Genomic DNA, 72,089 nt, shown 5'->3' with positions numbered 1-72,089 from the left:
ATTTGTGACTAAAATGCTATAAGATGTTAAAGCTGCTATTTCCTCTTTTGGCTTTAAAACTAATATTTAGTTGCACTATTGGACTTGTGATGTACTTGGGTGCTCTTGGAGCCTATTGAACGGCTATTGAAATGAGATTATTTTGCGTGTGATTTTGGGACTGATTGAGGATAAGAATGAAGCTATAAATGGCTGAAAAATAGGTAAATACAAAGGGCGTGCTGCCCAAATTTACGCTCGAGGGCTAGGTAGATATACTTGCGACTTGAATAAGGTTTCAGAGTAAATACCACTTGAATCATCTAGGATATGTGCGTCCTCTTTTATCGAGATATATAAGTTAGAACTTGGCCGAACTTGTACTCTTGAGAAAATGAAAATAACAACTACTTGAAATATGTTTTCTTCGTTCTTTCAACTCCAATGGGAGTTCTAAAGTTTTAACTGCTTCCTTACCGAAACTAAACGAGCGAGCATGAATTTTTCGAGATTTGATAAGTATCTTGAATACTACATAACGAGTTGCATTTATTTAATTTTCTTGAAGCGAAACTCCTATGTTTCAAACTCTAGAAAGGTTTACATTCGTAAATGATATTTTATCGCAGATTTGGACTCCAACCAAGGAGTTGGACTGGAACGTGATTTTTGAGAGGCACTAGACCTTTGGTGAGTGCTTCCAAATACCTGGTTGAACTGGATACTTGTTTACAATACTTGATCAATGTAAATAAATGATATGAGATTTGTTGATCGGGTAAGAGTGTACTTTATCGTACTTGCCCTAACATGATATATACTTGTTTATTGTTGCAATTAACTTGATATACTTGTACTTGATTTGTAAGTGTGGAGCAGCAGTATGTACCACATTCAATCCAAGTGGGAGATGCCTCTCATTCCCGTCTCCATACTTTTATCTTCATTCCGTCGATTGGAGATGTTATCTCATCGACTTTTTGGGGAGCCAAACCCCATTGGTTAGTTAATCGAGTCGAGCCGGCAACGGCCTGGTCGATTAGATAATGAACCATGGGTATCTAGTGTTGTCGAGTGGAGTGTTATCTCCTCGACTAATCGGTATACTCGAGTATTACCACCAGTGTTTATCTTGGAGTTCGGCCTCGGTAAGGGGTTTGGTTGGTGGACGGAGATTGGAGTTAAGTGGTGCTCTACTGGATTTGTTACTTTATTTGAAAGTTGACAGAGTGTTAACTAATATTTGATCAAGCTCTGGTGAAGCAATGGGAACTTGGCTCCTGGGAGCCATCCGTATCCATATACTTGGAAATGATTACGCTTATTGGATTATTATTTCTTTTGAAAATCAAAAGCACTTTACACTTGTTCATTTGGAAATTTGCTACTTGAAGTGTTAGTGTTCACTTTTATGAACTTGTTATGCTCGCTATCTTTTGCTACGTTGATACGTGTACCTTAAAATAATGGTCAACTTGCTATTTGGAACTTCACTGGATTTTTAGCTCATTCCACTCTATTTGTTTTCCTTACAGGGGGTACGAGCGAGGCGTGAGACGTGTACAGATTAGCGTAGTCTAGTTGTTTTAAATTTTGGAATTATACTTGCGCTAGCACCCAACAAGGATTCTTTGTACTTGAATTGTAACCACTTGAATTATCTGGATTTGAGCATCAATGTATGTGCGTATTAAGTTGAAGTTGATGTGTTATTTATTTTCTATGGATGTACGTTATTTTTCTTGAGTTATGAGTGAGTGAGTCATGACGAGAGTTGGGCAGGCGACCAACCAAACTCTAGGGTACGCCCTAGAAGGAGGTGGGGCCGTCACAGATGGTATCAGATCTCTTATTGAACTCATGCCGGGAGAGGGTTCTCGCACTGTGGGGATTGGCTTATTAAGTGTGAAACAAAGATCTATTGTTGGGGATCTTAGATATGTATGTTGGGTAGGAATCTCTAATACGGGTGATTTACTCTTGGGACAAGCCGGCTCGAGTTGTGAATTACTTTATTGTGGATTCTTGTACCTGAATACCCAGGAGTGTTATCATAGACGAATCGAGTAATAGTCTGGTTAGGGTTCCTATAGAGGATGATTAGGTTGTAGTATATATCGAAAAAGTCTCACCGAAGACCGATTTCTTTCATTTACCCTTGGTTATGCTCCCTTGATGTCTAGTATTTTAAGATATTGCCCTAATTATATTCTACTTTTTCGTTCCTTTCATTTGATCTACCGTGGTTGGATTGGGAGTTAAGGAACTTAACAGTTATATGGTTAGATTGCCATTTGTGCTCAGTTACTTACTGCGATCCATTAATCTGCCTGGCAGACTATCATTTGAGTCCCAGTGAATCCGTGAGATGGTACATTTGGATGATATATATAAGGAACTTGAGATTCTTCGAAATGAAATGGAGGTCCAAAAGAGACTAGCCGAGTATTGGGAAGGGCGATGAAAACACGAATATTCGGAGAAAATTGAGCTATTGCATGAGAACATAGAACTGAAAAGGCAATATGAAGGGATTCCTGAAGAGGTTTTAGCAATGGCACAAAGTAAAACTTTTATGAAGTATCCAAAAAAAGCCCAAAGGATAGAAATTGCAAGGGTATAAGTGAAGAGCTTCCATGCAAAGAAAAGGGGTACACCTAGTGAAAATCAAAGTCAAGAACGAGGTGAACGATGTAGGCCATCCTTTAAGATAGGTCGAGGAGCTAGTGGTGTGAAAATTTTGGAGACATCTGAACAAGATACTCCGAAAGGAGCCCCAGGTGGAGGACAGCAATTGAAAGCTATCTCACAAAGAGATCAAACTTCAATCCTCCACTTATCTTGTGGCTATTGTGGAAAAATCAACCATACTAAGGAGAGTTGTTGGAAAAGAGGGGGAGAATGCCTGCGATGTGGGAGCACCAAGTATTGGATTGCTAATTGTTCGGTCCTATTACGGGACGAGAAAGGGACCCGGCAATCAACCAAGACCAACCCTAGACAATCGAAGGGGGAAGAGAACGTAGAAGGTACGATCTGCCATTTAACTTAGGCTTTTATAGTCCTGATGGTAAGAAAATTTCGAGAACGAAATTTCTTTAAGGGGGAGAGAGTGTGAGGACTTGCAAATTCCTTATATTTTTCTTAAAAATTCCCTTTTATTTGGAAATTATTTGGAAATTATTACTTTATAATAGCCCAACTATCCAATCACCCCACAATAAGTGCAAATGAATATAGAAGTAAGGGTTTTCTCTTTTCGATTTTAAGTTAGCGCGAATTAGGGTTTTTACGTCTATCCGTAGTGTGACTATCCGGTGTGGAGTATGGATCAAATTTGGTGATTAAGAGTGAGTTTTAGGTGTTGTTAAGTGTGTGAGTAGAAGTGATAATAATAAATAAGTGAATTATAAGTTAAAACCCTAGTATACGCGATTTAAGGAAAATCGGTTCGAACCGACGGGTATCTTTCACTACCGATTGGACACACCACTTGACCAACACTTTTCTACCCTAAAATATCCTTGATATTATTGCAAAACATCTCCTTCAATCTCAGCATGGAGTGGCCGAATTATTTGACCAAAAAAAAAGAAGGAAAAAGGAAAAAATTTAAGAATGAATCTTGAAGCAACAAGTGGCGGTTTTCCATGGGATTGTTGACTAACTAATTTACACCATATTTATCACCAAAAATCAACCAATTTCCTCCATAATTTCAGCATACCAACCGAGAGCAAGAGAGGAAGAAGAGTGAAGAGAGTTTTCCAATTTCCAACCTTGAATCCAACATTTTGAGTGAAAACAAAAAAAACTAAACCGATTAATCACTAGTTTGGGAGTTTAGAAAGCTTGGAAGCTAAACTTTGCAAGGAGTGGTGGAGGATATCCTTTGTAAGTTTGTTATTGAGGTATATTAGCTGTCCCTTATCTTTGGTTCTTTATTTTTTGCTTAAGTTGTTATACAACTCATGTTTTGACGAAATTGGTAGCTATACAAGTAGTTGTGATGACTTTGGGTGCATTAGTAAGGGAGGGTTTTGTATTGTTCAGCCCTATTTCTTATTGTGTGGATGGTATATGATGTGTATAAGCTTGTATATGAGGTAGTAGTGATGGTTTTAAGTTAGAAATGTGAATTATACCTTGAATGTAGCAAAATTCCAAAAGTGAAAATTCTTAATGCACTGTTCTGCCTGGTTTTAGTTCATCTTGATAGAGGCCGAATCAGGCTTAGCACAAAATATGAAAATTATAGAAAATGATATTTTATAGTTTTCTGCAAAATTTCAGCCCAATCCGAGTACTGTAGCTTGTGAAAAGATAAAAATACCCCTGAGACTGCCCTAAGTAGAGTCCAGCAGACATTTTTGACATTTCCTCATGTTGGCTGCATTTTTCACCTTGATCCGTACCAAACCAGTCTTTAGCCAAAACATGAAACTTTTAACCCTATGTTTTAGCTTTCCAACGCCACTGAAAACGCCTCAATCGGACTTCAGTAGCCTAAGTGATATTTTTTTGTTTAATTTACTTGCCTTAATTTTTTAAATACTTTAACGATTGAATCAAGATTTTTATCTTTTCTTTTTTAATTAGGTGCATGCTAAGTCTTGTAGTGTATTATGGTAGTGTGATCAATTATTAAGGTATGTAATAAATTTTGGGGATAAGAACAGTATGGTGTTAGAGGGATTATATGATTAGAAGTGTTAAGAGTGTATTAGAGGAACATAAACTAGCAATTAGGGGTTAAGAGAGACAAAGAGATAGGAATGGAATCATAAGACGACAAGTATCAAAGCTTGAACCTTCCTTTGACCAAGACTTCTTCTAGTCTTTATCTTGCAATTTCACCAAAAATTCTCTAGTTTTCTCCTTCCTTTGGCCGAACCTATAGAGGAAAAAAAAAAGAGAGAAATTACTCCCAAGTTCATCTTGATTTTGGCTTGATTTAGTAAGGAAATCAACAAGACGCCTAAATCCAATCCATGAAACGTAGTATCAAGGGAGCAAGGAAGCTTGTGGTGGAGGGATTTTGGAAAAAAAGCTTTAGTTATCATGCTAAGAAACTTCCCTTCTCTCTCTTATCTTGCATTTTAATGGATATATGACTTGAATATGGAAGTTTTGTGGAAGATTTCCTGGCTTTGTGAAGTTGGTGGAATTTTTCAACTTTGATTTATATTTTTCCAGCCTTGAGATGAGAATTTCTAGTCTTGATATGGACTTGTGAGTTTTGACACGAAAATTTCTAGCTTGGATATGCACTTCTAGCTTCGTTATACGATTTTTCTAGTTCTAGTGGTCAATTTCTAACTTTGCTATGTTAATTTTCAGCTTTGGGATGCCATTTTAGCTTTGTATGCCCTTTTTAGTCTTGACATGGGAATTTCCAACTTTAATATGAACTTTTAGCTTCGATATAGAATTTTTCAGCTTTACTTTGCAATTTCCAGCTTAGGGTTCAAAATTTCCAGCCTTGGTATAGTTGTTTATACACCATGTATATGTTAAAATTTGGTTAGCTTTGATTCTTCAATTTCCAACTTCAATTTCTTGAGGAAATAGGGGTAAAAAGAGATGTAAATCCTTCCTTCTTCCATGCCTTTTTAAGTCTTAAAGATGTAAGTTGAGTTTGGGCAGAAAAGAGTGAGTTTTGGTGAAAAAAAGTTTCAATTTTCTTACTGGAAATTTTGCTTAGCTAATGACAGCTTTTTTGTGGTAGTTGATGATAGATTTTGTGAAGTTTTTGGTGAAATGCTTGGCTGAAATAAGTATGCACTAGAAACAGATTTTGCTAATTGCTTCATTTTATGTTGGATATGTTATATGTTGTGTATTTGGTATTTTCAAACAAATTAAAACTTGGAACTTCGGGTGACAGTCACCTTTGGGCAGTTTTAATAAAATGATCATAATTTAGTGTAGAAAAATCGCATTTGAATGTTGTTAATTGCGTTTGAAACTATACTCATAGTGCTTCCAATGATATAAAATTCAGGGTTTGGTTCAATTTCTATAAAAACCAGAAAATCTATAAAATTTCTTGAAAATCGTGACTATTCTGTTTCTGCACTTATGATAGCAGTGATTCTCTATTATTTAGACTATTACAAGTACTAGGAATTAAATAAAGTAACAAAAATATAATAGAAAACTCTTAAATATATGGAATTCCTTATTACTCTTGCAAATGAAGTTACCGGTAAAATGAATACTATTATTTTGGTTAGTTATGGCGTAATTTTCTAATATATATGAAACATACTCTCATAGTGAATCAACTATACTTATAGTTAAGCCATACCTACTCTCGTGGTTATGAAATTAACTACAAGTTCATTCCTTCTATGAAATTACATAAAACAAGTCACTAAATCCACATAGGTGCATCTCTACTCTTGTGAGTGTACTCTTTAACTTTATCACTTCATTGAACTAGTGTTAAATTCCAATTCTCATTACAAATTTAGTACCTTTAGATAATCACAATTAATGGCCGATTAATCATGATTAAATAAGCAAAAGTGATAAATAACTTATTCAAAATAATATCATCAAATAACCAAATAAACATCACTAATAAGATATAAAAAGTTCATCTATAACTCTAGGTATAAACTTTAACTAAACATAAAAAACAAAATCCAAACTTGTATTGTAGTTAAACATAAACTTAAATACAAAAGAGAAAGCGATAGGACAGAAGTTACCCTTGTCACATGAGCTCTAACTCTCCATTTTTGCTCTTCAAATTTTCATCCAAATCTAGCTACAAATACAAAAATGATAACCTACTCTAATTATACTATACTAATGAACTAAGAAAAACTAGTGAAGGCTACATTTTTGTAGAGTTTCTCTAACCTTCCAAAGTTGTCAAAATGGTCTCCAAAGGCTGCTATTTATAGAGGATTCAAACTCAAGGTAAGTTGTTTCTTGGTTGGCAAAGTTGGCTTTTGAACTCACCAAGAGTTGTTCTACAACTTTCCACACTCTTATTAGTCAGATATAGCTGAAATTTTGAGTTGTAGATAAGGTGGAAAGGTTGTGTGAATGAATAACAAGTTGTAGAGCAAGTTCTAGCTGAAAATGATGAATATGCGACTTGAAAACGCAACCTTAGGTCGCGTATTGTCTACCCATGTATTGATTCTACAGGTTTGCACTTTTTGGGCATAATTCATCCTATTTCTATTTTTTGTCCAACTTCAACTAATAGTTTCTCAATGATGGAGGCTAAACTAGCTCTTGTGTAAAACATAAACATTGTAGCCCTTTGCGCGTTAGTTTTCCAATGCATCAAGAATCATCCAATTTGGAGCTCTATGGATTATATAATTACCAATATACCTCAACTAGTCAGAGCTCTGTTTCAGCTTTTGATAGCAGAGTTGCACTTCTATATTTTGACTTCTTGACTAAGAAAGCGATTGAACTAGACTTCTATGTCTTCATACCAAATGTAGATATATCTCTTAACTTCAAAATTGCATAAGCATCACCTCAATCTGATGTGTGTAATTCAAGATATAGCTAAAATACCACAAGGTGTTAAAGCTGAAAAACTTGCATTTCATCCTTTGATTATTTTACACTTTATGTCATCTTTTTATCACTTCAAACCATCATCAATCATCCAATTATCTTCTCAATTCATGTCATTTGATGATTGAATCATTAAACCTACAAAAACATGAAGTTTTCACCATAAAAATCCATAAAAATGCAATTTTCATACTTTAAACCACAAAATGCATATTTTCACTAAAAACTTAGTTTATTAGCTATAAAAGTAATTAAAAAACACCAAAACTAATTAATAAAATACACTAAAAACATGTAAAATATGCACTTATCAAATTGAGCTAGAAACTATATGATTTGGGATGAGTTTACTTAGTTGACTTGGAAGTAATTTCCATAAAATGTTGTGGCTTGGAATAGTGTGGCATCTTTAAGATTGCACTTGAGTATGGCAAGGTGAGAAGATAGTCATTAATCTAATTACTTGAACTAACTTTGAACCTCGAGATTCTTGTCCCGTTTTCTTCACAAGTCTTGCCTATAAGCGACATGTTCTTACATCGTATCATGCTTGCCACATTGACCAATCATGCATGAGGTTTCTCCCCCGGATTTGAACAAGAAAACTGTGCACTTTTGAATGCTATATAGGGATTAAACCTATAAATTGCTTTATTGGCTAAGTGAAGCTTTGAAATTCATAGTTTGCATCGATATTGGTATGAAATGGCTAGACTCTTGATAGCTTATATGACCACAGGATTCGAGAGTAACCAAGAGAAAGAACCATGGTTTGAAGTAAAAAGATTGTGATCAATTAGTGAGTGTTCCAACTGCATATTCCATGCTAGTTGTTGCTCAAATCTGACTTGTTGCTTGAATTGCAAATGAATAGGCGAATGTGTACTTTATCACACTTGACCTAATTTAACTGAACTTTTGATATCCTGTTTACAAGTGAATTGATATACATGTACATGACTTGAAAGTCGGTTGAAAATATTATCTTATCGACTATACTGACTGCTTGGGATTCCAAACTCTCCTGGCTAGTTAGTCGAATCAAACCAACAAGGGTTTGGTCAAAGAGATTGATGAACCATGGGTATTGTTTACTGTTATTCTACTAAATTTGATATACTCGAGTATTACCACCACTGTTACTGTTTGGTGTTCGGGCCGATAGGAGGTTGAATGGTGGACGGAGATTGGACTAAAGTGGTGATCTATAGATATTATTACTGTATTTCAAACGTTGATGAAGTATCAACAGACTCGAAAAACGCTACTGTTGGACTGGCTGCAAGTGAAAAAATATATGGGTCTAAGGGCTACGCCTGAAATCTGATAGAAGCCACCATATCAGTTGTATCAACGTTTGAATCCTGGGTTCTCTGTCTAGAATCTGGCAGGAGCTACCGAATCAGTTGTATCAACGTTTGAATCTTGGATGCCTTGCTTAGATCCTGGCAAGAGCCACCGTATCGGTATTATATCCTTTTTTTGCTGGTGTTAAATTTTTTATTCGAATATGTGAACTGTTAATGATTTCACTTATTATTTCTTATTTTCTTCACTTTAAGATTTTTAGATATGTGGTTGATGTTGTGCCCATTTGACTGCATGTGTTCTTGGAATCTCGCTAGGCAATAACTCACCTCATTAGTTGATTTCCTTACAGGGGCGAGAGAAAGGGCATGTGATTGGGAGAAGGTTGAGATTTTGTCTAGAACCCCTAGACTTTGTAATAGTGCTAGTGCTCTTCTAAAGTTAGTAACTCAGTTGAACTTGAATCTTTTGTTACATTTTGGTTCTGTATAGATATTCACAGTAAACGAATGTACATATATTAAGTTTGAAAGTTACTACTCCTCTTGCTTTTGAAGTTATGACTCGTGATTCTAATAGTGGTGAATGAGTTCTGATTAGAGTTGAGCAAACAATCCACCAAACCTTTGGGTACGCCCTAGGGGGAGGTGGGGTCGTCACATGAACTCTGTATATACTTGTGATAATGTATGTAAATTTTATGTTAGGTTGCGCTAGTTATTTTAGCTAATTTTTTTCTTTTAGTTGGACCAAACAAGAGTTAGACAGGCATTTTATTGGGGTTCCGACATGGGCACCCCATTGGGATTTGGATATGGAATCTAGTTGCATCATCACAGAAGTTAAACTTTTGATAAACAAAACTTCTAAGGTGGAGGAAAAGTATATTATTATCATCATCATCATCATCATCATTCAATACGACAACATAGTGCACATAGAGCATATTTATTGTCTTAATTGTGAGAAAAAATGCTATCAATGAGGACTACTCAAAGGATTAGGTTTCCATCTTAATAGAGGTTTTAGAAAAATATACGATTTATTATCTATTTCTGATGTCATTAGTGAAAGGGTGGTATCAAGAGCTAAAAAATAGAGAAATAGAGTCAATAGTCACATAGAACTTACACGATATATATATATATATATATAGATATATATGAAGAGGTTAACATCATTTATTATAATCTTGTCAAAAACCTTCATAAAAAAATAGCCTAATAGGAACCTTAACAAGAACTTTTAGAGTGAAATGAAACAAATAATCATTAGAACATAAATAAAATTAATGCCCAAATTAAAATTTGGTTCACATTGGTTAAGTTATGATTATTCTGTTGTTGTCAAGAGCTAGTGATATCAGGCATCTTTATATACCTTTTACTATTTATATTACAAAAATAAGATATGATGAGGTACCATAAATACGATAGTTTATGAATGTGCAATACTTTGGTTTGTCGGTCATTTTTGTTTGTTTTGCTAATTAACCAAAAGTTTTATATTTACATTTAATTGGTGTGTACTCAAAGACAAAACAATGAATATGAAGTAGAATATTGCAATAGAATCCATGATACGGAGTATAATGCTAAATCTATTATAAGTCCAATAGTTTCAAACATTCTTAGATGCATGTTTAACGCACGTCACTTGTAGATGTTCTCTCTTTCAAAAGTAAATAGTTTTCGATACTCATGCATGTGTTTCTTTTACGTTTTCTTTCTAGTAGAAGATATAAATTGTTTTTATAGATAAGATAAAAGACATCAGCCCTAATAAAGAGTTTTATCCTACATGTTTAACGTCTTCAATTTTTAAAAGAAACAATTTTACTAAATTTGAGTAAGATTGCTTTCATAAACTAGTCACAAAAGGACACAAAAGTAGAACCTATTTGAGTGTTTCTTCTTATAATGAAAGGACCAAACTAATTTTCTAAACAATTAAAAGAAAACTAATTTTCTAAACATTCAAGTGTTCCTTCTTGTACCCAATGCAAGTTGAATCTTGATAGCAGTATTTGTACAAAACAAGTTATATTATTTATGAGGATTTATTAAATTTAACATTTGGATAATGATAAACCATAATTTTTATTCTAACTTGGAGTGAATAAACTTTTCATAAAGAATATATTAATCTGTTATGGGATTTGCATATTGTCTCCAAATTACTTTTGAATATACAACTAAATTTTCAACCAATAATCAAAAGTAACATTGAGGAAAACACAATTTTTATAAAAAAGAAATCTAATATGTAGCAAGATTTGCTTTTGTTATTTTTAATTTACATTTAGCAATTATTGAATAAGAAATTGATAAAGATTGATTTTATATTTTCATTTAACTCTGATTTACACTCATAACAAGGTCCAAATTAGCCAAAGTTGGTGAAGGTTTTAGACCTAATGATAAAGCAATGACTCAATTGATGATTCTTATTATTTTTTTCCACATAATAATGTTCAAATCATCTTTTAAGGGGTTTTTTAACCAAGAACCATCAATAAAGTATTTAAAATGGAAAAATGTAAGCCTCTCCGTTGTTCATATATACACTCTTGATTTCGGAGATTAAGACCAAAAAGTACCATGTAAATCAAAATGCTTACCTGAATGCTATTGAACAATTAAATATCAGCTAGTGTCTCAATGTGGTGGAAGGCTTCATTCTAAAAATACTTCTCTTCCTCTACAGTTCAAGCTCCTTAACAAACATATTGTTGATGTTAAAAGAAATGATTTTCTACTGAACTGATAGCACAATTATTACTTTCTTTTCTTTCTCATCCATGTAAAAGTAAGGCATGTGGAATTTATAACACCTCCATCCAAGTAATAATCATTATTAGCAAAATTAACAATTAAAAAATACAAAGGATTCAAAGAAAAAGTATCAACATAATGTTTCATGAACCACCTTAAATACTCTATCTTGAAGGTCAACATATTAAATATTATAACTTGAGATAGACCAATGTATTGGAAAAAGGGTACTGGTATAAGCAAACAATATCAGAGTTAACTCACGACAAATTACTCTTTTCCCAAAATACTAATTAAAATATAAATAAATCAAACCACCAAACAACAATGCCAATAGTAATAATAAAATACAGAAAAATAAAAGGCACAGGATACCAAGATTTTTAATGTGAAAAATCCAAATTGAGAAAAATCATGGGACCTAATCCAATCAAAAACTGCACTATCACAATAATGGGAATACATAGGTCTACCCGAAATATTCAGATGACAACAATATCACCAAAATCAACCAAGAAAAATTGCTATAAAGTCACCTCCAAATATTATAACTATCAAAAAAGTGGGTTTGGAAAGGTATCATCAAATGAAGAGGAAATTCAAAATCTAAACCAGTAAATGGGTAGAATTTGGCAAGAAGATCGCGTGGATAAAATTTCGTTTCAATTAGGTTTTGAATCATCCTTCAATCAAGATCTTAAAGTTTTTTCTCTCTCTTGTTTCTCTTCCCAAATTTCTCTCTCTTTGTTTCTCTCCCAAAAGCGGCTAAAGCTTTTCTTCTTATTTTAAAAATGAAAACCTACAGCCACTTGTACTAGTCAAGTTGACTAGTACATGACATAATCTAAGTCATAAATTGACTTTAAAATCTAATGGGCTTAAGTTGTGGTTTGGCCCACCAAATGGGTTGGACCACAAGCCCAAAAATCTCCCCCTTTAGTTCATTTGGAAGCTCCACCAAATCTGCTTCTTGTTTGCAAAATAAGAATTTCTCCCTAGATAATGTCTTAGTCAACATGTCAACACATTATCATTAGTGCGAACCTTCTGAAGTGTCAACCACTTGAAATTCAACACATTCTAAATCCAATGATATCTCACATCAATATGCTTGGATCGAGAGGGAAATGTAGAATTCTTATACAAATGAATGGCACTCTGACTATCACAATAAATGCTATACTTCTCTAGCTTCATACCTAACTCTTGAAGGAATTTTTGCAATCAAAGAGTCTCCTTGCATGCTTCAGTGGCTGCGATATATTCTGCCTCCGTACTGAAAAGGGCGATACACTTCTATAACTTACTTTGCCATGATACTGTTATTCCTGTAAAAATTATCAAATAACCAGATGTGGACTTCCTATTGTTAAGATCACCGGTTATATCTACATCGATGTACCCATCTAGTATGGTCGTGGCATTGTCGAAATACAAACACAATTTGGAAGTTTTCTTGAGATAACTAAGGATCCATTTGACAGTATTTCAATGCTCCTTACCAGAATTAGAGAGATATTGACGGACTACCCTAACTACATGAGCTATATCTGGTCTAGTGCAAACAATAGCATACATCAAACTACCAACAGCAGATGCATAAGAAATATTTCGCATATCTTCTTTATCTTTCTTACTTGTAGGACACTGCTTAATGCTTATCTTGAAGTGATCTGCAAGTGGAATAGAGACTTCCTTAGATTTATTTATGTTAAACCTGCAAGCACCTTCTCAATGTACTTTTCCTAAAACAACCAAAGTTTTCATTTTGCCTATCCCGAGAGATTTTCATCCCAAGAATTTGTCTAGCCGGATCCAAATCTTTCATGGCAAAGGATTTACTTAGTTCTCTTTGCAACATGTCTATTTTCATAGCATTATGATCAACAATCAACATGTCATCAATATACAGCAAGAAAATAATAAAATCACCATCAAAAAAATTCTTCACATAGACACAATGATCAGATGTAGTCCTATGGTACTCGTGGCCCGTCATGAATGAGTCAAATTTCTTGTTCCACTATCTTGGCGTCTATTTCAATCCATACACACTTTTTCTTAGACAGCATACAAGATTCTCTTTGCCACTTTCTTTGAACCCCTCCGGTTGTTCCATGTAAATTTCTTCTTCTAAATCACCATGTAGAAAGGTTGTTTTCACATCAAGTTCCTCAATCTCCAATTCCAAACTAGCTGCAATTCCAAGAACAACCTGGATTGATGACATATTTACCACATGAGAGAGAATTTTCTCAAAGTCTATACCTTTTTTCTGGTTGAATCTCTTCACAACTAATCTTGCCTTGTACTTTGGCTATGAACTGTGCTCTTAAATCTTCAACCTATAGACCCATTTATTTTTTAGTACTCTCTTGCCTTTAGATAGTTTTACCAAGTTATAAGTGTGATTCTCATGTAAAGACATCATCTTCTCTTGCATAACTTGAACCAATCTTCTTTCCTCTCATACTCTAGAGCCTCACTATAGGACTCTAATTCCCCTTCATCTGTCAGTAACACATACTCATTAGGATTATATTTGTTAGAAGTCTCCTTTTTCTGGTAGATCCTCTAGGCTCATTTTGTGGTGGTGGTAGAGTTGGCAGTATCTCTTACTCAAATTCATTAGTAGCAATATCATTACCATCAATATCCTCTCTCTGCTCTGTCTTAGCTCCCCCATGATCAAAATCAACTGGTACTCGAATTGGATTTGAATCTGAACTAGCAAGAATATAATATGAGAATCTTGACTTATCATCTTTATCAATGCTCTCAATTGTTTGATCTTCAAGGTAGACAACATCTCTACTTCGGATCACTTTCTTTTCAATAGAATCATACAGTCTATAACCAAAATCTTCATGCCTATAATTCAATAAAATACATGTTTTGATTTCACATCAAGTTTGACCTCTCACCTTTGGAAATACGAATAAATGCCTGACAACAAAAAACTCTCAAATATTTAAAGGACATATCTTTTTCTGTCCATACTCTTTTTAGGATGTCACCATCCAAAGGAGCTGACAGAGAAAGATTATTCAAATCAACTGCAGTCCTTATTGCCTCACCCCCAAAATAATTTTGGTAGTTTATCATTGAAGAGCATGCATCTAACCCGCTCAATGATGGATCTGTTCATTCTCTTTGTAATTCCATTTTCTTGAGGAGTTTGTTGTATTGTCTTTTCTAGTCTGATCCCATGAGACTTAGAGTAACTTTCAAATGATTCCCTATATTTACCACCATTGTTAGCACAAACACACTTTAACTGTTTGTCAGTCTCCCTTTCAACTTTATTATGAAAATTTTTTAACACATTTAAAATCTGATCTTTGAATTTTCAAAGCAATATACCAGACTTTTCTAGCAAAGTCATTAATAAAAGTTACAAAATAAATAGCACCACCAAAAGACTTATCTTTTAGATAACAAATATCAATGTGCATCAATTCTAACGGATTCAATTTTTTAGATGGAGAAAATTTTTGAAATGCAATTTTGTGTTTTTTTTCCATAAATACAGTCAACACAAGGTTTATGTGCATTACCTCTGACTTCAGGTAGGAACTGTTTGAGTACAAGTGTCTGAATCACCTTTTCACTCATATGCCCAAGTCGTCTATGACAAAGGTCAATGAAAGAATCATGAACTATATTTAGTTCTCCCTTCTCCAACTTGACTTGCATTAAGTAAAGGGTACACTACTTCTCTTCTCCGACAACGACGAGATTTTCTTTGCTAAGTTTTCATTTGTTTCCACTTTGCGTGTTATGGTAACCCTCATCATCAAGTTTTCCTATAGAAATGAGATAAGCACGAATATCAAGAACATGTCGAGTATTTCTCAAGACTAGTTGGCACCCGATATCTGTATCTAAATACATGTCTCCCATGCCAATAACTTTACACGAGACCCCATTTCCCATCCTAACATAACCAAAGTCTCTTTTGGCATAGGTTGAGAAGAAATGTCATGAGGAGTAACATAGTAGGGTGCATCCGAATCAACTATTCATTCACTGTCATGACAAGTAATATTTACATGACCATCATTGCAGAACACAAACATATCTTCATGAGCAGCCACAACTGATGTAGTTTCTTTATCATTTTTTTTTCGCCTTGCCTTTGCCTTTTTTCTCAACTTATTCCTGTTTTAAGATTCTGCACTCCTTCATATAATGCCCATTATTTTTACAATAAAAGCATGCATCATTTTTTTGTGATTCAGACTTGTCTTTGGATTTGTCATTTCTGTTATGGGGTCCTCTACTTTTACTTTTCCTCCTTCCTTCTTTCTTTTCTATCACCAGGACTTGGAATTCATTCACAATTTCTTGTTCCTTCCTCCTAAGTTCTTCATTCATCACAGCATCTTTTGCTATATCCTTGGTCAACATACCATTTGGAGGTGAATAACTGATAGAAACCATCATTGTCTCCCAGCTATCCGACAGTGAACTAAACAATAGCAAAACCTGCACCTCATCATCCAAGTTCAAGTTCAACATAGCTGCATGGTTTATCAAGCTCTGAAAATTACTCAGATGCTCAGTCATATCTGTACCATCTTTGTGTCTCGTCCAAGTAATTTGCTTCAGACATGAGAATTTATTTAAATCGGTCTTCTTTTCGTACTTACTTTCTAACTTTTTCCACAGTGCATTAATTCTAGTTTCATTACCAAAGTGCTGAAAAATATTCTGACCAATCCACTTTCTAATATTATCAACATTTTTTTTTTTGCATAACAGCCCACTTCTCATCACTCATATCACATGACTTACTCTTATCCCCTAAAACAGATTCAAACAAATCTCTACAATACTAGTCTTTCATTCTAGACTTCTAAATCAAATAATTAGTTACATTCAATTTTATTAGACAACTACTATCCAAATCATCTATTTTAACCAGTATAAATAAGCAGCCTAACCTGACTACTCTAATACCGCTTTGTTGAGAAAGGGGTACCGGTGCAAGCACACAATATCAGAGTTAATCCAAAATAAATTACTCTTTCCCCAAGTACCACTTAAAATGGGAATAAATCAAATCACCAAACAATGATACTAACAGTAATAATAAAATATAGAAAAATAAAAGGCACACGACACCGAAATTTTTAATATAGAAAATCCAAATTGAAAAAAAATCACGAGACCTAGTTTAGTCAAAAACTCCACTATCACAAAAAAAAAAAATACACAAGTCTACCCGAAATATTTGGATGACAAGAATATCATCAAAATCAACCAAACAAAATGTTACAAAATTACCCCCAAAAACTACAACTGTTAAAGAAGTGGATTTGGAAAGATGTTACCAAACAAAGAGAACATCCAAAATATGAACCAGTAGATAGGTAAAGTTTGATGAGAGGATCGCGTGGGTAAAATTTCGTCTCAATTGAGTTTTGAATCACCCTCCAATTAAGATTTTGACGTTGTTTCTCTCTCAAATTTCTCTCTCTTCTTTTCTCTCCCAAAAGCGGCTGAAGCTTTTCTTCTCATTTTAAGAATGAAAACCTACGGCCACTTGTCCTAATCAAGTTGACTAGGACATGACATAATCTGAGTCATAAATTGACTTGGAAATCTAATGTGTTTAAGTTGTGGTTTGACCCATCAAATGAACTGGACCATAAGCCCAAGACAATGTAATACAGATGCCCTTCCAATACCCAAAATAAGAAGATTAAATCTTATATACACAGATGTTGTATGCATTATTATCATTGGACACATGACATATGTACAAAAGTTGAATTTTAAATTCAAGTATATATATTGTTAATGTAGGAAAGATTAATCCAAATAAAAATCTCTATAAAAAAAATAAATTGATCATGGAACTAGGCATTTGAGGCCTTGAGACTACCATAGTCCAAAACAAAACACAAAGCACTACCCAATTGACTAATCCAACGAATATCACCCTTCCATAATAATATATTTTCAAAAAGATACAGCTTAAGATACAACAACGAATTTGCAGTGTCTCTCTACAATCCAATTTAGGATGAATACACTAGGAATCGAAAACGAATTTCTACTGCTCTCATTCACGCGCATATAATCTTCCAATGATCATAGGGTCAAAATGGATATTGATAACTGGCAATATATCATACTCTTCCGCTTATAAACGTTTAAACTATACCAATATAGATATGTGGCTTACATGTTTATTAACTCAAATGACAAAAATACCCTCCGAGAAAAAAAAAACAGACCAACTTATATCCCAACCAGCATTAATCACTATCTTGTCCTTACCTAATTCAGCTTCTCCTCAATCACAAGTTCACAACTCATTATGCATTGAGAAACATGTGGAGTGAAGCAATTTTGTTGTTCCATATTTTTTTTTATCAAGTGAGAAGAGACATTTGAGATCTAGAGCAGTGTAACTTAAACTACCTTCATTTTTTTTAGATGAAATGAACCTTCAAACCGTTCAGCATTTCATTTAAACCCTCGCCTCAGCCCACTCCATTGGTGTTATAGAGAAAGTTTTGACTAATGCAAATTTTTATAGAATTTAATTGAAGCTAAATGGTATTGGGGCTAAGTCAAATAACTGTGAAGGAAAATCGTTTACTTAGTCCTCAAACTTTTGACTAGGATAGGTTATTTCCTAAACTTTTATTTAGCCAATTTGGTCTTTAAAGCTTAAATTTTGGACTTCTATATACTTTTTTGCCAAGTTTAGCCAAATAAAAGTTTTTTGGACACTAGAGGAGGTAATAAAAATACGTGGCCAAGTGTAGTCTTTGCGCAACCTCTTAGATGCAATGCTAGGTCATGTTTAACCTTTACTGGACATCTTTGCTGCCCATCTAGCATAAATACACACTTGACTAAGCATTCAAAGCCAGTAATTAACCTTGTTTCTACTAAAAGCCGCTAAACAAATAAGATGTCCATGTGATTTCCATGACTACCATTATTAACAAGTTATGAACATGAAAGTGTTATTTGTACTTTGGAAAACCATCTTTTCTGCGTATATTTTAAAAGCTTTGCAAGAATTGCATGCGCCATTTTATTTTTAACTTATATGTATAAATAAACTGCATAGCTCGGGGGAGGATTGAGTTGAATCACATAGAAGAAGGAAGTATAAATAAGAGGTACCGAATTTGATAGCTCGCACTTACACTTAAAACAAAAAGGTTAGGTCTTAGAAAAAAGAGAACTGCATAGCTCAACAATGGTGGTAAGTGCTGTGTTTGAGCCACATGTTACTCAACCCATATTTTTTGCGTTTTTTATGTTTTGACTCACAAGTCAGACCCCAGAATACATGTAAGAGTATGACGAGGCAGCCAAGGCCTTAGTCTGGTAGAGCTTGATGGTGGATTTTTCAATTTGAAGTTATCTTAGTTCTATAATTGTTCTAGGGAAAAGAGCAAGGGGTCCGAGTTTAAAATGGCTAGAGGAAATGCCGTGAATGATAATGGCTGCGCAAATGGAATTTGGCAATGGAAATGGCCAAGATGGCAAAGTACCACTAATGGCGATGCCTGCGCAATTTATTCTTGGGGATGTATTATTATGCACGATAAAGACGGTTCAGGTGCCTACTTTAGATGGTTAAGTGAACCTGACAAATCACGGAAATGCCAATGCGAGGTTCAGTAAGACCAATCTGATATTGGTATTCATGCATAGTATTTCACAAGAAAATAAGTGATGGTCTAAAGAGAATATCCTGATATACAAAGCTACTCATCAAGGCAACGGAAATTGGACAGGGTAGATGATCTACAATTCCTCATCTTTCCTCATGGTCTAAGCATGCAGTACAAAGTATCTTTTGTACAACTTAAGCAGATATATTGATTATATGCCGATTTATCTATCCATAACACAATCTTCCGTCCAAGCATGTAATACTAATAAATTTCCGATTCACTTGGCTGTACAAACACTATGCTCAAACTACAGTCTTGAAATGCTTGAAGGTAGCGATAAAAATCTGCTTGTACCACCCTCCTGGTTTAATGCCTACAATCTACAAAAACTTAAAAAATAAAAATTAAAAAATTGCAGGAATTAAATTAAAAGTTTTGTTCAACAAGAGCAGAATATTAAACATCAAACTCCTGATAAGCACAGAACAAGGAATTTCCAGCCCACTTAGTTTAACCAATACCTCAATTCAGCTGCTTCCAAAATTTATCGCCCTGCTGGTTTGACGCCTACAATTCACCAAAGAAAAAAGAAAAGAAAAGAAAAAAAAAACGTAGAATCCCAATTATCTCAATCATGAATAGCAGGAACAAAATAAATTCATTGAAAATAGCATTTCACTGATCGTTTTCTTTGGTTTAGAAAAAACAAAATAGAGTTATTCGCCCAAATCTTATCACAATCTCTTAGACTTTGAGGAGTTCCTGAACAGAGACAAAATATGTCAAAATTTTCAGACACAGAGAAGCCGTTCAGGAATATGCTTTAAAGACCGAACAGTGAGAAACTAATGTCTTTGATGCCCAGCTAAAAAAAAATTACAGACACAGCTTAGCACATTATTAACCTCTACAGGACTGTACCAAAAAGATTGATAATGAAATTCAACACTAATTTCTAAGAGGCACAAGAAGCCATGCATACCTCTGCCGGATGAAAGTCTCCTCAAACAAGGCTTTTTCTAGTCTCTCCTCAAAAGGAGTCTCATGCCAACAAACTTTCCGATCCTGCATAATAATCAAATTTACCAGCTTTCTTCTTCATTTTTTATGAGAAAAGAAAGAGGCAAGAAAGCTTCAAAATAGGAAGAGAAGAAAGGAACGATTAGGACAGAGAGATATACCTCTCTGTACTTGTGTGTTGTATTGGGAATTCCATTCCCATCCCACCATTTGGGTGAAACCTCTTTGCACTTGTGTATTCTTCCCTGAAACTTAATCCAGCACATAGCCCACACCTTAAAATCAGAATATACACCGACTAAAATTATATCCAAGCATTCACAGCAGGGAAAAATAACTCTAAATTGAGATAAATTACAAAGCTCCATGGATCTCAATCCACTGGTAACTATTACAGCAAATCTCAACCATTCCATGCTACCCAGGCAGAGAGTACTAGTAAAACCTAGAAACATGCATATGACAATTACAGAATTCTTAAACTTATGCCCAAAGTTCTCTGCCATAACAAGGCCATAACATTTTAATCTTATCAACAACAATAATACAAAACTTGAAAAGAGAGGACTCTAGACCAGAACAAGTTCAATGCACAAAATAAGCAGACCAAATTTAATGAATTAGTCTGACTTAAAACAAGAAGGGATCTACCATCTTAGCATTGAAGATCATACTAGAGAAACAGACCTCATCCTTGAGCTTCTTTATATTGGACTCCAGTTCAGGCTTTGGCGTTCCCAAGTCTTGATCTTCCTTCAACTTAGTTGGAGTACCATCAGTCTCTTCAATTTTGCGAAGTTTTGTCCAAAACAAAACAAGATTTCACGCATCAGAATCCCACAAACACAATAAGAAAATCAAATAAATAACACAGAATCACATGAGAGAATACCTTCAGACAATAGTGCTGATGATAAAGGAGTCTGATTTCCAGTCACCGCACCCACCTGATCATGGAATTCCAAAAGAATTTGAATGAAGAATTTACACTGTTTCACTTGTGAATCTCAATCCATTGCGAACCACCACAACAAATCTCAATTGTTAAATCCTACACCCGCTGACAACAGTAGCAAAGTCTAAAAACATTCATATGATGGTTGTGGAACTCTACAGTATCAATTCAAAACACCATAAATATTTCATTCTTGTCAAGGATGGTAATAAGAAAGTTGGAAAGAAAGAAGCCTAAGCCAACAGATATTCCACAAATTCTTTCTGCAAAGACATGGATCTGTAACGTCCAAAAAATACAAAACTGAAAGGAGATCAAACTGGGACCATCTTGTAGCCAATGACAACCAGAACAAATTCTATGCACAAAATTAACAAACCTAATTTAATTATCTCATTTAACTTAACTAATCAGTAACAAGACACTATATTCCATTTTAGTACTGAAGATTATATTAGAGGAAACAAACCTCATCCTTGAGCTCATTCAAGTCAGATCCACGTTTAGGCCTTGGTGTTCCCAAGTGTAGATCTTCCTTCAACTTGGTTGGTGTACCATCATTCTCTTTATCTTTTCAGAGTTTTGTCCAAAACAAAACGAGATTAGGACCATCAGAATCCTACAAACGCAATAATAAAACTGAAAACTTAACCAAAGAATCACAAATCAAAGTACCTTCAGACAGCTGTAATGATGTTACAGAACTCAGATTTCCAGTCACTGCACCTATCTGATCATAAGATCCAAGAACACAAACAAATAAAAAAAACCTAAGCCATTTACTCTGTTTCACATTTAAAATTCAAATTAACTAAAGAATTATAACCCAAACAGAAAAACTGAGATGTCAAACACAATAACATTCAGGCTTACTTCAATTAATGGCAACAAAAAATTCCCGTAAGTTCCAATTCCATTTACTCACCCCAATTCCTTTTAATAAACAAGAAGGGAAGTACCAGGCAACATCACATACTTCTAGTCATTTCACCAATTTCAGGACATCGTATTCCAATTTCACTTTCTTTTAATTCTTAATCATCAAACTAGCTCCTGAATCAAAACTAAACCTACTTATATAAAATCCTAAGAAAAACTAACGATTATATATAATATTACTTTACCCAAAATTCCAGAAAACAACTACAACGCTATAAACTAAAATCTACTAATTTCAATTATCACCGAAACAAAATATATCGGGAATTATTACATGTTTCCAGTAATTTCTTTTTCAGTGGCCTTTAACCATCAAAACCAGCTCACAATTTAAAAAAAAAAAAAATCTGAACCAAATTAATTATCATCAATAAAAAAGTATGAGCGAATAAAAATGCACAAAAAAATCGCCATTGTTAAGAGAAGAGAAGGGAGGAGAAAATATCAACATAGGCAGTTAAGAAAGAAAAGATCAGACAGAAGGATAAACCTCTTTGTATTTGTCTGTTGAGTTGGGAACTCCATTCCCATTCCACCATTTGGGTGAAACATGAGATTCATCTTTATCCCAGTCAGAGGCATCCATCCCAAGAATGGACCTATCTACTTGAATTCTACGACAATGGGAGTTTTCACCAGCAGCAAACTCATTATGTTCGGGATCACCATCAGGATCTCGGAAAAGTGCTCTTGGCCAAGAGGACCAAGAGGACCAGCTTGCCTCTACCTTCAACTCTTGTCCCGCTGAAGTTCCACCTGTCCCCACATCTGACATAGGAGTTTCCTTATCAACACGTACACAAGGTTCTTTAATGTGACTGTTCTGATGATCATTAGTATCTTCATTCTTCAACTGTTTCCACTGAGAGAAATTCTCAACAGGATTCAAGACAGAATACAAATACAGAGATGTGATACGAGTATTTTTGTCCTGTCCAAAAGCATCTAGATATACAGGGAAAACTATTCCAGATGTTTGCATCTTATCAGACAGTTTGATTGGGGTTGGATAACAGGAAGAATTTGCGGTACTTAAATTGCTTGCTGATCCAGATTGATTCAAGCTTTGAGTAGATGTTTCAGATGAATAGTTTTCTGATGTAACTGAAGAAGTATCAGAGTAACAATCAAACTCCACAGACTTGTTCTCACCTATTATGAATGGAGAAATATCCCTGGGTGTAGCTAATGAACCTGTAAGGCCATTTCTCGAACTAGCAATAAGTTCGACGGATCCAGCATCCTCAATTTCTTTGCCTTCAGTTGAGCTAGTAGAAACTCTTCCAGCAGTTTGCCTATTAGTCATGCAACTTCAGAATCAAAACATGAAAAAATGTCAAGAACCATTGAAGTTTCAAGTAATGGCAAATAAAACAGAGGAATGTTCTGATGTTTGGAGCAAGATAAACTACCATAAACCACTGTATAGTAAGGAATTCGGAAGGCACAGACAATGATCAGCTTTTATAACAAACTCTCCCATGGAATACCTAGTGCTTTCCTTAGAGCTGTTCAAAAAAAAGACTTACTCCTTTTTTAACTCCAAACAAAAAGATTATACATGAACCAACATCTGCCTACTGAATTATACAAACCATAATAAATAAAAACAGGGATGGAAAACCAATAAAAGTTATAAAGTTTATGTTCAACCAAATTAGTAGAATAAGCTTAAAGTTCTACTTGAGCTATGTCTAGTAAATTATAAAAACCATGTAGGGGAGAAATCTAGAGACAAAAAAGAAAACCAAAGAAGAGGTAAGAAAAGAGAACAGATTAGAATTTATGTAGTACAGAAAAAAAATTGAGAGTTCTGCAATACCTTGTAAGTTACCATGCTACGTCATGCCCAAATATGACACATTCTAAAGACTAATAGGGAGGCCAGGTATTATACCTGCTAGATTTATGCTCCAATGAACCAGAAACCTTTACCCACCGCCCACAACATTTCACTGGTGTCAGGGGCTGCTCAAATTTCACTTCTAAGTCGCGTTCCTCAACAGATGTATTGGTCATCCATGATCTACATCTTGAATTCTCACTGCCTCCCTTCTGAGCTGATAAATTGTTCCATTTCTCTGGAGCTTGGCAAAAATTTGCAGGAGTTTCACGTAATGTTCTACAAGCCTGCAGCATAGTTTGCCGAAAACAGTAAATACCTTTAGTCTCCACATAGTAGATAAGTGAATAATGCTGCCCTGAAATAGTGAAAGATGTATCTAAAGTTAATTTTCACTGAATCTCAATCCAGAAAATGGCACACCCTTAATTACTAGAAGATTTACCAACTAGGATTTTATCCTAGATTTACCAGCAGGGAAAAGTAACTCTAAAATGAGATGATGGCATGAATAATAAAACTCCATGGAGCTCAATGCACTGATAACCAAATAGAAAATCTAAATTGTTCCATACTACTTAATCTGACAGTACTAGCAAAATCTACAAACAATCATATGGCAGTTAAAGAACTTCGGAGTCAAAAACCAAAATTCCATAAACGTTTCATTTTTATCAAGAATGGTAATCTGAAACTTGAAGAGAAAGAATAATAAGCCAGCAGGCATTCCACAAAGTCTTTCTACATGGATTTATATCTGTATAATCCAAAAAAACGCAAATCTCAGAGTAAATCAAACAGGAAGCCCCTTGTAGCCTATTACAACCAGAGCAAGTTCAATGCACAAAATAAACAGACCTAATATAAGTATTCATCTATCTTAACTAATCAGTAACACGGAAGAATATTACATGTTGCTATTGAAGATCATACTAGAGAAACAGACCTCATCCTTGAGCTCCTTCAAGTTGAATCCACGTTGGGGCTTTGGTATTCCCAAGTCTTGATCTCCAATCAACTTAGCTCGTGCATCCTCATTCTCTTCATTTTTTTTTCAGAGGTTTATTCCAAACAAAACAAGATTTTGCCGATCAGAATCCCACAACGGCAATAAGAAAATAAAAAATTTAAATTCAGATGATAGAATTACATTTTTAAAAAATTACCTCCAGACAGTGGTAAGGATGAAAAAGAACTCCAATTTCGACTCAACATGCCCAACTGTTCATGAAATCCAAAAATATCACTGAATTGATAAAAGGTAAGAAATTTACTCTAATTCACATTGAAAATTCCAATTTTAAGAAAATGAACAATAACTCAAACAAACATAACAATGTGCGAATAACAGAATAATCTTTCGGTTTCCTCAATTAAAACCAACAAATAATTTCCAATAATTTCCAATTCCATTTACTCACCCCAATTATTAGGAGACATCAAGTACTTCTATACATTTCATCAATTTCAGCATATTACATGCCAATTTCATTTTGTTTTAATCATCATATTTGCTCACAAAATCAAAACTAACCCCGAAAAAAACCTCAACTATCACTGAAAAGCAAACAAATTAATAAAAATTCCAAGAAACCAACATTATTATCAATTTTTTTACCAAAAAAAATTTAGAACAACACCAAACCGCTACTCCGATCATCTTAGTGAAGAACATCTTCACTTGGGAAAACCCCTGCTGCATTGTTTTAGTCAAAAAAGTCATCTTTTCAACTCATTCTCGCTCGCGGCAACAGAGGAGTATTTGTAGTAAAACGAATTTAACTGGAAAACCAGCGCAAATAGAGACTTTGGAAAAGAGAGGAGCGTTCAATGAGGCATTTCCAGTTTCCAGTTTTCCACTGCTCAGCCAGTCCCAATCAAATTTATACCATCTCGTCCGAACCTTTGCCGCCATAGGGGTTAATTACCAAAACCCCCTAAGGTATGTGTATTTTGCACTTCAAACCCTAAGATAATTATTTTCTCATTTTTCTCCCTTTGTTGGTGAAATTCGTCAATATGACCAAAATATCCTTGTTGTAAACCGGTGAAATTTGAGAAAGGTACCTTTGAGGAAAATAAATTGAAAATGACTTGGAAGTTTTCGAAGCCAAATCTTTGTTTCTCCCCTTTTTAGGTATACCGACTGTAAAAATATATATAAAAAATAATAAGAAAAATCATTCAAAACATCCTTCACATTATATAAAATGACTTTTTTCATCTCTCACTTTTAAAAGTATAATTTTACGTCCCTCACAAATTCATAGTGGTCAAATTTGGTTCCTATCTAAGTTTTTGACTAGTTTTTTACCAAAATCCACCACACGCCTTGCACGTGATCATTTTTTAAGAGCACATTTGTCAAATCAAAATTTAGACAATTCAATTTATAGTCCCTCATAATTCACAAAATGAATTTTTTCGTCCCTCCTATTTTACAAAATGAATTTTTTTTGTTCCTTACATTTCACAAAATAAAATTTTCCATCATCAATTCTACAAAATAAATTTTTCATCTCTCATTGATCATGTATATAAATAGTTTTTTTTTCTTAAACTCATGTATGTATCTATTTGATTTTACCTAAATAATGCGAATGGTAGGTGTACAACCATAATTAGCCTATTTAGACAAAATTAAACAGATATATATTACATGTTATTCATACTGTTTAGCTAAAATAAAATAGATATATATATGAATTTTAAAAAATTGTTAGTTTTTCACTCATGTTCATTTCCTGTTACTCAAAAATTGAAAACAAAGAAGAGATTTATTCCAAAACATTGTCAAGTGTTTATATCGAATTAAATTTGGATAGAAAAAATAAAAAAGTTAAAAGTAAAACAAAAGGAAGTATATAATTGGCACTTTCAAATTTTAAGACAATCACAAAGCAAGTAATTCAACTGTTGGTCTTAAAGGTAATGAGTAGAAATTTTAAATTTAAACTGCAATTTAACTATAGAATTCGAATTAAGACACATTAATTAGATAGCCTTATTATACAACGCAATAAATGAATTATTACCAAAAGAGAAAAGGCCACAAATATTGAACAAATTCATATGACAAAATCAAATAGATATATACATGGGTTTAAAACAAAATTGTTAGTTTTAAACCCATGTATATATCTATTAAATAGCATGTGTATAATTACAATTAATCTATTTATGTGAAATCAAATAAAAAATATTATATGCTATTCGTACTATTCAGGTAAAACTAAATGGATATATACATGAGTTTTAAAAAAACTATTCATACACATGGTTAATGAGGGATCAAAAAATTCATTTTGTGAAATTTGAAGGATGAAAAAATTCATTTTGTAAAATGTGAGTGACGAAAAAATTTATTTTATAAAATGTAAAGGACTATGGATTCAATTATGTAAAATTTGATATGACAATTTTATCCCTAAAAAATAATAACATGGAAGGCATTGTTTGAGATTAGTGTTGCTGGAGTTGACTAACGACTTTGGAGACAAAAAGAGAAAAAAATTTATGATGAATGACAAAATACAAAATATGCTATACGAAACCATATGCATGACACGTAGTTGACCCTAACTAAGGAAGCCATGGTCTATTACCAAAATAAATAAATGACTGTAGAGTAGGAGTAAGAGTAGGTATAGAATAAACTATTATCGACTAATGAAAAAAAAAAATACAGGCATGGCTTTTATTTCACGCCTTTTTGGTTTTAAGCATTCAAAGGCATATTGTATTCTCTGATTTTCATTTTCTGGTCAATTGCTTTCCTTCTACTTAACTTATAAAACTCTGGTGTATTCATTTTCTGGTTGTTTTAGGAAAATTTTCTTGTAGCACCTTTTGTGATAAAATTTTGTTTTGAAGAGATAAAAATTTGTTTTGAAGATATAAAAAAAATGGCTGAAAATAAGTGCTTGGAATCTTTCACATATATGTATCTAAAAAACATGCATATTCAAACAAATTAATTTGATAGCCAACTACTCTAGCTAGAGTAGTTGGCCACCAAAAGAGTTTTAAAACTCTACTTGAGTGTAGGTCAAGAAATCAAATCTCTTAATCTACATTCTAATATTCAGATTTTCTTGAAAATGTTTCGCCAGCGGATACGTAAGCACCTGTCTAAATCAGTGGTGATTCACAGAATTAAATCTGTCGTGTCCATAAAAAAAAATTAATTTGATTAATTAGCTGCACATTCTGGCGATGGGATGTGTAGCGTGAGTAGTTGCGTGTTGGAACCATTTTACATTTGTGGCTAACGTCTCTCGTTTTACGTGGGCCTATGACGTGGGAAAAATTTGTTTTGTCTAATGTCAAATGGGCTTTTATCGATCATGACGAACTCGACACAATTTTGATCACAATAATTGATTGGGTCTCGATTTGGTTGTGTTTTTAGAACTGTTTTTTTTTTCCTTATAGAAAAATTATTGTAATACTTTTACAATGTGATGTGTATAAATTTAAAGTATAGATTAAAATGTTAAACATGGTTCACAATTGTGTTTACAAAATATTCTAAAAGAAAATTTTAAAAGAAGTGAGTAATACCCAAATAATCTCCCCTCTTGAAGCTGCGTGAGTCAAAAATATGAAGGCCCATGCTACATCTGGCATTCAGTTGGGCCGGCTTGAACGCTATTTGTTAAAAAAAGATATTTGATTGCAATTAAACAAACTAAAATTATAGTTACTTAATATAACAATATAACCAACTAGTAGAATGCAAACTTCTCCACTAAACATTGATTACACATTAAAAAATTGACAAGCTTGTCAGGCCTCAATCGGGCTAAGCCAATCTTATGCCCAAGATGTTCCATTTCCATATCAGGCTTGATGTTCAATTCTGAGTCCAAACATGACACTCCATGCAAAGCCCAACCTTAATTTTGTCCTCAAATTCCAAGGAAGCTCAACCATGTTGCAACAGCTACCACCTTTTTCTTTTTCTTTTTTTTTCAATTCAAACTTGTAGGGGATGAGGCGCCTCTACAATTGCCCCAAGCAATTTTTTGTTTGGTTTTTGTTTTAATTTTTTTATAGCATAAGTGAGAGGATTGAATCCGAAATCTCTTACTTATACTTCATCCGAATCATCCAACTCATCTCTTCTCAAGCCCCAAGCCTACAAACCAATTGTTGAACGATACTCATACATACTTGTGTTATGTGAGTCTATTCATGTGGTACATTATTGTCTACTTTTGTGGTTTAATTATCTATATTACAATGTACAAACAGCCACAGATTTAAGGGGGGGCTGGTGGGGGCTTAAGCCCCCCCCCAAGCCGCCGGAAAACCCCCTATATATAGGGGATTCCGGCGGCCAGCCCAGCCCAGCCCAGCCCCCCCACGGTGATCCAGATCTACCGACTACCATCCTCCATGGCTCCATGAATGCTGCAGAGGAAGTGAAGAAGAGCTGGAAAGCCGCTGCCGTGCTGACTGCTGAGGAAGAAGATGACTCATTTCATTTTGAATTTTTTTTTTTGCCCTCTAAATACAAAACGACGTCGTTTCACTTTTAGTGGAACGACGTCGTTTTGTATAATGAGGGGAAAAAAAAAATACATCAGATGAAGCCTTAGGGCTTCATCTGATGCAAAAGCACGCCGCCAGTGCCAAAGGGCAAACAAGACTCCAACTCCAAGAAGAAGACGCCAGGCTCCAAGAACTCCAAGAAGCTTCAGTTGAGATTCTACCATCCTGCTTCAAGCCTTCAATTCAAGGCTCCAAGACTCCAACTCTCCACCATTCGGTCCATTCCATTCACATAAATCTTTTAAGTTAGTTTTTGGTTTAAATTACAATATTCATCTTTATATTTTTGTTAATTATATGTTTAAATTATTTTTGAATTTTGAGTATCTTGATATTAATTTGATTAAGATTAATTTTTATTTAGTTTATGTTAATGTAATTTAAGAATTTGAAAGATTACATTAAAAAATTTAATGATATTAAATTTAAATTAGAAATTAGTTTAGAAATTGTATAGATTTTAGGTTGTATTTAGTTTTTAAAATTTTGTTAGTTTTATATTTGAAATTTTAAGAATTAATTATGTGAATTAGAAATTTTGAATGTAAATATAAATTCAAAATTTTATGAGATTGAATTAGAGATTATATGGGTATTTAGTTGTACCTTATTTTAACTTTTTGATAATTTTATATAATGAATTTTATAAATTGAGAAATATACGTAATATGAATTTATTATTAAATTAAAGAATTATTTATATGAATTTTAAATTAATTGATTATTGAATTGCATAATTTTATTGAATTTAACCACAATTATTTAATTGTGACAGAAAATGGAGAGATTCTTTAAACCTAAACGAGTCCGTAGTGGTGAATCTTCAAATGAGCCTAATATTAGTGAACCAGTTCAAAATCAATCTTGTGTGGAATTGAATTTAAATGATATTGTTAGTGATCCGGGATTAAGAAAATCAGTTGAGAAATTTGATATTTCTCTTCGAGACCATGTCCGAAGAGAGTATTTGACTAGGGGAACTTGCCAACCGATTGGCCATATGTATCCAAAAACATCATTTGGTAAACAACATAGAAGTTTCCAAGATAGTTGGTATCAAAAGTTTGTATGGTTAGAGTATAGCATATCGAAAGATGCGGCGTTTTGCTTTTGGTGCTTTCTTTTCAAAACACAAAATAAGGGAGGTCGATATGCAGAGGATGCCTTTACAAAAACGGGATTCAATAATTGGAAAAAGGCAATGGAAAGATTTAATGAACATATTGGAGCTGTGAATAGTTGCCATAATGATGCTAGAATACAGTTTGAAAGTTTTCAAGATCAAAGGCATAGTGTGTCAAATGTGCTACGATCTTGTGGGCGCGAAATAGATAATGCATATCGCACCCGTTTAACTGCTGCTTTGGATGTGACCCGCTTTCTTTTGAAGCAAGGATTGGCTTTTCGTGGAAATGATGAGTCAACTAGTTCTTCAAATAGAGGCAATTTTCTTGAATTGTTTGAGTGGTATAGCAGCGAAATACTGAGATTTTTGAGGTTGTAAATCAAAATGCTCCTGCAAATAATCAACTAACTTCTCCAATGATTCAAAAAGATCTGGCACATGCTTGTGCCTCAGAGATCACAAGTGTTATAATCAATGATATTGGAGACAATTATTTTTCCCTAATAGTTGATGAGTCTCGAGACAGTTCAGTGAAAGAGCAAATGGGAGTTGTTTTGAGATATGTGAACAAAGAAAGGCGTGTGATTGAACGTTTCCTTGCAATTGTACATGTGTCTGACACCACATCTCTTTGTTTGAAAGATGCAATTGATTCTTTATTCGCGCAATACGGATTATCATTATCCAAATTGAGAGGTCAAGGATATGATGGAGCTTCAAATATGCGAGGTGAGTTCAATGGTTTGAAGGCCCTTATATTACAAGAAAATCCCTATGCGATGTATATTCACTGTTTTGCTCACCAACTCCAGTTAGTTATTGTTGCTGTTGCTAAGGGAAAGATCATTGTCAGTGAATTCTTTGTCTATGTCTCTATGATTGTCAATTTAACTGGAGCATCATGTAAAAGGAGAGATCAATTAAGACAAATAGAACATGATAAGATTGTTACACTTTTAGACAGTGGAGATATTATTAGTGGAAAAGGCAAAAATCAAGAAACTAGTTTAGCAAGACCAGGGGATACTCGTTGGGGATCACACTATCTAACATTACTTCGTCTATCCTCTATGTGGGCTTCGGTGATTGGAATATTGGGAAATATACAAGATGATGCCACCACTTCTGACAATAGAGGTATGGCCAGGGGTTTGATTGATAGAATGAATGATTATGAGTTTGTTTTTGCATTGCACCTGATGGAGTATTTATTGGGAATCACAAATGACTTGTCACTTGTTTTGCAACAAAGGGATCAAAATATTGTCCAAGCCATGAGTTTGATTGATACTATGAAATCTCAATTGCAAGACTTTAGGGAAGAGGGATGGCAAATAATTTTAGATGAAGTCAACAATTTTTGTGAGTTGAATATGATTCCCGTGATTGATATGGAAGACAGTATAGCAATCCGTGGCAATGCCAGGCGCAGTCGCAGAGGTCAAACCATCACTAATTTTCATCATTATCGCGTGGAAATTTTTTGTGAGGTATTATTTTTGAAATTATTATTTCATTACATTTGTTACTTGTTAGCAGATTTTCTTAGTTATTAATTTTATTATTGTTGTGATGTCAGGTTGTTGATTTAATTATACAAGAGATGAATAATCGTTTCTCGGAAGTTAGCACGGAATTGCTTAGTTGCATAGCATGTCTTGATCCAAAAAGTTCTTTCTCTCAATTCAATGTGCAGAAACTACTCCGTCTTGCTGATTTATATCCTGAAGACTTCTCAAGTAACGATTATTTATATCTTGAGTCTCAACTTCGAAATTATATTTATAATGTGCAACGCGATCCTCAATTTTCAGAAGTTGGAGATTTGGGAAGTCTTGCTCAACAAATGGCTAAAACTGGTAAAAATACAGTTTTTCCATTGGTTTATCGTCTGATCCAGTTGGCATTAGTTCTACCAGTTGCGACTGCTTCTGTTGAAAGAGTATTTTCTGCAATGAATATTGTCAAGATTGATTTGCGCAACAAAATGGGAGACGAGTGGATGAATGACTGTCTGGTTGTATACATCGAGAAGGATATTTTTGCAACAATTGAAAATGAGCAAATATTGCAGCGTTTTCAACGGATGAAGACTCGCAGAATGCAATTGCCTCCTCTTCGTTATTCGAGTGCAACAATTACCAATACTTCAAGTGTTAATCAATAACAAATTTTTGGGTATGTATAATTATATGTTTTTATTATTTTTATAATTATTGATTCTAAATTTTACTTATTAAATATATTTATTTCGTCACAAAAAAAAATTTTTAATACACTTCAGCCCCCCCAAAAATAAATTTCTGGCTCCGTCCCTATGTACAAATGCTATCTGGTGCCCTTGATCTAATCTAATTTTAAATGTTTTGGTACATATATATATATATATATATATGCATACATTCTTATAATACAACAATTGTTTCACATATTTCTAGAATTAATATATTTTTTAACTAAGAATATTTTGTATACTACGTATCCGAGTAAAATTATAATTCAAGGAATTAATCATCAGAAATTCATCATTTCATCTTTCTGTGACCACTTTCTTGAACATTGCCTGATTCTATGAGGCATATGCTAATGTATTACCATGCATGCAATATAAGACTGACTCTTCTGCGGAGAGATTTAGTTAGTTCTCAGGTTCTTTTGTTGTTTTTCTTGGAGAAATTTTGTGCCTTGGTTTGGACATGCTATATTAGCGCGAACACTTACCTTCTATGGATTATTGATGCGTTTCTATAGCATATTAAAAAGGATTGGGTTACTCCCCATTACTTTTTAAAAATTTATACATACGTTTACGTTTTGATGACTAAAATTGTTACGAAATCAAATTATTATATTTGTTCAGTAAGTACATCAACATACTTAATAATCAAATCTAACTTTTTGTACATATATTTCGATGGTCAAAATGGGTCAAAACCATGAGATTGGTAACAACAACTAATCGAATGGCACAAATTAGTCAATTCAGTTTCATTTTCTATGTATGATAGAATATTTAATGAAGAATACATGTATTTTGGTATAATATTGAAAATAATTTTGTTGTGGTGTAACGGAGGGAAGTCATATTCAAAATGTAGCTTGTAAAACTACAACGTGTGGCGGTTTAGTCAAAATTGAGACTGTCCTACCTTTAACTTCAACCTCATGCAGGATTTGGTCCTGTTCTGTCTTTAGCCAATGGGACTTGAGTAATAATCTGTCAGCCCAAAATGGTACACAAATTGTTGCAAGCACATTCCTACATTAGTCTAACCACCAGCTTTTGTCGTGCTCCTCTCTAGGACTGCATGCAATTCGAATCACTCGAGAGTAATTTGAATCAAAGTTCGACTTGAGATTAGTCAATATTGAATTTGAGTCGAGTTCAAACTAATTAAATCAAATTCGAGTTCAAAGATACTCTTGAAAAGGCATCAAAGCATTTTTCTCTCTTGTGGTTTTTCACTCTTATACAATTGTTGGTAAATTGCCTGTCACACAGAGGATAAGCATCATTTTTGTAAAAGAATAAAAGATATAACAGGATAATACTCAAGACCCATAATTCTGCGTTTCGAGTTCCCAATATTCATAAATGAAGTTGAGATCGGTGACTGAGTAATATTATTTTCATTTTCAGGTAATATTGTTATATTCATTTGATAAAATTTACTTACTAACTGAAGAAAATGCATATGCACATAGCGAATAAAGAAGAATGGCTGATTCGTCCCAACATAGGTTAACAACTAAAAACACTTTGAAGTTGTAGTTTGCATTATGAACTGCATAGCTTGGCCAAATGTAGAACTGTCAACGGGTTAGGCGAACTCGAGTTCAGCCTTAAAAATTTAGGGCCAAGTCTTTTATATTATTATACTGCATTGAACTTATGTTTAAACATGAGGCTCAATTAAATTGTGAGTCGTGTTTGGATCATATTAGGCTCAACTCAATAAAAACCTGTTTTGAATAAGTAAATAAAAAAATTATATATATATATATATATATATATATATATATATATATATATAATGATGTGTATAATCTAATATCTATACATACTACAACATACCTAATTTATTATTTATTAATTATTAAATGTGTATAAATAACAAATATGATATAATATGTATACCATTTATAAAGTCTGAGGAAGGGGTTTGGAGTTAACATTGGGTTAACATTTATCGTCATTTTATGAATTTTCTTTTATGCCCTTATAAAAATTACTTTTACTTTAACTACCTATAACTACGAATGATTATTTTTATTTTTAACTATTTAAGTTTATGTTTTCAGTATAACTACTCCTAAACATTACAATTACCAATATAAGATTATTTTATGAAAAAAATATTTAAAAGCTTAAATATTGCTTCAGTAGTAAAAATTTTATTTAAAATATATAACTATAAATATTATGTATTTTTTTATTGCACACACATTGGGTGTGAATTCAATTCTAGTACATATTATGTATAATTATGAGTTAACTGTGTATAAATTAGATCCGAAACTTTAATGTATCTGTGAGTTAAGTATGGGTCTCATATTATGAATTCAAAGCCTAAAATCTCTAAGCCAAAAATGTTACTATAATTGTGAGTCAAACTTGGGCTTACTAAGTGCCACTCACAAACCCCGATTGGCAGCCAAATCAACGTTGCACAACTTCTTTTTTTTTTTTATGATAGCGTTGCACAGCTTTTGAAGATTGTGCAAGACACTTTATTGATAGGGTAAAAAACCTGGATGACTCTTAAACTTTTTGTCTTGTTTAACTTTTAGCCCCTCAACAATTAAGTGAGGACTTTTACCCCTTTAACTTATAAAAGTGTACACATGTGACCCTTTTAGTCAGTTTAGCCAGTTTTTCAACCGGTAAACCCACAACAAGAGCTGCAACCACAAATGTGAAGGGTGTTTTTGTTCGCACAAACTTAGAAAAAGTGATCAAAAACTCCAACACATGTAATGGAAGAAACCCTACCTCCATATTATCATCTGCGAGTTGCAGAGACGAAGGAAAGGAAAAGCAGAAGATGTCTTAGTCAAGTGCAACGATGCACAGAGTTCGCAGCCCTCCCCTCTCCATATGCCAATGTGGGAAAGTAACAAAGATGATAACTTTGCGGATGGATCGAAATCCAGGAAGGAGGTATGCTGTTTGCTCTGTAAAAGTCGGTGGGTGTGGGTTTTGGGATTGGATCAATCAAGAGATGTGCCCGTTGGTCTGTGGAGTTGATACTAGGGCTTTTGAGGAGGATCAATGCAATGGAAAAGCAAAAAGATGAACTTGAAGATGCCACAAGAAAATTGCAGGCAAAAGCTGTGAAATTGAAGGCAAAATTGAGAGAATTAGAGCAGCAATTGCGGTGGCAAAAATGGGTCAGCAAGTTTCTTCTGAGGCTGCTTGCGGTTAGTTTGTTGAGTTTGCTATTGGTGGTAATAGTTTGGCAACACCGTAAAGGAGGTTATTTAGGGATGCTGCAAATTGGTCATGAATCCCGTAGAATGATGGAAATTGAAGGTGGCTTATGAAGGCTCTTTATTCATTGACTGGTAGTCAATGAATAAAGATTGAATGTGAAAAATCTATGGTACTTGTAGTAGTAGTAGGTATGGTAGGATAAAATGTGAGAAGTGGTTGTACTTTTGTTACTGAGCACTATAAGATTGGTTTGTTTGAATGAGCATTTAAATCAAAGTTTCATGCCTAAACATTTCATTTCATATATAATTGACTGAGATGAAGGATATTAGCAAAAAGAACATAATCGAATGCTACAGTTTAACAGAAACCAGTTGGGAAACATTGTCATAACATTGTATCCAAAATTTGGACATGATGGGAATCTTTGACATCCCAAAACAAAACAAAAAAACTACACAAAAAGGCTGTTCCAGGCTACATCCAATCAAAACATTTGGCAATTTATCTACATACACATTCAATTTTTGTTCTTGGTTTCAACAAAATAACAATCAGATTTGGAGGCTATCTTCCATTAGCATTAACTAGCTACTCCTTTGCCTTGATAATACCGTAATCAGCTACAGCATACTTAAATTGCGCACGTGACTCAAAGTTCATGCCAACCTCAAACTGAGGGTCCATTAGAAATTTCTCAAGCACAAAATCTTTATATCTCCCTCTAAAATCTTCATCTTCTTCCTCCTCCGATTCGCAATTGTCACTTGATAAATGATCAAGTATGAAGTCTTCCTTAGATGCATCAATTTCATCTTCAACAGGTGTGGATTGGCTCGGCACTTTAGATTTTCTTACCCTCACCTATTTTTTTTCATGGCTTTGATTGTTGTGATTCAAATGGCTGGTCAATCACCTAAGCCTGTGACTGCTGCCCCATCTCGGCATGTTTTGTCCCTTCTCCTTGCTCATTAAAGTCTAACTGCTGCTGCTCGTGAGTCTAATTTCCATTTGCAGTAGTATTTCCCTATTACTATTGAGCCCACTATCATCTAGCATGCTGTCGAGCAGCTGCTCATCACCACAGTATTCATTTGCTCTACTAAATCTGTCCTCTTCACAGTCTGACTCTGATTCTGGATCACTTTAAATGGAACCCTCTCCATTCTCACCAACACTAGCTGTTTCTTTGCTACTAATACCGGTATCAGGCCCTTTTGATCCATCGGCTTCTTCTGTGTCCATGAAGACAGCATTGCAACGCCTTGTTCTAGGGATCAATGCCAAAGAAGGCTCTCTGAACATGCAACCCTGCTAACCAAATCTTGTATGCTAACTCCATATTTCCTCTTTTCTATTGGTGGCCCTATATCTAACAGTCTTTTCAATTCATCAATTTCATTTGCTATCAAATGATGGTAATACACTTCCATCACCCTTAAACTTATATGCACATGACTATCAGTAGACAACTCTTGTAATCCGGTCAACATATCTTTATTCGACTCAAGGTAACAGTATAGTATGGATGCCCTTCTATGCCCTAGTTTTGCAACCATACTGTGAATCTCATTAATGAACATTCATTCAGCATCACAAATATCAATGTAATTTACATTCCCACCATCATAGCTTTCGTAAGTCCCCCCAACTAATTCTTTCCCCATGGTGTATTCTTATGGGAAATAATTCTGAATTTGTATCTGTACATAAATATTTACTTATCAATTTCATACCCAACTCAGAAAATGACAGATACATAATGAATATTTAATTACCTATTTCATCGATAGCAAGCAAATATTTCAGTATAAAAACCCTAATCGAATACTACTGTAGACACCAAAATTTTATCATTTTATTTTTTTAAAAATTTTATTTATTTTAATTTGTTTGTTTCATTTCTATTTCTTGAGAAAAATCGGAAAAAGAAAGAAAAGAAAAGGAAAAAAAAAAGAGAACAAAAATAAAATATAGTTTTGCAAAAAAAGCAGACCCATGCGCGCGTACGCAAGCGCGCTTGCCATTGCCATTTTCGTAGCCAAAAGACAAGAAACGCAAGGCATGAGTACAGCAAACTTGCAAATCCATTTCTCCTCCCATTTCCACTCATTTTTTCTTTCATTTTTTCCTCCATTTGATCACTCTAGTACATGGCCACCTGGCCCTAATCCAAAATATCAAGAATCTTCTGGAATCAGGCCAATCTAATGGCTCAAAGATTGCCAAGAAAGTGCAGCAAAATATGCACCATTGATCCTAGGTTTTGAGAGAGGTTTTGTTCCTATAAAAAGGCTCCAAATGCGGCCATTAAAGGAGGAGAGGTAGCGGACAAAGAAAAACAGAAAGAAAACAGAGTAAAAAGAAGAAGAAAAAAGTGTGGAAATTTTTTCTGGAAAAACTTGAGCCAGGGTTAAGCGGGAGGTCCTGTTCAGAGGCAATTTTTCTCCTTCGTCCTGACTTCTTTTGGATCGATTCTTGATTTCTGAATACTCTATAGATGTAGGAGAAGAACTTTTGTGTTGGAGATTTTCAGAGAAAACGTCTCTAAAGTCATCGAATCTGGGCTCGAAATCGCACCATTGTTACCTCTTGAAGCCAGTTTTTTCAGAAATCTTCAATTTTATCTTTCCGATCTTGGATCCCTTTTTCTTGAGGTTTACAGCTCTCATTCGACTTCTTGAAACATCATAGGTATCTGTTAAACTGTCTTCCTTCGTACAAGTTCGGATCTGTGACAGATTTCTCTCTTTTTTGCTCTCTGCATTTTCATTCCTCTTGTTGTGTTTTTTGTAAAATCTTGGTTGGGATTTTTTTAAGGGCAAAAAACCGCAGTGGTCCTCTAACTTTCAACATTGTGCACTTTTAGTCCTCCAACTAATAATTGTGCAAATGTAGTTCTCGAATTAATAAAATTGTATATTTCTAGTCCATCCGTCCAATTTGGCTATTAAGATGGATGGGAGAGACATCACGGACTACTCTCATAATATTTGTTGGGGGCAAAGTCGTCAGCACAACAGAGGGACTTACTTACCTTAAAAATCTCGTTCTTCTCCATTTTCACTCCAATTGACATCTGAAGCTTGTAGGACTGGTAGCAGTAGATTTTTGGTCTCAATTGAGCTGAAAATGAGAAGATTGAACACTCCAACTCTCCCCGTGTGCCCCTGCGATAAATCGACAAAGATGGTGACTTTGTGGACATCTTGGAATCCTGGCAAGATGTATGTAGTATGCGTAGATGGGGATTGTGACTTTTGGGATTGGATCGACGGGGAAATGTGTCGTCGGTCAATTGAGGTGATGCCCGGTCTTCTAAGAAGGGTGAATGCAACTGAGCAACAAAGGGATGAATTGCAAACTGTGCTGACCAAATTGGAGTCAAAAGCTGCAAAGTTGAAGGTGAAAGTGAAGGACATGGAACACGAATTGGCGAGCCAAAAGCATATTAGGAAGTGGCTTGTAAGACTACTGGTACTCTCTTGGGTTTTAATTTTATTAATGGTGGTTTGGCCTCGAGATGAAAGATGGACTTCTGGAATGTTGCAAATTGAAGAAGCTCTATGAAAATTGCGTAGCTGACCAAATTGTATCTATCAAGATGTTGATAGAGTAATCTGATTTTAAGATAGCTGTAAAAATTGTGTTGTAATCCTGCCATATTATATTGGCCTTTTGTAGGGTTAGCTAGGCTAACAAATATGCAGTTGAATTGTACTGTATGTTTTTGGAAGAATGGAAGTAATAGAACTTCATTTGATCTGAACTAGTGTTTTGTGCTTGGCAGGCTGGCAGCCACACATGAAGACGATATTAGAATGGGAAAAATTGAATGAATGCTAAAAATAATAGTAGAAACCAGAATAAAACAAAACAAAACAAAACAAAATGCCCTGTTATATTCATTCATTCATTTACTTGATACCATCCAACTGTGTGCTTAAAAATAATAGTAGAAACCAAAATAAAACAAAACAAAATGCCCTGTTATATTCATTCATTCATTTACTCGATACCATCCAACTGTGTGCTAAAAATAATAGTAAAAACTAGAATAAAACAAAACAAAACAAAATACCATGTTATATTCATTCATTAATTCACTTGATACCATCCAACATAGCAGTCAAAAGAGATACAATAGTCAAGCTTGACCATTTAACAATTAGTAGAAAAAAACAACTAATCCACTTATACACAAAAAGCTAAGCAGTTGGACAAAACCATTACTTGGTTAAAAGCTATCTATTACAAAAGACAAAAGATATTTCCCAGTCAAAAGAGATCCAACAATAAAGTACTATTGGTTTGCAAAACAGTGGGTGTTGTTGGATTAAGCTGCTGCATGTCTATCCTCTTGTACCTCCAGTTCCCCTTCCTCTTCCTCTACCAGCTTTTCCTCTGCTCCTGCCACTCCATTTTCCCTTCCAATTTCCAACAGTGAAGGGAGGTTGCTTGCCCAAATATGCGTAGTTCAGATTGATAAATCCTTTATCAACATCTGTTAAAGGCTGGTTTGTTGAATTTTTCTGCTTCTGCCTCTTAGGAGGTAGTTTGTGTTAAGGGAGTGCTACAAGAGGCCTGCTGTTCTTGAAGATTAGTACCATGGTGGAATGATGATTGGTGGTCTTGCTGATCCACTTGGTGTTGATGTGTCTCATTCTGATGCTCATGTTGGTGTTCAAATTCAAATGCCTCATGTTGGTGTTCAGATTCAAATGCCTCATGTTGGTGTTCATTCTGATGCTCATATGCCTCGTGAACTTGAGGAGATTGTCGCTACACATTTCTTTTTTTCTTCCTTTGTTGGTCTTTTCTAACCTGTTAATGACAACAAATAACAAAAAGTAAGATTTTAATCTGCCTTTTCATGTATACCACAATTTCTATACACTTACAGTCTGCCTTTTAGATGGCCTCGCAGAGGACTTTGGACTTTTAGGATTTTCTGCACCCTGTGGAGTATATACACCAATATCAGTACCCTCTTTGACTAGATTGGGCAAACCCTTCTTTGCAGCATGTAGCCGCATTGTGACCTGCCTTCCCACACTTTCTACAATGTATAACAATTCTCCTTCTCAGTTTTCTACCATGATTTTTTCCTTATGTGATGTCTCTCTTTCGAGCCTCTCTTGGCCTCCCAGGCTGAGTAACAATGAGTGGGGGTCCAATATAGGCATGGTGGATGGGGGCCATAGAATTTCACCACTAATTGGTTGGAGGACATTACAATATATCTTCAAAAATAGATTTGTACTATAGCAACTTTCAACTTCGTTATAAGGATTTTCATTATTCCTATGAATTGCTGCTATTGCATGACAGTAAGGAATTCCACTTACGGCCACAATTTGCACGTGCAATGCCCTATTTTAGGTCTACAGCATATTGGTCTCCTTTAGGGCCCTTCACTTGATAACCAACAGCAGCATTCCAAATAGGATTCTAGTGAGTTGAACGCTTCACCCTTTCATCAATAATTTCGGTGGGCAGTGGTCCAATAGGACCTTTACATTTCTCCATGGCTGCCTTTCTTTGTTGAATCCTATCCATAATATACTCTTTGATAGTCTCCAGTAGTGAAATTATAGGCTGATCTCTGGCTTCAAGATATGAGCATTGAAAGATTCACAAAGGTTATTGACCAGAGTATCACATTTGGTATGAGTTGGGAAAAATGCCTTGCACCAATGCCGAGGATGAGGTGCCTTTTTCACCCAGCTGTGTGCTTCCTTGTCATACGTCTCCAAGTTTGACATTGCCTCATTGAAGTGCTCAGGTGTAGTATAGCATGCAATATTCCAAAATCTCTCCTTCAACGCTTCTCTTGGATGCTTTTTTTTAAAATTTCTATATAAATGCTGCACACAATATCGGTGCTCATAGTTTGGAAGCACCTCAGCTAATGCTCTGTCCAGTCCCTGCAATATAAATAGAAAAGTAAACACCTAACTTGACGATAGAAACCAGATTACAATGATATAGTGCATAACCTTTTGTTGGTCAGAGATAAAAGTGTAGTGGTATTGGTTTTGTATATCCAAATCCACACTCAACAACTTCAGAAACCATGTCCATTGTTTCGTGGCTTCTTTCTCCACAACTGCCCATGCAATTGGCCGATAACCATTGTTAGGGTCCATTCCAAGAGCAGTAAGTAATTGTCCTGGATAAGTGCCTTTCAGATGGCATCCATCTAAGCCTATTATAGGCCTACAACCGTCCCTAAAGCCTTGCTTAAGTAGCCCAAGGCAGCAATATAGTCGCATGAATCTTGGATTACCTGTAGGCAGTCTAAATGGAGTAAACATGACCTCCATAGTACTTCCCTCATGTGTCTTCTTTATCTCATTGCAATATTCTCAAATCTTCTTGTATTGTGCCTCTGCAGACCTCTTAATAAGCTGTATAGCCTTGGCTCTTTCTTTTCTAGCCACCCATTTAGAATTCTCAACCTCATAATCTTCATGAATAGTTTGCCTAAGCTCCCTAACGGGCATCTTTGTGTTAGACCTGATTCTCTCCATATACCTATTAGATAGTCACGTAGAAGTCATGTTTTTATTCTTCCTAGCATGATTGCAATTCTCATGCACATCATGCATTGTCTTTACCATCAAATCTGATGTACCAAGTACCCTCTCTATTGATGCAAAGACAAACTAAGGACACGGGTCTCTACAAACAACCCTCACCTTTTTGGTATCATTTTTACATGTCTAGACTGGTTTACCTTTTTTGATATCATGTTCGGTCACTGCTGCCTTGAATTGTTGCCTTGACTCAAATTTCATCCCCAATTCAAACTTGGGGTCTATCATGAATTTATCCCATACAAATCTCTTGTATCTCCCTTCGAACTGGTTCTCATCTTCTTCTGATAAATTGTAATCACTGCTTAAGTGATCCGGTACATAGTCTTCATCCAATGCATTTGTCTGCCTCTCAGGACCTTCATCTATAGGTTTCTCTCTTCTTCTCCTCACTTGTTTCTTCCCCTTTTTTGGCTGCTGTGGTTGCTGATTGTTGGTTTTCTGCTAACTGAGGGCTGTTGGGGTTATTGCTCAGCTTCTACTTGGTTTTTAGACTGCCGATGCTTGTTTCTAGCCTGCAAAGACCTCTCAGATGTATCATGCTGCTGTTCACCTTTTGTATCCAGTTGCTGCTGGTCTCCTTCTCTAATGAGGTTATAGAGAAGCTGTTCATCTCCACAATAATCATTATCCCAAGGAAACCTCTCTACTTCAGCATCTGATTCAGATGCAACTTCACCATCATGTGTAGTTCCAGGCCCCTCATGTGTAGTGCCCTATTCATTCCTTGGATTTTCAACAGTTGGTCCATTGTCCCTTAATGGTTCTGCCGAAGTCTGCCTAGCGTCATTGTCAACTGTTTGCCAAGTTGACTATGATGCCCCACCTCCACTACGTACCATTTGTAAACAAGGTTCCGCAACCACCCGACCTTCATCATCTAGTTCTTCGATTACCACACCACATTTTTTCTGCTCTACTGAATTACCCCTACCAGTAGCCTTCATCAAAACTTGATCAATTTTTTCAATTGTTAAGTGGTTACAGTAAACCTCCATCACTTTATATTCATAAGCCAAGGTGAAAAATTTGTTTACATCCGCATCTGTACACAATTCCCTTAACCCACTATTAAGATCTTTAGTTGGTTCAAGGTCGTAATACATTATGGTTTCCTAAATATGACCTAGCTCCTCTACCATTTGATTCAGTTCATGAATTGACATCCGTTCACAATCACATAAGTGTACATCGTCCACATCACCACCAACATAACTTATGTAACTTTCCCAACGAATCTTTCCCCTGTGATGCATTCTTATAGTAAACCATTCAGATACTGCATCTACATTAACAATTACGAGTAATCATTAATTTGGTAACTCATTAATTTTGTATATAAAAGACCTTAATCCCAAACTTAGGTCAATAGGCACTAATATATACTAAATTAATCAACATTAGAAATTAAATAATTTGGCTAGCTCAACAAGACAAAGTAGTGATGGCCCAGTAATTTAAAAACTATGCTTCAGGACCACTGGTGCTTATTTATAGACAGAGACAGTGAACCCAAATATGGGACCACTTTCCTCCCATATTTGAGACAAAACACCCTCACATTCAACCCCACAACCAAAATAAAACTTTCTATGTACTTCGCAATCACTATAACACAAATAACCATCAATTGTTGCTCATTTTTGCAGAACTTTGTATAGTTTAAGTGCACATACCATATACTAATTGGGGGTCGAAGTAGACACCCCTTCTTCTAATTTTCCATTCCACCATTCCTCTGGGCAGACTTCAAACCCGATCGTCTTTTTCTGCAAATCTCGTCACTGCAAGGCGTAATTTAGGGTTAATTGGAGAAGAAGGAGTTCCACAAACAGTCCAAACTTCGAAGTTTTCGAGGGACTTTGTTGTTTTGTGCTGACGACTTTGCCCCCAACAAATGTTATGAGAGTAGTCCGTGATGTCTCTCCTGTCCATCTTAACAGCCAAATTGGACTGATGAACTAGAAATATACAATTTTATTAATTCAAGGACTACATTTGCGCAATTATTAGTTGGAGGACTAAAAGTGCGCAAAGTTGAAAGTTAGAGAACCACCGCTGTTTTTTGCGCTTTTTTTTATCATGTTTGCATGTAATTAAAGATGATATGCAAATGATGAGTTTTTGCTTGAGTTACCGGGCCATAGGATCTTGTTTTGGTCCAAATGATTAATGGTTTGTTGCTAGCATCCATTTTGACATGAAAACCCAAAAAAGTTGCGGAAGGAAGAAAGCTTCTTAGTACTAGGCTGCATTTTTTTAAATTATAGTTTTGCCCCTTGACTTTCATCTAATTCCACTATAGCCCAAAAACTTGGAAAAATAAATCAATTTTGCCCCTTTTTAAGTTTAATCCTATTTTTCATATTTTAGCATGTTTTTTTCAGCAAATGATTCATGGAATTTAGAGTATAATTAGACTTTAATCATTTTTAGTTGACTTTTTAATTTGTTGGGATTGGTGAATTAAAGGAGAATTGGATTTGGTGGAAGCGGGTTTTAGTTATTCTTGATTGGGATTGACTTAAGCTTAGAGGCTAAAGCCCATGAATTTTCCGGTTGGGCTTGAGTGATAAAAGTAAAGGCTGGCTTGTGTTATTGCTTTTGAACTTTTGGTTGGGCTAAGCGGTTTCTGGCCTAGGAAAATAAAAGAATGGTCCAAATGGCCTTCTATTTCAAGAAGTCTGATACAAAATTTGCATTCGAGCCCCTATACTTTTAAGTAATTTTACTACAACCCTAAAAACTTTTGTTATCTTTCAATTAGGTCCCTAATTTAATTTCAATTTGGTCCCAAACTTTATTTTTCTTTGATGTTGACCCCTAATTTTGTAATAATTACAATTTTATCCCAAAAACTTTTTAATTTTTGCAATTAAATCCCTAATAGTTTTGATTTCTTAAATATAAGTTGCTTTTCTTCTTTAATTGTTAATTATACGTCATTTAAGTGCTTTAATTGGTAGATTTCATGATTATTTCCATTTCTTTCTAATTAAATTGGTGTCTTGATCATTTTATTGATTTTGGAGTATAAGTAGGGCAAATTTCACCCCATTTAACCACAACTTCAAGGGAGGTAACATTCTTTTATTATTTTACATCCTCTTATGTGCTCTAATGTGTTTTTTATGTGTAATTGCAGGTTTTGAGTGCCTTTTCTTTTAATTATTCATTTATTTTTTTTATCATTATTTGAGAGGCATTAAAATGCCAAATTGTAATAGATAGGTTTCAAAACATGTAATTAGCTAGCCTTTGTAATAAATAGGTTTTAATTTTTGCCAAAAATATAATTAGTTAGATAAATGTAATAGTTAGGTTATTATTATTTTAATTTCCCCCTTAGATTGTAGTTAGGGCCCCAAATGTAATAATTAGACTTTTATTTGCGTTTATTTGCTTGTGTGCTTATATATTGATTCGTTTTCTTTAGGGCCTTTGCATCTAGATATTATGCTTATGTGCTATGTGCACTATGTACTTTATGTGTTTACTTGTTTTAATTATGTTTTATATGATTTATTTAGTTATAATAAATGCATGATGTCACCACACTAGTCCAACACTAGTTGTGGCCTTTCTCCCGATTTGTCACTGGTCCAACACTAGTGAAGAGTTATAGAAATGGGTTAGTTCAATACTAGATCCTTAAGACCGTTTTCGCGCTAGATTCACATTCCTTGCATAACATCCATCGCATTTCACGCATATTTTTCATTTTTAGGATATTTTCTCATCTTGCATGATATTTCCTCTATATATAATCTCCCTTATCTCTATGTGTGTGAAACATGACATTCAGACTTGCATTTCATTTAGAAAATTAGAAGTAGGTTAGTTCATTTGCTTGATTAGATTAGAAGGGTTACCCTTCAAATATAGGAAATGAACGAGTATGGCTTCTTAATCTTAGCACGCTCTCATTTCCCTCCATATGAAGGAAAATTTGAGTTACAAATTTTAGTTCCCCGTACCTGTTATATTGCATTCCTCTCCTTTAGGTCAAGTATGTTTATATATTATTATTCTTTTTTTTTCTTCGAGTCTCATCATTGCACATTCGTGACATCTTCTAAGAATCATTTTGGGCGTTACAATTAATGTGATTTGCACTAATTAAATTTTGAAAAGATATTTTGACCCTCTCGATATTCATTAGGTCTAAAATTGCATCCATATGGAAACACCCTAATATGATAAGTTTTATAAGTTAAACTAAGAAAATTTTCAACTAAATCTCGCAACCAATTTTGGTTAGGTTGAAAAGGTGTCTTAGGTTTGATTCTATCAAATTTTTGTCTTCTCTTTTTTCAACCGTGACTCTTAAACTCTTTTATCTTGTTTTCAAAGATCTGGAGTCGTCTAAGAAGGGTTTTATCTATTTTTAGGTGACTTGGTACAGCTAAACTCGATACCAAGTGGCGACTCCTATTTTTTTAAAAAAATCCTTTTTAAACTATTATTTTGGGCCAAAATCGTCGCACTTTTTTAAGTCCCATTTTAGACCATTTTTCTTTGTTTATTCTCTAAAATAAAAAACTCATTTTTCACTCGTCATTTTTAAATGCACGCCCACTGGTTTTGTCCAATGACACATAAATCATGACTCATATTTTTCGTTTTTTTTTTTTAAAAATGATATGCATTTGATTGTCAGAAAGTGGCAATAATGATGATCCTAATGGTTAACATGATGTAATTAAATAAGAGGTTGGAGTGTTGGGACCTTCACTAATGCTATGCCCTTAGACTCACTACTCAATGGCAACGAAGGGGTGTACTTTACATTACATCTGTTGGCTAGAATTAGAAGCAAAATATCAAACTAGAGACTGGTAATTTATTAAATGCACTTGTCACACTATTGAAATCTTGAAAGTTGCACCTACTCGTTCCTAACATTATTGATAAGATTCATTGAAGGTGGAAAGAAAGAACAAATATATGTTAGCCTGAGGATTCGGTGCAAATGGGAAAGCTTGTTTCCCGATGTTTGCCTACAAAATGTACAGTAGCTGACATGCATGGAATAGCTTTTACTAGCTGATATGTAGTTATAGATTCATTGAATGAAGGGAAGGTTGGATCGAGTAATAAAGTGGAAGAAATTATGAGTTTGAGATTCTGATTTTAGACATTTTATTTTAAAAAAATTATTGAATGAGTTTGGCATCTTTTTTGTGTTTTTATTTTTTTTTTACCTTGTTTATGTCCTATTCATGTGTTAGATTGAATAATAAAGTAAAAAAAATTGTAAATAAAAAAATTTTAATTCAAAATCTTTCATTTAAAAAAAAAAGTCATTGAACGAGTTTGACATCCCGTTTGTGTTTCTATTTTCTTTTTTTTTTTTCACATCCTACTCACATAAGTAGACGACAAACACCATGTGATGGATTGCATCTCTATAATCCAAACCAGATTCGTGGTCAAACTTGTGGTTACCCTATATAGAATGTGCTAGCCTAATTTTCGGGTGTGAGATGACTCACAGCTGAACCAGAAAGAAAATCAAATAGTACATGGTTTAATGGTTTTCAAAGATTGTTTGAGAATTTTCATGTCCCAATTATTCGTCGGTTATAAAAATCTAAGACCACGTCAGCTTACACTACAATTGACATAATAAATTTTATATGATTGTCTAATTGTTCTAATTGTTGGCATATTAAATCATGTCTAAAAAATAGAAATTTCTATGTTATTGTTTAGTAGAAGTATTTTAGTCAATTCAAGTTTTTAATAATTTATTGAACTCAAATTATAGTAGTTTTATTATTTAAGAATTAATATTTTATTGAGTAATTCTATTTTTAATTTTCTTTTCTGGGTTAAGCTACAAATGTACACTGCACCACTAGTATGCTTCAATTCACACAATTAAGGTAGATTAAGATGCAGCATGTTTAGGCGAATCATACCATATTTGCTGCACATGTTAGTTACGTATTCCGGATTTGGAGCAGCACATAGACTAGAATAATCCTTATTTTATCCTTGATCACACATAATTTTGACGAGAATTAATAATTAAATATGGGATAAATTATACATATAACCCCCCCATGGTTTCAACAAATCCACATGACACCTCTAATATTTTGAAATGTCCACATAACCCCATTGTAGTTCAATGTAAAGTAAAAATTTGATGAAAAATAGTACACGAGACATCGTTAATTGAAATGCCAATATCACTCTTACTTAACATTAAATCAAATAGTGGTTTAACAATCATACATAATACCATAGAGGAAACACAAGTGGATAACGCGGATAATCATGTACAATTCATTTGGGGGAGGGGGGTAGGGGAGGTTATATGCATATTATGAGTCCATGACACGCATTTTTGTAGGTGTCTAGTTAAATCACCACAAAACTATCATGCTTCCAGTCCATTTTCAGTCTTACATACAAGCATTGGGGGTCATGTGGGTATTTTAGAGCCTTAATGTGATCATGTGACAATATGCAAAACTATAAGGAGCTATGTGTAATTTACCCTTAAATTTACGTATTTACTATCTACACAAACAGTTTATGCAACTCCAAAATTTTATATCGTTGATCTCTCTCCATAACCAAAGAGAGTGATGGCACATTGTGGCATCTGCCTTGTGTTTGTATAAGAAACTGCCAAAGGAAAATAGGAGAAGCTGACCATATTGCTCAAGTTGTCCGCCCTAGCCAAAAGGATCCTTAACAGAATCTTAAAAAGATCCTATTAACAGATGTTACATACATAAGAAGTTGGATATATGAAGAAGATCTCTTTAATTTACCTGGCTAAAACTCTATTGCCGTTATATTGTATGTATATGGTTACAGGTATATATCTTCGTTCCGCCTATGATGCAGACAATAAATTACTCAATACAGTTAAGATTGGCTGCTATAAATTAGTGACAGAAGCCACGGTTTGCTCTCTGCAATTTAGGAAAGATGTCATGTAGAAATATAAGTATGGCTTGTCCAAGGGAGAAGTCAAGGTCTCCATTTTCTTTCATCGCTCGAAATAGGAATAGCCAAAGTAACTCCAGAATATGTTTTGAGCTGAAGTTTTCATCGGCTGGAATGGTGCCTGCAGCAGTAACAACTGATGTTGCTAGTCCATCAAGAACAACATCAGAGGAGAAAGTGTATGATGTAGTTTTGAAGCAAGCAGCTCTTGTGAAACAAAAGAAGACAGGTAGAAGTATACATGAAAAGAAATTACTGGAGCAAAGAACTGGTAACATAAGCTGGGATTTGCTGAACAAGGCCTATGATCGATGTGGTGAGATCTGTGCTGAGTTTGCAAAAACATTTTACTTAGGTACGTCCTTGTTCTTCTTGCACGTTCTTTACTTGATCATCTCATTTTTTCGCCTTCTACTCAGTCTTGGTGAACTAGCTACTGATCGATTAAGCAAGCAAACAAACAAATCAGGGCTGACAAACCAAGGTTTCATGATTATGCTAACTATAAAAAACCATGAAAGTAACCATTTCAGAAATTTCCAAAAATCCAATGTTCTGAGACCATATCACGAAACATACTTGACCTTTTCCAGTACTAATTCAGGAACATTATTGATGACACCAGAGAGAAAAAGAGCTATATGGGCTATCTATGGTATGCCTGTTGATTCTTTTGAAGCTTAATTCTTGATATCTGATTGTTTGAGTAATGATGCAATGAATGACTCTTCGCTCTAGCGTGGTGCCGAAGAACTGATGAACTTGTAGACGGACCTATTGCTTCTCATCTTACACCAAGGGCTCTTGATAGATGGGAGGAAAGGCTAGCCGGCCTGTTTGAAGGCCATCCATATGATATGTTTGATGCTGCTTTATCTGATACTGTATCCAAATTTCCGGTTGATATACAGGTAAAGTATCAGACAACAAAAATTTAGTACAATCACCTTTTGTTCTCAAGCTACAATATTCTAGTGTTGCAATCTTCATGTTGATAGTCAAACCAAATAGACATGCTTAAATAGAATGAAGAGATTCTTAGCTGAACCTGACTTACCTACCATTAACTCTTTGTACTCCTCTGGAATTTAACATAAAGTTCATGTTCTAGAACAGATGCAGTCTCAACTAGACTCGGTCTATCTCTAGATCTTCTTGACTAAATTGGTTATAAACAGCTCATTTTGTTTGATTTTTATTTAACTTATATTTGTCATATCAGCTCATAGTACATCATTAGCCCTTAAGGTGACGTTGGTGTCTAATATTTTGACAGCCTTTCAAGCACATGATTCAAGGAATGAGGGTGGACTTAAAAAAATCACGGTACAAGAATTTTGATGAGCTTTACCTCTATTGCTATTATGTTGCTGGAACAGTAGGGTTAATGACTGTTCCTGTGATGGGGATTGCGCCAGAATCAAAGTCCTCAGCAGAAAGTGTCTATAATGCTGCATTAGCCCTTGGGATCGCTAATCAGCTTACTAACATCCTAAGGGATGTTGGTGAAGAGTAAGACCTCTTGAAACTCTAAATTAATGCTAAAAATTAACTAAACTAAACCTTGAAAGATCGCAAATAATGAATAATTTTCACAGGATGCCCCATGCATGTAGAAATGCTAATGCAACCCTGTTCAAACATAACAATTTAGCTGACACTTTTTATTAATCTGCATTTCATCACTAAAATCTACATAGTTTCCACTACAATTACACAGTAATTTATCTCTTTTTTTTCCCATTTTATCACCCTAGTATAGTATGGAGGAAACTGATCGAAGTAATTTTTCCATTTCACTGTAAATATTTCAAAATAGCGCGAGGAGAGGAAGAATATACCTTCCACAGGATGAACTCGGGCAAGCTGGTCTATCAGATGATGATATATTTCGTGGCAAAGTAACAGAAAAGTGGAGAAACTTTATAAGTGGACAGATAAAAAGAGCAAGGATGTTGTTTGATGAGGCTGAGAGGGGCATAGCAGAGCTGAATTCAGCTAGCAGATGGCCTGTCTGGGCATCTTTACTAATATATCGTCAAATCTTGGACGTCATTGAAGCTAATGATTATGACAACTTCAGAAAGCGTGCTTTTGTTGGAAGAGCAAAGAAACTAGTCTTCCTTTCAGTGGCTTTTGGCAAAGCTGTTGCTGCTAAATGATGTTGCTCCAATTTTAGCAGAGTTCATGCTAACATGAATTCAAATAATACTAAGAGCAGACTTTTGGGGTTAATACAAGGACTTGCTTTGCAATCTTCTGTTGTATTCTTGTTAGTTGTTTCTACACTACATATATTTGCATATGTTTATTGCAAAATAGTAACAGCAAAAGACTCTAAAAAGCATGAATTAGAGATCAAGAGTCTAGTGGCTAGGAGAGGGTTTTTAGAATGCTTCTCACTGTTAGGTTCAGAGTTCAAATCTTGTGCCTCATAGTTAAGGATAGAAAAGATGTGGGGAGGGGTAGGAGGATAAAAAGAGAGAAAGAGGTTAAGATTAATTATCAACAAATAACATCGCCACAGTCAAAACTTTAATGCAACCGGTTTTGGTATTTATTGTTAAAATTACCTTTCCAATCGGCCTTGGAGGGGGTAGTTTTCGAAATTTTGGTTTGACATTTAGATTTTGTTTGTGGCAATATCACTGGCCAAAAAATTAGTTTGTAGCTCTTTGTTGAGCATATAGTTTGAGCTACATTTTGAAATATTTGCAGTTTAGCAACGTGAAATACCTCTCTCTTCCTATTAATTAGCGTAGTTTTGACAGTCAAATAAGTTGATCATCGGATTTTTTTTCTCTATTTTACTATTTCATATTTTGAGAGTCATTTTTTATTTTTTAAAATTAAGAAAGTGACTAAATAACTAAAAAAATTTATTGAGTTGACAAATGATTTTGTTCCTTTTTTTCACACTTCAAGAACTTGAATATTCCAGTGGAAAATTTTTGCGCATAAAGTTGGAATAATTGTACGTTTTATACATGAATGTGGGAAAAGAGTAAAGACACAATGAATCTTGAACCAAGGCTGCACGTGCTCAACCACCGTCCACTGGGTTCCTATACTTAAACTATCAAGGGGAGAGCTCTTAGGATCTTCGCCACTAAAGTTCCAAATTTGGTTGAACTGAATCTTTCATAAGACAGATTTTTTTTTTCTTTCGAATCCCAAAGAGCTTACGTCAATTTTTACAAACCTAAACCCCGAGGGAACCCAAAAGCCGGTTCATAAGACAGAGATTGTTAATATAAAATTGGGCAAAGAAAATTGGTAGGTGTCTATTGCGAGGAACTTTGACCAGAGGGTTTTCCGGTAGTTTCATACAGTGGATTTAGTTTAATTATGTATAGGGATCTATATTGATAAATTATTTATTTATTAAAAAATAAATTTATCTGTACTGATAATATAGAGTATATTTCTTAAATATCACGCCTCCCTGCTAGAAAAAAAAATTTTAAAAAGAAAAATTTGTGAATTTGAAGCATATCCTCGACCATTCAAAATTTTGAAGCTAATCCATCTCAAAGTAGCAAGCTAAAAAGTAAATTATTCGAGTTTGAAGGAACAACATAAATTAATAAGGTATCATGGATAAATGTCAACATTGTCAATTACTAATAACACGTGAATTTTAGTAGAATAGCTTGCTTGAATCTTTCTGGGATTTAGATTGATCCTCTAGTTATTCTGCCCAAAAATGCATTAAAGAAAATAATTTAGACTCGTTATAACTAAATTGTCAAACTAGATTAACACTAACTAGAAAAGGTCGATATTTCAACTTCAACGAAACGTGAGCATCAATTTCAACACTTGGCCAGTTTTCAATAAATATTCTTCATTCATATCATACAGAAAATATTTTAACAAGTACTTAAAAACTGTAAATCTAAACATAAGAACAACTAACATCAAGAAGTTAGGCTGCCTATTGAAAAAGCATTAGAAGCTTTTACAGGACAACGTAATCTGAGGTATATGCAAGCACTGAGCAGTGTTGCAATATACCATGTTTTCGGCAGCAAATCCCAATTCAGCAGATTTGCTCAGTTTTTATCTTTTCTGATACCAAGGCTTTTCCAGAAACACTACCTGGATGTATGCAGATGAAAAAGATTTTAATGGCCTGGTACTACATTTCCTCATCCATTGATATCCTTGTCTAGTCTCTTTCTCAAATACGCATTTGGCTTTTACAAATCTTTTCTAGTTATGTGATATCAGTGATATGGTAGTCTTGGTACTGCTCTATCTTCCTTGCAAAAACTATTGTGCAGTGCACTGAGAGAATAATCACAAATAGATGTCCAAGTAATTATTGATTTCATCTTTGCAATATGATTCTGGATGAGACTCAACTACTAAGAATTGCAACGAGCTTTGAACATAAAGCTAGAATGGTTCAGATATCATATTTCCGGTTTGCTGTTCTCTACCTTCTTATGCATGGTCTGATAAAGCATCTTTTTCATCTGACGCTTGCTGTGTAGCTTAAGATGGAGACACCCAACAAATCCAGGAAATAGAGGTTAGTGACGTTTAACTTAAACATGAATATCTACATTCAATTGAGGACTACGGTTCTTCTGTTATCCCCTTTCTGGTGCTCAGGGAGAATAAAAGGAATCATATTCCACTACAAAGATCTAAATAGCTTGCATCAGTCAAAATTGTACCATTTTAGCAGTCCTACTGAACTCGGATAAAAGGATTAAAACCAACAACAGCTTCAAAATACTCGTGCACCTGTCTTCAAATAAACTTGCAGTCTTCTTGCCATTTCTGCTTGCATGAGAAGATCACTGAATTGAAGGTCCATCACCAGATCTGAAATCCGTGCTCCAATTGAAAAAACCATGGCAGACTTCCAAGTTTGCAACATCTAATCATGACCATTTAAAGCCAGAGCTGCAACTCTCTTCAGTGATTCACCTGCTTTCATTAGGTCGTCTTCGGTATGAGCAGCAGAGACAAATAATCTAATGCCCACAGGCAATTTGCATTTGTCAAGAGTTGATCTTCTTGAAGTAGCAACGAAAACAGTGTCTTCCTTCAGTACCTGCGGACACAAGATTTATTTCAACTTCAATTTTCAAGATGGACAGAAAGGATGTGCAGGCGTGTGGTTTCCACGTTCCAGATGTAAACTCAATCAGGCAGACCAATTAGGGAAGTAAAAGAATTTACTGGATGAGTTCAAGTACAAAACTTACATGGTGAGCTATCTCTTCAAGCACCTGAAGGTCACCTTTCGAGGAACCTGTTGACTTTTTTAATTGGAGAAAAACAATTGGTGATGCCGGATCACTTGCTATCTCAAGCCCTTGAATACCAGATAACCCTGCAAGCCAAGTTTGAAATGAAGAGCATATTCCTCACAGTTGAGGGATAAATGTAAATAACAAGACATGAAAAACTGAACGAACCTTTCCATAGTGTGCCAACATTTTTCTTCAGTTTTGTGATAAGATCAGGATTTTTTTCCAGGATATCAATTGCTGTGATTGCTGCAGTTGCTAGGTAAGGGGGCAAAGAAGCAGAAAAGACATAGCCAGAACTGCTAAGCCGCTGCCCAAAATATATACTGGGTAAGCATTAGTGCAAAGACCTAAACAGCTCAAGGAATATTGTAACTGAACTTTAGAGTAGTAAATTTATCTGCACTGTATCCTCATCAATGCAAGAATTCAAATTACAACATTAAGCAGATAAAGTTTACATACTTGGTGGTCAATCACTCTTGCATTCCCAGTGCATACTCCTCCCTCTGTAGCCAATGCATGCCCCATAGCCGCCGTTATGATATCAATCTTGTCAACCTACAAGAGGACACAAATATAAAGCCACAAACAGGGACCTTTTGACTAATTAAACTTGGAAAAGGTACAAAATCATTACCGGAACTTTGCAGTACTCAGTTAAACCTCTGCCGGTACTGCCAAGAACACCCAATGAATTGCTCTCATCCAGTAAAACACGGAATCGATACTTTTCCTTGAGTCTAACGATTTCATCTAAGGGAGCAATTTGTCCAGAATTCTGTAATTAAGCTAAGCCATTCAGAATAACACATCGTTCATCAAATAGAAGCTAGTTTGGAAAAATAAAAAATTTTAAAGGTAAGCATGTTAAGACTTGAAAAATACAAAGAAAAGAGAAGAGAAGAGGCAACATCAGCACTGCCTTCTTGGGACCAGTTTCCTTAACTTTGTCACATGGCACAGCCAGTAGTGCTACATGATCTATCATACTACTCTCTGGATTTCATGATTGATCCTTTATACCATATAATGTATAGTATTACTAGCTCGCCAATATTTTTCTTGCCATGCATCCAGCATACACCTCTCCTTGTCCAACATACACCTTTTCATGCCTTTACCTGACATGCCAACTTGACCCTGTCTCCTTGTCCTCTCCTATGAATAACAATCCCCTCTCACTCTGTCTCCCTTGTGTTACTTTGTCTAATTCTGTCTACTGCCTTGATCACACCCAAGTTTACATAATGCCCCTGACTAGTTTACAACTAAAAAGATAAGAAATACTCTTAGCAACTCAACAACTTGGAACAATGCAGAGGAAAGTGGGGAGAAACTTTTCATTAAGGTGAGGTGGGAGGGAAAACGGAATATCACACTACATATCTATTTGCTTCTAAAACATGATATGTGCAAGGATGATCAATGCACGATGTCATAACAAACCAAATAATACCTGATACACCGCTTCTACCACAATATAGCGCCTCAGCTTCTTTGCACGCTTGTTCTCCTGGGTGACCTTCTCTAGCATATTTCTTAAGGATTCCATGTCATTGTGCTTGAAATATACTACTGTACTTCTGGAAAGCTGAAGGCCATTTTGAATTGCCCAGTGCACTCCCTCATCCCTGGAAGAGCAAAAATTCTTTTGAGAACTCATAACAAACCTTTAGACAGATTACTGCAATAGATTTGCCAGTCAACAACTGAAAGAAACAAATACACAAAATTCCGGTGAATCATGACAAAGTGACATTATACGATGATGTATATTGATGCCCTAACCATGAAGGAACAGGTAGACATGGAAATCATAGGGGTATAACTGATATATCATATAACTAATATCCAACACTGTTGCTCAAAAGGGTGGCCAGTATATGCTAGAGAGTAGCATGAATGAAACAAGAAGAATAAGAAGATGATGCTGATGAGAGACCGAAAAGTAATTAGGCAAGCAGGAGGAAAAAGTTAAAAGAAGGGGCAAAGAAACAGATGATAGCCAAAGCTTTAGAAAGGAAGAGATGTTTCGGTATGCAGAAGTGATCAGAAATTCTACTCAGACATCTTCATCCGTTGTTAGTTACATAATTGGATGATGCGATACATCAAACATAAGGCAAGCCATTAATGACATATACTTGGAATCCGATCCCCAAGCAAAGAAACATCAGTAGATGACTAATGTTCATTGATAAGTTAAAACAGATAGATTGGATATACTCACGCAACAATAACATCTCCCTTTTTGCAAAATGCTGGGATTGCACTGAACATGGTGGAAAGCCCATAAGAGTAAAGTATAGAATCTGGAGTACCCAAAAACTTTGCTATTCTGGCCTCACAATCAAGGTGGACATCTGTACCAAAGATCAAAGGATAACTGGGTGCCCAAATTTCCAAGTTAAAAGGAGAAAATTGCAACCATGCCCATTGAAGTTTTGCAGATTAAATCAATTTATACCTATTGTTCCATAAAATCCACGAGGACCGCAAGAACCGACACCATATTTCTCCAATGATCTTGTACAAGCTTCCTGTTGTGCAACTTAGCTATGAAGGACATGTTTAAGAAATCCAACAGCACAAATTACCAATGACAAGAAAGGTAGCTTCTCCTTACAAGTAATTTCCCATGTCCGACTAATCCAAGGTAATTTGCTGAGGCAAAATTGATAACTTCTGTCCCATTAATTAATGTATGTGGTCCTGCAGCACTGCAAAGATACACCTGTTAATCAGAATGTATTCTTAACAGCAATAAAATCAGAAATTGAGATACTCAAGAACTTGTTTACTTAAACAAGGGAAACATCATTGCTTTATCCATCACCTGGAGTCACAGTATCACGGGACCAATTTTTTGAAATAGGGCTATCGAAACAAATGGCCCCATTTCATTCAGTAAATATAAATTCAAGTTGCACATTTCCTTTCACACGTACGTTATTCTAACCATTTTCTCGGTAATTCCAGATAAAATTCTATGGTTCCATTTACCCCTCAAAAAAAAAAAAGTCCAACTTTACTAAACATGGCAGTTGGAAAAGCCAAACTTCAACGGGAAAATACTATGTAGGGGGCAAAAAAAGCCCGACTTTACCTCTCCAATGCAGGAGGTTCATATTTCATATCATCTGTGATTTTAGGAATTAGAGGTTCAGGAGCCCACTCATCACATAGCTCATCAATTTCCTGAAAATATCAAGAAAATGCATTTGTCAGATCAGCCTGGTGAAACAAGTGACACTTTAGAAGACAGAGACACCAAAATTTTAAGAGGTTAGCCCGGTCAGACGACATAGAATAGTGCTTTCATGTAGTTTACTCTTCTTCCACTACTCCAGTATGTATTAGGCTTTATAAGAATTGATGGACTTCGATTTTCTTGCACTAGATATTCGAAGGTAATTCACTTGTAAGTTTAGGCTCCAAAACTTGGTGCACACTTCAGCTAAATATTATGCATCTTCATTGTGATAAAACAGGTAAGATGACATACTCTATACCCTACTTTCTCAATGTGGGTTTTCTGTAAAGACCAAAAACAATACGTATACTAATTAACAATTAAACAAAATGGACACCAATTGAATTATTCTCAGATTGGAGAGGGGGGCTGGCAGAGAGAGAGATTGCAGCTTTAACATCATATGCACAGATACATACTGGGGCAAAACAAACTTACCATCTTTATATGCACTACAACTTCGAATATAGACACTTCTCAGTCTTTCTTTTCTGAAGTGTTTGGTTGCATTTGGCTGGGGAAATCTTTTGTGTTTCCCCCTTTTTTTTTTAAATTTTTCATTTCCTTGCTTTCATACTGTGATATATATATCTCTCCAGGAACTTTTATTTCTACAACATGCTCATGATTCTATTCCTCTAAATCCTAAGCTCAGGGAAACAAAACTTGGCTTAGATGCAGCTATCTAGTATCTCAGTTAAGACAATCGCACTAATGTTTTGACACCAAAATTCTTACTCTAAGACATGATACGGATAAAGAATGGTCCAGAATGAACAGATACACCAGCCTCGTGAGAACAGAGTAACATACATCAACTGTATCATACAACGCTCATTTTACACAATAAACAAGCACTTTTCCTATAGACACAGAACAATTCTAGTATCAAGAACTTTACATCCAACTCTGAGTATTACTGCACCCTAATAGCAATTCTCTTACCATATAAAGAATCAACACTGGAAGCAAAGGAGTAAGAGAAAAGCCCAGATCAAATTCTTTTTCTTAATTTGAGTCTCAAAAAGCACAACACAAACCAGGACAACAGAAAAAAATAAACAAATGAAGAAATACAAGTCCTTTGGTGGCTAGGTATCCCTAACAAACCTTCTTTGTCAATGGTCTTTTAGGTGGTTTATAACTCTTCTGCGAAAGAAGGAAAATAATGACCACAACGAGAAGACCCTCCACAAATAGATGACCTACATGGAAACAGGAAAAGTTATACACCTCCAAAATGAGGAGTAAGCATTTGAGCTTTATCTGGTTTGATGGCATACCTCCAATGTTCACTCCAAAGACAACTGCTCTTGCAAAAGGAGCATCAAAAGCAAAAGTAAGCCAATCTGATGCAGCTTTTAGCATATCCATAGCAACTGATGCCATTGTACTAGTTAGCTAATTGCATAAATGCAAGGAAATAGTCATTCAACCCACAAAGAAGTAAAAAGAAGGACAAATAAAAGGAATTAGAAGATTAATATATAGAAATTAAAGGTTGACTAATAGCCTAAAATAAACGTTGCATCTTCTCAAGCATAAAAAATAAGAGACATATCTTGTTAGACGTGACAATCATCTAATATTCAACATAGTAAAGAATTTTCGCATGCTTTGGTGTTTGGGGTTGGCAACAACATCCTAGTTCTCCTAGTGACAGATATCTGGATAGATTCTTCTTCTTTATCTCCTTTATTTTCCCCCACATTCAACTAGAAGAAAGGAGATTTAACACTGACAGATATTTTAACCTCCCTTAAGATGAAATGCCAGTTTTACACTAGCAACTACACCTCAAGGTTCAAATGGACGTAACATGTTTAATGATGGCATCAAGAAACTCAGAGATTCTTTATCGTATGCATGTCTCTAAAGAATGGTCTTGATTATTTCTCTAATCCAAAAAAAGTATAAGACGATGAGTTTCATTGTCATAAGATATCAAAAAACTTACTAAATGAGGCCTACAAAGCTTTCTGATCAATTACAATATTGATATGGTTTGAACTTTCAATCCCATAATTCTAGCTCACACCACCACTCATGTTTTTGACTCTGCATTCAAAGTTAGCTTCAGCTTACGTCGTTGTTAATTTAGTGCCAATAGCAATTAATAATACGAATTATAAGCATAAAGATGAGAATTTTAACTTCATTTGAAATGGTTTCTAGCTCAAAAACTCGCATATATTTTTCCAATTACATCATCCACCCACTAGGCTCAAAATCACAACCAATCAAACAGTAGCTCCTACCAAAAAAGGGAAAAACCAGATGAATATATTTGGCAAATTCTAACATATTGAAACTGGCCCCAAAAAAGTGAATTTGATCAGATCACATCAATCGCCTAATTAACAATCATACTCGCAACATTTTCACCAAAAACTAATACTAATCAACAGCTTAAGAAAATCAAATCTAGTTAAACAGAGGAATTCCTGTGGAGGAGAATATTTTTTGTAGAAATAATTAAGCAAAATCTTAACGTCCAAATCCAAAATTATTCTCATATGCATGCAGAAATTACCAAAGCAGATTTACTAATACATAAGGCGGAGAAGTGTTAGTGAAGGGGTGGGGGAAGGTCGCCGGCCGGCAAAGAGGGGACGGGAGAGATGGATGGCGTACCTGAGGCTGGTGCTTGGCTAGATGCTGAATGACAAATGGAGAAACAGTTAATTTTGTTAGTCTTTTTGTTTTAATAAATGGGAAATAAAGTCCAATGCCTTTTTTTTTTTAAACTCCATTCATAGTGGAAAAGTCGAATTTCTTTATGAACCCAACTTTGGCGGTTCGACTGGTCAACCAGTGAACCAGTAGCATAACCGAGTTGGATTTTTCTTATCTGATCGGACCAGAAAATGACCCAATAGGCACTTGAATTTCAGTTTATTTACCACCCCCCTCCAAAACAGCACCCAAGAAAAAGGGTAATTACAGAAACCTACCCTAAGGTTTGTCATAATATCGCTCAGCTCTCCTAAAGTTTTAAAAATCTCACTTATCTCCCCTATTAACTTGATAAGACTAAATATTCCAATGAAAGGTTACAAATTGACAATAATACCCTTGTTCTTAATAACTATTTAAACAAGATGCCAAAACAAAGTGAAAAATTTAAACCAAAATGTGTAAATTAAAAAAATTGCTATCTAATAATGGTCCATATTTCTTTACATTGGAGTCGTGGTAGGATAGCAAAGGACCGGGATAAATTAAATCTAACCAAGATCAGCCGCTTAGGAGCATTTATTGAGTAATTAACATGTTTAAAAATTTCGTGGGCGGTTATAATTAAAGAAGTGAAGGTATTTTTTTTAGAAAATATGTTTTAATAAATGATTTAGTTTGAGTTGTATTGAAAACTAAAATAATCTATTCATACATGTGAATTTTTCAAGGTTTAAAATTTGCTTTTGCTCCAATACAACCAAAATAAATAGTTTAAGTTAAGAAATTACCCCTTATAAAAATTTAATCTTATTTTATTTGTTATTGTTGTTATAAACACCATAAGTAAGATAACATAAGAGTAGTATTGGAGCAAAAGTTTTATCTTTCTTGTATTTCCTTCAAAGGGGTTACAATGTTACAATAAATGGCAATTCAAAGGAGGTAAGTGAGATTTTAAAAATTTTAGGGGGCTAAGTGATATTATGAGAAATCTTAGGGGAGGTTTCTAAATTATTCCAAAGAAAGGAAGAAGACTTTAAACGATATGCCTATTTGGCTAATTGACAGACACAAATATGAGAATTTCTAAAAATTAGGAGGTAAACCATTTATTAGTTTAGAATAATATGCTGCATGAGTTGTAGGGTGTTCATATTATTTGGTTCACAGGATGACACAAAACTGGACTACTAATTGTATGTCATCTTATGTTTGATTGCATTTTTATACATGAGATGATACATCCCACCTAATCGAATTAACCCCTCATACGGGGCATAAAATAATTCAATAGGGAGAGGTGATATGAATTATCCCGAGATAGTTTAGTGGTGAGATGATGAAATAGACTTATTTAGCCCTACCAATAGAATAATGCTTTATTCCAATAACTATATAAACTTATCCTCTCACAATAATATTATCTAATTTTTTGACTAATTTGCCAGTATTAATAACACTAGCAGAAACCTACCGTGCGAATTTATGTAATGCCCACAATGAGCAGGTATAATGGTTAATAAAGTACTATAATTGATATTTGTAGTACGATGTGTATGAATTTATGTGGTGTGGAGGAGATAATTATAAAGATGGCAAAAAAGATAAACTAACCACTATCTCAAACGACACCATCATCTCAATCAAGAATCCAGAGGTCCATCATGCAAAATGGTTTCAATTTTTTTTAAGGACAAAATGGTTTCGTTTGAAATCAATTTTTTGCGATGTAATATGAAATTTGGTAACCAATGGATTGCAATTATAAACAAACGATACGGAGAACCAGTCATTAATTAACGAAGGAGATAATTAAATTAGAATATAGTAAACTTAATCTATTTGTCCGATCTCGAGTCTAACAGATATAGTAGGAAACAAATGTTAATAACCACTATTTATTACAATTAATATATTATTACAATTAACCCTTGTCTAAATTATTACAATTAATATATTTGCACACTATTTGGCTTTCAATGGTTGAATATTTTTTCAGTATGGATATCATGTCACAGTAATAAGGCCATTTTTTCGGCTTTCACCTGTTGAAAAAGCATTAACAATTCTTGACTCAGTAAGTTGACTTTGTCATAGAAAAACAAATTGCATATAGTATAGAGTAAATGTGCTAATACTTCTAATTTTTATAGTTATTCATTAACATGTAAAACAAAGATGATTAAGTATAGGTTATAACCTGATGAAAGACAAGTAAACGTCTCTTCATTGGATTTTGTAATTGAAACTTGCTCATGAGAAGCTTCTTTATAGTATACCATTGTGAAAAGCTGTTTTGCATCAGCCAAGGGGACTTGTACAGGTCTAATGTGTGCAAGGAACTTTTTTTATTTTAGCTCCTCATGCAGAACTTCAAGTGGTAACGCCATATTCTGCAACGCACAAAACAAGAGAATATATATATATATATATATAGACATATGTATTGATGCGTCATGGTGAGAGCAAACCTGATAATAATGCTTCATTGCTTCTTTTGCTATGAATGTTAGCAGTTTCTCAGCTAAATCACCAAATAGTGTGGCTGTGAGTGTTCAGGTGTCATCAGAGAGATCAACATCAAATTTACACCTATTAAATATGTAAATTTAAATAAGGCACAATAGAGGAAAATAAATGATAATATAATAAGCAGCAGTAACAGAAATGATAAGTAACTAATAAATGATGATTATACCTTGGTTCAGTCCTGTGTTTTTGTTTACAAGTATTACACATGAACAAGACACCTTAATTTGCAGACGTGGAACGGAAACATTCTTCACACCCCATGTACTAAAATTTCTGGAAGATGTGCTCAAATGAGAATGATGCTTTCACCCACATATTCTAAAATATAGTGAGCATATGAATTAGTAAAACTATTTATAGGCTGAAATGTAATGGAAAATTTGTAATCATGATACTACCTTGTGTTTTGAATTGATATTTGATATATTAGTAATTTTCTGCCTGGAAAGAGATATCAGGATTGTAAAGATTGTAAGTTCTCTTTTCAATAGTGCCTGCAGGGCATTTGGCATTTTTACTTGCCCTCTATATAGGATACCAAAATAGTCAGTCAAATAATTAAAATATTAGTTTTATATGCAACCCAGATTGAAAATTATAAGAGTGAAACCAGTTCTTAAGTCCCTTTGGTTGTCAAACAAACAGATAAATTCAAAGTTTATAAGCAATGAATATTGACAATTATAAGAACAGAACCAATTCTTCAGTTCCCTTGCTTCTTGGACAGGTGGATTTACAAGGATTGCTGAATCAAACCAAGTAGAAAGAGCCACTCCTATGCAAAGAAGAGGGGAAACAATATGTGATTCGCAAAACGTACGAATAGAAAAAGGTTAGATGTTAAAAAAAATGCAAATGTCAACTGTTATACTTACCATTATAATTTTGAACTTTTAGCCTTCTTCCAATAAGAACAGGATAGTTCTGAATGTCTAAAATAATCTTGGAGCCTTCATTATCAATAAAAGCATACCACATGGATAGCATAACTGTCTGCAATCTGACATAGTTTGAACAGTTCCACACTTTATAAATTTTTGGAAAAAGGCTATAATTTGTAATAGCAAATAGCCATTGTAAGCAAAGATTAAGGCTTCTTACTCCTCATTAACAATGACAAGCTTCTGGACTTGTGATTCGTTTGAATTTTCCGTGACAATTTTTTCATCCAATGTAGCAATGAAAATTCCCATAATATCTAGTGAGAGCAATTTTAAAAATAAGCATAATAGCATATAACAAGTAAGGTAAACCAGTTATGCTTGAGAAGAAAGATATTCACCAATAGAAATGTCCTTTCGATCCATATACTGTGCCAAGTCTTTAAACTTGGTATACGCAAACTTTGCAACTATAACATTCTCTTTGTCCACAATCTCTTAAATAATTGTTCGACTGGTGATTATCCATTGCTTTGTTAGGTCAGTGGTTCTGAAGTCATCAGGAATCTTTTTCACCTCAGCATTAGAGATGAGGTACTTTTTGTAAATCTCTAATCTGGGGTTCATTATAGGAATATCAGCATTAAAGATGATTCCTTCAACCTTTGAGCCCTGAAAAATAATTATTACGATGGCAGACAATTGAGTACTATTTATATCTCTATGTATAGAAAATACAATTTTGAATATAAAAAATTTAATCAAAATAAATACCTCAGAATCAATGAAGATAAATTTTTGTTTCTTAGTTAGTGTGCCAATTGATGAAGTAACTTGCTATTTCTTTTGGACGGTGACTTTTGCTGTCCACTTCTCCATTCCGACTTCAACCTCATTGATCGGCAATATAGCGGCCATCCTATACTCATTAGCAATAACAAAAATATACAAGAAAGAAATTTCAGTTTGCAAGGCAAAAGAAAACTATAAATTTGAGAACAAAATATAACAATATTTAAAGGTCAAGAGACATATGCAGAGTGCGAATGATCAATTAGATAACTGTAATATGTCAACAAACACATCAATTTTTTACTTCAGAAAATGTTCCTGGAAGTATGAGAACTTTAATTGCATTAGCAATTTTTGCTCTAGAGAGTGCAACGTATAATTGTCCATGAGAAAATACGGGTTCCTTTAGATATAAACCAATATAGTCAAGAGTTTGACCTTGAGCCTTGTTAATTGTCATTGCAAAACAAAGGCGAACTGAAAATTGTGTTTTGACGAAGGGAATGCCATGAGACAACAATGCAATGAAAATGAAAACGACAGAGCAAAGAGAATCATAAAACAATAAAAATGCAAGATAAAAAATAATAATAATAGTGACAAGTAGAAAAAAGTAGTAAGCATGGGAAATAAAAGAATATCAAAAACAAAATAATCCTAAGGAAAAAAATATAAATATTACAAGAATAAGGAGAGGGAAAATAGAGCATTACTTATATCAGATATAATAGCAGACACCAAAAAATAGCAATAACAGTGTTCAAAGAAAGATCCGCAACGAAATAGAGGGAAGGAAGAGCTCAAGGAAGAAGAAGCGGAAGCAGTACATAAAACAAGACAAAAGAAGAAAAGCAGGCTGAAATGTAAGGGACAGAATTTACATGATTACCTGACTTTTGTTCTGTGCATGAAAACTTGCGCGTGGTGAGAGGTTTAATCTGCCGACTAATAGCTATAGTAGCAACCATGTAAAATTACAAAAGAAACATTTGCAGAACATTAAGTGCGAAGCCTGTGAAAGATACATGCAAAGTAATTATAGACATAGTAAGGGGTATAATGGAAAAGCAAAGACAATCCTATGTGGCCTGAACCTAAACGGAAGACTACTAATGAAAGAACGGCTGATGATAGTAGAAGTAATGAATGACTAGAATAGAATTTAAATGCAATGATTGGGATATTTAAAGAGGCTAAAATTTAAATGCATAAAAAAGGGAAAGGGTCTGTAAAAATTAATTACATATATCTTCGTTACCTTTATTATGATAATAAAATTAAGTATCACAAAAGGGTCTGTAAAATTTTTTTGGAGAATCACCAGCATTTGTTTTTTTATTATATCAATTTATTGACAAAATCAATAAAAAATGAGGAAAATATAAATGCAACAAGCAAAATATAATTACAAATATAAAATGCTACATACATTGTATACATTATTATCATGATTGGGAAAAAAAGCAGCCAAACCAAAATGGAAGTAAAAAAATCTATTACAATAGAATACGCAGAAGAAAATAGGGAAAAAATACCATAAGCACAATAACTTGAGCACACAATTGCAGATTTGATTATTAGAATGATAATATAATAATAAATATAAATAATATATAATATATAATTATTCAAAGGGAAAAATCATAGGAATGAAATTATTTAAAGGAAAAATCATATATATATAATATTATAAAATAAAAAATAGCAAACTAACTATAATATGGTGCAGGGGATACGTGCATGATGATGAATGAAGGAGCAAAAAACAAAACAACAACCAATTTAAGCGGTCCCTTCCAACGCAGGGGCATGTGATTTCCGCATGAGAAGGAGGACGAAAGACCAAAGACCAACAACCAATTTAAGCACCATTCCCACTTTATATAAAGTTATTTAGTATACAATACTTCCAAAGTTAATAACAAGATTTTGCACGAATTTGCCCCTGCAATAAAAAATTAATTCTGGACTAATTTGGCCATAGTAATAATATACCACAATCTTGAACTAATTTGCCCATACTATTAACAAAGACTAAATTTTTACTATTTGCCCATATTAATGAAAAGACTAAAATTATGGACAAATTTGCTCTTACTAATGAAAATTTTATGTTTTGAACTAATTTGCCCATTTTGACTAAATAACTAAATTTTGGACTAAATTACCCCTATTATTAGTAAAATTAAAATTTTGACTAATTTGCCCCTATTAAATTTTTAGATTGATTTATCCTTATTAAAAGCAATAGTAAATTTAGTGCTAATTTGGCCGTACTAATTAATTATATGACCACATTTTGTTGGTCAATATTAATGTGTAAAAGATTAGACACGTCAATTGAAACTTGTGAACCCATTTGATAAGCTCGAACTAGGCTCAAAATAGAAAGACTTATATGTTGGTTCAGGCTCAAACCACTTAAACTCATATATGTGTGTTATTTAGTAATATCAAACTCATGTTCAAATCATGTACATATGTATATGTGCGTATGTGTGTGTGTTTGTGTATATAATTTTCTACAAGTTGTGCTTGGGCTTACTGAAACCCAGTTAACAATAACTATAGGTTTGCTAGAAAGGGTATTTTGGTCCATAAATAAGTAATTCCAACTCATCCTATTTTCAATTAAATACAGGTTGAGATTATTTTCTAAAACATTCCATTTAATATAAAACCAACTAAATACTAGATAACGAGATTACTCATCCAGAGATGACTCAATCCAAGGATAAGTAATCCCCTCTCATCCAATCAGCGAACCAAACGTACCAGACCTTTGGTAAAGAAAAGGACATTTCTCTTTAAATGTTTTGAATTTAAAACATAAGCCTTTGAAACTTTAAACTTTTCAAAATTCATGCTATCAGGTAAAATCATCCTTCTCCTAATTTACTGTTTTATGAGAATATAAACAAATAATGCTGAATATATACAATATATGATTATAGGAACTTATTCATCTTGTAATGTTAGTTACTAGTGTAATTTAGTACGCATTTTTTGTTAGTTGGTCTTTTGTATAAAAAATTTCATGATCTAGCTTACAAGGTTTCTTGGAATCTATATAATTTTATGAATCAATGATGTTTTTCATAAAAGATTCTTTTAATTCCGACATGATAATTTGTAGATGGACGCAATTTTGTTTTTGATATGGTTCATTGTTAAAAGGGTAAAAGAGTTAAAGTATTGATCCTTAAAAGATAAATGTAAGAAAGAAATTAATAATTATTATGATATATGTAACATGCATATAAATAAATATAATAGAGAAAAACCTTTTAAAGTTTAGTAACAAGTTAACTAGCATCACACAATAGCACAAGTTATCTGAACTCTCATGTTAAAGGTTACATTGAATTACATATTTGTAGAAAGGTATAATATATTTTACAAAATTAGACATTTTCCTATACCTATATCATTCGTGGACCATGGAATACATAGTAAATATATAAGTGTTATATAAGAAAAGTAATTGGCAAACCACATTAAGAGGACAAAACATTTTTTTATATACTTTGAAAGCACACAAAATTTTGTAAATGTAGTGATAGAAACCTCATACTTATTATTGAGTTGTTGAACCCATAATCCAAGGAAAGTTACAATATAATTAGTTCCTATATACATATACATACATATATATATATATGTTCCTATAAGTTTCTAAATAAATTAAATCCTTTTTATCCCAATAAAGAATACAAATAAGTTCTTATAACAATTATGATATGAGTACTGAGCTTAAATCAAGAAAACTAACTATTTTTTTTAACTAACAGTTTTATTTAGTACCAAACTTTGTAAATATAGTGATAAGAAGTTAATAACCACATACTTATTATTGAGTTGTTGAATCCATAATTTAAGAAAAGTTACCACATAATGAGTTTCTGTGACAGTCCCACCTCACCTTAAGGCGAACTAAAGGAGTCGGCGGACCGCCTGCCCAACTTTCGCCGGGCTACAGATCCGGAACAAATATAAACCCTACCAATCGCTCAAAAGAACTTCGAGAAGATAACATTCATAACCCGTTAGAGCCAAATTAAAAAATACAATAAATCTCAGGTACAACGTTCCCACAAAAATCAAAACAAAATGGAAGTGCCACTGCCACGTCACAATCCAGTCTGAATCTGGCCGGATTGGAGGCAGAGGCCAAATTGAAAATTTTCAAACTTTCCCTGCATATCCGGTCAGGAATCCGGCCAAAACTTGGCCGGATTCTAGGCTAGATTCGGTGAACAGTAATCTCATCAAAAGTTTCTTCTTTTCTCGATCAACCTTCCCACTCGTCCGAAACCCAACCAAATACAAGTAAACTTTGTTCAACATGAGAAAATGTACATTCCCAAATACATATGTCACATAAACATGAGGAAAAACTTTAAAATATACATATTAGTAAGTTTACAAATCAAAAGGAAACATTGTATTAAAATACATTTAGAGTTTCCAAATTGTCGAGGAGCTATACCAAGAGAACAAAAGAATTTCTAACTAGTTCAATGCATTCTTCAAAACATCGAAGTTCCAAAAGATTGTTCCCTGTAAGGAAAACAAGGATAACTGAACGGGGTGAGTTAGAAACTCAATGAGATACCAAAAGTATAAACAGTAGAAATCATGAGAAATCCCTTTGGAGACACATGTACACATCAAATAAGAGAAATGAACGATCATCACAATTTAAAGGATACAGGTGGCTCTCAGGAGCTAAATCCCCGTTGCAATACTTGATCCAACCTCGTTGACCCTCCGTCAACGTTTAATAAAACACACATGTCCATAGACCCCTTGTACGCCAAAATCCCGTTCACCAAACATATCCCTTACCGGGCCAGAACGCCAAACAGGAACAAGAATGGTAATACTCGAGTATACCGGAAATCCAGAGCCTCCAATACCCATAGATTTCCCCAAGAACAGGCACCCATGGATTGTCAATTTCCTCGATCAAGTCCTTGTTGGCTCGATTCAATTAACTCCCCATGAGGTTGATCTCAAATTTAACAGGAAGGTCGTTGGATACACTTCCAAACGACATTATAACAGGCGCAGGTAACAGATTCAAGTATATACAGGAAACAAGCCACACAGGTCAGAGAACGAGTGTGATAAAGTACACAATCGTCTCGTACAAAAGAAACAGTCGGTATAGACATTCAAATAACAAATTGCAAGTACAGATAACCAATTTAGTAATAATTCAAGGGAGTGGTACACTCACCAGTTAAAGCAAGGATACTTCAAAAGTTTCAACCAAAGTAGGGCTCTAATCACCAAGAAACCCTAAAATAACTAAGGTAAACAATTATGGTTCCCATAGCCACAAATCTAGTAAATAAAATGCACAAATGAGGCTCGACTACAAGTCGTAGACCTCGCCAAATAATTACTAATGCAAGGGTTCAAAACATGATTTTGGGAACGAAAAGATAACATGAAGACCTAGGACTCGAACAACCCCAAAAGCCTTTCTTATATATATCCCAAACCAAACCAAACTCAAAGAAATCCCACATTTCCAAAATTCGGACAGCATGCCCCCTACATTTCCTTACTTTTTCATCCTACAATCAACACCAATTCATCCCAAATCAACCACATACAAATCATATACTATAAAACACACCTTTCGGCACAATAAGTACAACTGAAGCTACACTTATCGGATTGAAACGAATCTTATGATGTTTCGAAGCCAAGACATATACCTACATTTCTTATGAAGACCTCCAAAGCCAAATCATGCATTTTTAGGGTCAAAAATAGAAATCTCCACAAAAATAGAAAACTGTCCGCGAAACAGGGTTTATGGGCAGTCAAGGGTATTTCAGTCATTTTATATGCTACAGTGCTCCGATTGAGATGAAATTTTGCAGGTATCTAGCTAACTCAATTACCAACAACTTTCATGTTTTGGGCAATGGCTGATTCGGCCTCTTTCAAGGACGAACATGCATTGTAAAATCAGGGTAGATTACTAACCCTAAGCTGGAATTTCCGCACAAAATCGAAATTTTTCGCAAACAACCGCAATTAACGCACAAATGCTTCATTTCATACCATATCAAGCTATCATTCATGGCCAACCACTAATTATCATATAAAATCAGAAAAATCACCAATAAAATCTGAAATTTAGCTAACTCTACCTCAAACCATAAAATCTTCCATAAACTAGCATATTTGGCCACCAAAAACCACTAATTTGACATTAGCATGAACAAAGAGGAAGTTTGTAAGCAAAATACCTTGACACTCAATAAAGATGATAATTTAGGGTTTTTCTTTCAAAAATCCCTCCACTAGAAACTTTAATCCTCCTTAATAAGCAACTTTGATGGAATAATCTACAATTTCAATGGTTGGAAATCAAGATTGAAGTACAAGATGGAGTATTTCCTCTCTTTTCTCCTCTCCAAAAGTCGGCCAAGCAAGGTGAGAAATGAAGAAAAATTGGTCAAAATTGATGTTTAGTAAAGGTAAGAAAAGTTGGTCAAAATCCCCATCCAATGGCTTCATGACACTTGGCCTTTCTTAAGTTTATTCTTGTCCCTTTGTCCACCAAGTTTAACTTAGATAACTAATCTCTAATTATCTCCTAACACCTTGTAAAATAATATCCCTCAATACGAAACTTAACCTAGTCGTCAAAATTTTATCGCATTTACCACACTAGCGGGTCTCACGTCCTTAATATACTTCCAAATTAACCCGAACTAACTTATACTAGAAAAATGATTGGAAAACTATATTCACTTATAAAATGTCTAGAAAATTAAGGTAGTAAAATAAAATTAAAAAAATGCATGAAAAGGAATAGAATTAAATGGTATAAAATAAGAAAAATTTTACGGTCCTCACAGTTCCTATAATATATATCTATTGTTAAATCTAATAAGTTCCTATAAGTTTCTAAATAAATTAAATATTTTTATCCTAGTCAATAAGTAGAAATAAGTTCC

General features: G+C 34.4%; 6 protein-coding genes across 18 annotated transcripts; 3 read left to right on the top strand and 3 right to left on the bottom strand.

Moving 5' to 3' along the window:
* Positions 1–19,260: 19,260 nt before the first annotated feature.
* On the bottom strand, positions 19,261–25,861 carry LOC113690291 (protein JASON-like). 8 transcript variants are annotated; one of them, XR_011814943.1, is made up of 14 exons: positions 25,637–25,861; positions 25,185–25,239; positions 24,965–25,059; positions 24,073–24,305; positions 23,328–23,485; positions 22,666–22,943; positions 21,912–21,966; positions 21,706–21,806; positions 21,174–21,228; positions 20,969–21,063; positions 20,443–20,556; positions 20,244–20,357; positions 19,783–19,828; positions 19,261–19,641 (listed from the first exon to the last, which is right to left on the bottom strand). XR_011814943.1 is itself a non-coding variant. In XM_072050489.1 (14 exons), exons 1-13 carry the CDS (start codon positions 25,739–25,741, stop codon positions 19,789–19,791), a joined length of 1,467 nt encoding a protein of 488 aa, XP_071906590.1. In that variant the 5' UTR covers positions 25,742–25,861; the 3' UTR covers positions 19,261–19,641; positions 19,783–19,788. The 8 variants fall into 8 exon arrangements, 5 of the variants coding, with proteins under 5 accessions (XP_071906590.1, XP_071906593.1, XP_071906594.1 ...); XR_011814944.1 differs by having other exon boundaries at positions 20,443–20,532; XR_011814945.1 differs by having other exon boundaries at positions 20,443–20,526.
* A 4,491-nt stretch (positions 25,862–30,352) lies between these two features.
* On the top strand, positions 30,353–31,078 carry LOC113689082 (uncharacterized). Its single transcript, XM_027206913.1, has one exon. It carries the CDS (start codon positions 30,353–30,355, stop codon positions 31,076–31,078), a length of 726 nt encoding a protein of 241 aa, XP_027062714.1.
* Positions 31,079–31,116: 38 nt separating this feature from the next.
* Positions 31,117–32,867, top strand: LOC113689081 (uncharacterized). Its single transcript, XM_027206912.2, has 2 exons — positions 31,117–32,190; positions 32,280–32,867. Exons 1-2 carry the CDS (start codon positions 31,117–31,119, stop codon positions 32,865–32,867), a joined length of 1,662 nt encoding a protein of 553 aa, XP_027062713.2.
* Positions 32,868–41,725: 8,858 nt separating this feature from the next.
* On the bottom strand, positions 41,726–42,460 carry LOC140007163 (uncharacterized). Its single transcript, XM_072049848.1, has 2 exons — positions 42,134–42,460; positions 41,726–42,061 (listed from the first exon to the last, which is right to left on the bottom strand). The coding sequence occupies exons 1-2, from the start codon at positions 42,458–42,460 to the stop codon at positions 41,726–41,728; spliced, it is 663 nt and encodes a 220-aa protein (XP_071905949.1).
* A 6,872-nt stretch (positions 42,461–49,332) lies between these two features.
* LOC113688784 (phytoene synthase 2, chloroplastic) lies at positions 49,333–51,954 on the top strand. 2 transcript variants are annotated; one of them, XM_027206580.2, is made up of 5 exons: positions 49,333–50,054; positions 50,304–50,354; positions 50,438–50,610; positions 50,976–51,211; positions 51,519–51,954. In XM_027206580.2, the coding sequence occupies exons 1-5, from the start codon at positions 49,682–49,684 to the stop codon at positions 51,859–51,861; spliced, it is 1,176 nt and encodes a 391-aa protein (XP_027062381.1). In that variant the 5' UTR covers positions 49,333–49,681; the 3' UTR covers positions 51,862–51,954. The 2 variants fall into 2 exon arrangements, with proteins under 2 accessions (XP_027062381.1, XP_027062382.1); XM_027206581.2 differs by lacking the exon at positions 50,304–50,354 and having other exon boundaries at positions 49,480–50,054.
* Positions 51,955–54,222: 2,268 nt separating this feature from the next.
* Positions 54,223–60,975, bottom strand: LOC113690729 (long chain base biosynthesis protein 1). 5 transcript variants are annotated; one of them, XM_027208742.2, is made up of 13 exons: positions 60,857–60,975; positions 59,506–59,601; positions 59,333–59,427; positions 58,076–58,167; positions 57,596–57,689; positions 57,437–57,509; positions 57,200–57,332; positions 56,426–56,600; positions 55,607–55,747; positions 55,432–55,527; positions 55,135–55,276; positions 54,922–55,049; positions 54,223–54,767 (listed from the first exon to the last, which is right to left on the bottom strand). In XM_027208742.2, the coding sequence occupies exons 2-13, from the start codon at positions 59,594–59,596 to the stop codon at positions 54,591–54,593; spliced, it is 1,437 nt and encodes a 478-aa protein (XP_027064543.1). In that variant the 5' UTR covers positions 59,597–59,601; positions 60,857–60,975; the 3' UTR covers positions 54,223–54,590. The 5 variants fall into 5 exon arrangements, with proteins under 5 accessions (XP_027064543.1, XP_027064542.1, XP_027064544.1 ...); XM_027208741.2 differs by having other exon boundaries at positions 59,506–59,623; positions 60,857–60,973; XM_027208743.2 differs by lacking the exon at positions 60,857–60,975 and adding an exon at positions 60,180–60,261.
* Between the last annotated feature and the right edge of the window lie 11,114 nt (positions 60,976–72,089).

This window comes from Coffea arabica, chromosome 5c, assembly GCF_036785885.1.
Source record: "Coffea arabica cultivar ET-39 chromosome 5c, Coffea Arabica ET-39 HiFi, whole genome shotgun sequence".
Lineage (NCBI taxonomy): Eukaryota > Viridiplantae > Streptophyta > Magnoliopsida > Gentianales > Rubiaceae > Coffea > Coffea arabica.
This window is presented reverse-complemented; position numbering and strand designations above follow the sequence as displayed.

Coding starts and splice junctions, on each gene's coding strand:
- LOC113690291 (XM_072050489.1), bottom strand. CDS start 25,741: ATGACTTTTTTGACTAAAACAATGCAGCAGGGGTTTTCCCAAGTGAAG. Junction 22,944..23,327: donor TATTTCTCCATTCATAATAG/GTGAGAACAAGT, acceptor CTCCTATGTCAG/ATGTGGGGACAGGTGGAACT. Junction 21,967..22,665: donor CAACAGACAAATACAAAGAG/GTTTATCCTTCT, acceptor TCTTATGATCAG/ATAGGTGCAGTGACTGGAAA.
- LOC113689082 (XM_027206913.1), top strand. CDS start 30,353: ATGGAGAGATTCTTTAAACCTAAACGAGTCCGTAGTGGTGAATCTTCA.
- LOC113689081 (XM_027206912.2), top strand. CDS start 31,117: ATGATTCAAAAAGATCTGGCACATGCTTGTGCCTCAGAGATCACAAGT. Junction 32,191..32,279: donor GCGTGGAAATTTTTTGTGAG/GTATTATTTTTG, acceptor TTGTGATGTCAG/GTTGTTGATTTAATTATACA.
- LOC140007163 (XM_072049848.1), bottom strand. CDS start 42,460: ATGGAGGTCATGTTTACTCCATTTAGACTGCCTACAGGTAATCCAAGA. Junction 42,062..42,133: donor TTATCTCTGACCAACAAAAG/GTTATGCACTAT, acceptor TTTATATTGCAG/GGACTGGACAGAGCATTAGC.
- LOC113688784 (XM_027206580.2), top strand. CDS start 49,682: ATGTCATGTAGAAATATAAGTATGGCTTGTCCAAGGGAGAAGTCAAGG. Junction 50,355..50,437: donor AGCTATATGGGCTATCTATG/GTATGCCTGTTG, acceptor TCTTCGCTCTAG/CGTGGTGCCGAAGAACTGAT. Junction 50,611..50,975: donor AATTTCCGGTTGATATACAG/GTAAAGTATCAG, acceptor ATATTTTGACAG/CCTTTCAAGCACATGATTCA.
- LOC113690729 (XM_027208741.2), bottom strand. CDS start 59,611: ATGGCATCAGTTGCTATGGATATGCTAAAAGCTGCATCAGATTGGCTT. Junction 57,333..57,436: donor TGGATTTTATGGAACAATAG/GTATAAATTGAT, acceptor TCTTTGGTACAG/ATGTCCACCTTGATTGTGAG. Junction 55,528..55,606: donor CTGAGTACTGCAAAGTTCCG/GTAATGATTTTG, acceptor GTCCTCTTGTAG/GTTGACAAGATTGATATCAT.